The sequence below is a fragment of the Anopheles merus genome, chromosome 2L (genome assembly GCF_017562075.2).
Source record: "Anopheles merus strain MAF chromosome 2L, AmerM5.1, whole genome shotgun sequence".
NCBI classification, from domain to species: domain Eukaryota; kingdom Metazoa; phylum Arthropoda; class Insecta; order Diptera; family Culicidae; genus Anopheles; species Anopheles merus.
The window spans coordinates 8,688,390-8,760,478 of NC_054083.1; the positions used below are offsets into that span (position 1 = coordinate 8,688,390).

Genomic DNA, 72,089 nt, shown 5'->3' on the forward strand with positions numbered 1-72,089 from the left:
CCCTCCTACTATCAGCGACGTCTACTTCTCGGACATGAACCACTTTACTCTCGACCTAAACACGCTCAATGCCTTCTCATATTCCGGCTCGTACAGATTGATGCTGGCTAGTAATGCCGGGGAAGCGATCTCTCCATTAAGGAGCCGGAATATGAGAAGGCATTGAGCGTGTTTAGGTCGAGAGTAAAGTGGTTCATGTCCGAGAAGTAGACGTCGCTGATAGTAGGAGGGCCGAGCGTGGTGGGTTTGCAATGGAAGGAGTCGAACCGTATACCTGGTGATTCTTCGTTGAACGGCTTCGAGGCGATTGATGTTACCAACGCCAAACGGGCACCAGATCGGGCAGCAGTACGATGGCACAGTAGATCGACTTGACGCACATGGGATCAATAAACTCGCCACAGGTACGCGTAATTGATCCGAGTAGCTGATTTTCATTCGCAACAACGCTGGCAATGTGAGGGCGTAATGACATCTTCTGATCGAGTAACGCCCCCTGGTTACGGATGCATGTTGAGCGAACCAAAGCCGTGTTGAGCATAGTGTATGTAAATGGGATAGGATAACGGGCTCTACTGAATTATATACACTGCCATTTATCGGCACACACTTGGAGGGCGTTTCTGCTGCGCCAACTATCGAGATCCTCAATGCCACTCAAGCATGCGATGGAGTATTGCTAGTGTGTTGGGGCTGTGAACAGGAAGAGTGAATGCATTGGTGAAACGGTAGGTGAAAGTGTTTCAAATATCTGATGTATGGATACTAGTTATGCCATTGTAGCTCAGGGACGGAGGGATACTACTTACATTGCGCCGTTTGTTCCAGAAGCTCCAGAACCGTATCGGTTTAGAAAGCAGCTGCCTTTCAGTACGGCGAATGAGGGAGTGGTAGAGCACACGATTTTGCCGAGGAAAACTGTTCTGTGGATCGAAAAAAATTCTCCTATGCAGCGATTCTCCTATCTCGTAATACGTTAATCCGCGTATGCTTTTGATTATTTCTTCAACCGTCTTAAAAATGCCTTTGAGCAATCGGGGCCAGACTTTCGATGAGCAAGATGAACGCAGGAATTAATCAGGCAGCGGTCAGAACCTCACCGCATGCGATTTTGTCGCAAGCTTTTGTATGGGATTTGACGTTAATGACAGCACTTGCGAATCCGCCGCATGATTTCAAAAAATCATTTGATATTGCCGCATCACCGCATGCGATTTTATTTCAGATGTCAAATGTCTAAAATCATATCAAATAATGATTATCTTTATAAAGAAACAACAAAATATCATTATAATACATTGAAAAGCTAGAAAATTGAGAAAACTCTTTTCTTGCCGCATGCAGCAAAATCGAATGCGGCGAAGTTCTGACCGTTACCTCACTAAGCGCATAAACACGCTAAAGGAATCGGTGGCTTCGTTGATAGTGGCAAAGTTGGAGCAGTCAAAGGTTTCCAAAGACCAGATCCAATTGACGACCGGATTGAACTGCAATATCACTGAACTGAAATAAACCGCTTGACCACACGCGAGAAAGAGATGGAATGAGCACGAACGACAACTGACAGCCATTGGCAGTCTGACGTACCAACAAATCGATACCTGTCACAGCGCGCTCAGGCGAGGTGTAAGAAGCGGAGCCAGGGACCGGTAGCTCGACGATCTGCTTGACAAATTTGCCTTAGGAGGAAAAATGAAGGCATGAAACATGCAAATAGACCAGTGATTATCAAATCGGAATAAATTTGCTCACCGTGAATGCCCCAGCGAAGCTCGTACAATCGTCATCAGCATCCTCGTCCCTTGCTCTTTCAGCATCACCGTCATCGGCTATTAAAAGTGAAAAATAATTCAATAAGCCATTTGTTTCCCGACCTCTCCACCGCACCGACCAGCCGCGAAGGAAGCTGGTGCCAGGGTCCGCCGTGGAGACGAGCAGCAATTCGAACTAAGCCCCGCTTCACTAACACCGCCAGGAACCCCTCCTTCGAGATCCCTTTGGCAAAAGTTCGCGCTTCACAGCGACTGCTTTCCAGCTAGTTTCCCCAGGCTTTCGGGGGGCTATGCAGATGGAAGGGGAACCTTTACCGCAGAAACTCTCAAGAGGAGAAGCTCAAGGGGTAGAGAGTGAGCAAGCAGAGATCGGATTCGACTTCGCCTTTCTGCCTACTGGTGTCCGCCGAGGATTACCACTGGAGGGGTCCAATAGCGGATCAATAAGCTTTCGAAGATTTTATCGTTTCGGGAGTGAAATAATATGTTGCGTTTCGTTTCTCTTGCTTAGCTCATTTGGGTTATTTTCAGTTAAGAAAGGGATGAATTTAGGGATGTATTTCTAGCGATGGATAACGTCCTTTTTTAGGAAAGACATTCTTCATTAGGCGAGGCGAAAAATATATTGCTACGATCGAATGCGATCCTCTATTACCGCGCCCTGGACACCTATCTCTAACGCTAAATTATGTATCTAATTCTGTGTGGTGCATACTAGGTTTTATTAAGAATTCCTGCCCTTAGTCGAAAAATGTCCTGACGACGACGAAGGGAAAAATATTGATTCGAGGATCGAACACGATCCTTTTAAGTAGTGTGCCGCATGCCTGCCGCATGCGCTACTTACTACGCTCGGATACTAAGCGCTTAGAACCATAGAGGATGCTCTATTCTAATTCACTTATCTGTCGCTGCTTGTCGTACGCGCTACTACCACCATCATATACACAGCGCATTCGCTCGCTTGTGCTCTCAACTGATAAGCCTGAGCGATACCATTATTCACCGTGATTGCTCTAGCGAAACTGGTTCAGTTGTCAGCATCAGCATCATCATCTCGCGTCCTCTCGCCGACATCATCAGTGCTTCCTAAAAATGTCAAACAAACCAATAAATCAATGATTGTCAAACCGAACTAGTGTTGGGAGATTCAAGATTCGGAAGATTCGAAGATTCAATCCCTAGAAAGATTCTATCGGATCGGATCCCTAGATTGGGATTTGATTGCGATTCGATTGGAATTGGCATTCGTTTGCGATTCAATCGGGGAACCAACCAATAAATCTTGGGAAACCCTGTAATGGGGGTGGAGAGAAACCACGTATCTCTAATCTCCGAAGTCGAATCACGCAGTTTTCAGTCAAAGTATAGCAAATGTTCGTGTAATGATGCATTTCATGAGAAGTTATGGTCACTTATTAAAATATTTGATTAAATATTGAATAAAGGTTCGCGTGTCTCTAAACCTAAACCGATCTAAACCTACTAAACCGACTAAACCGATCAAATGTGCCGGCCAGAACCACCAACATCCTCATCCAGCATCATTTCGTCATCACCCTTATTGCTTCCTGGAACAGGAACCAAATTCAAACCATATCATCGGGACCGCAAAACTCAGCTTCGTCCTGTATCTATGTCGCAAGCCTAGCTGCACATCTCGAAAATAAAAATGCTGGCGTGGCGGAGACAAAAATGTGCCTTAGATTTCAATAAATCAAAATGTTAATGTAATTAAATTATTTATGAGAATATGAGAGGACGATATTTTTGCCGTAAATATTGACGACGTAGAATATTTTTTTAAAGTTAGATAACGCTCAAAGCAGCTTGCGAAAAGGCAAAGGAAAAATCAAGAGCTTTAGTAAAATTTACCATGCACGCAATAATAGGATTAATAAATAAGTTATTATTTTTATTTATTTCAATCTAAAACTTTCCTTATGTTTTGCACTCAGTAGCAATTTGTATACTCTACTATGACGCAATATTCAAGATGAATTTTTGTTTTAAAACAAACTGATAAAATCAGATATAAATTAACCACATTTATCTATAAATAAGTTTGGGTAATAAATTAAATGTGAAAATTAAGAATATTTTTTATATTATTTGGTTTGATTCACTAAAAAATAAAATGTTTTAACCATATCAAGCAACGGAACTACAAATGCTTAAACAGCATTGCACTAAAACAACATGTTTTATTAGCACACGCGGTTTATCTTTTATTTATCATCGTTACTAAAAATGCCAGCAAAACTATAAACAAACTAAAACTACGAGCAAATAAGTTGTTAACTACAGAATAATTCTTAAAGTATAATGTTAGTGAATACGTGTCAATGAATTTTAACCCGACTGGAGGGTATGCAAAAGAGGGGACAAAAAACTGTGCCAGGTTTTGATGGAGGATAGGCAGCTACAAATTTACTTCTGAATATTTGTCTGAATATGAAGGAAAATGTCCAAAGATGAAAATACTGATTCAGGATCATCCGCACTCAAAGCAAACGAAAATAAACAGGAGCTGCATACAAATTGTTTTCCAGACACTATTAAACATCCATTATTCTTTTCAACTCCTTAAAATTGAATAATCCCATTTCCCTTTGTTAAAAGCCATTGGTCTCTTGGGCGTAAATGAAAATTTAACTCTAAACAGATTACTATTTCTAGTTAAACGGGGAAATTTTTGTTTTTGCTTGCAGCAGCTACTTCAGTTGCGGAACGTTCATCATAACATGCTACATCTAAAGCCTGAACGAGACAAGCGTTTTAAAATATGGAAATAATTCTCATGGTCGTAAGTAGAATGCCTATGCGTATGCAAAAAATGTTAATGCGTAATTGAAACAATCTCGTGCTTTATACTGAATGTTATGGACATTGCTTGTCAGCTCGCCATGGCCATAAAACTCTCCGTCATCCTTTGCAAAGCTGTTAAGGAAATCAGCGGCACTCCCCCAATGACGTCGATGGAATGAGGAGGAAAAAAATGTCACAGTAGAAAATGACAATATGCTTTCTCAAAGAAAACATCTTCCATTAACACGGGACTTACACATAGCAAGTAAGATATGAATTCCGTACACTTCCAATATCGAATTAAATTCAGCCCTCTGAGTTTGCGATTAATCTCAGAGGAAAGTTGTACGCTACTGGAAAATTCTGATATCGCTTGCTTTTGGCCCTCGGAACAGGTAGGAATATTTTCGTACTTACCGTCTACAAGACCGCACAAGTGTCTCCAAGTCACATCCTCATCGCATAAATGCAAACCACAACTAGTCGGTAATTTATCCACCATATCAAAATCATCAAGATCTTTCAGGGGTAAACGCCATTCCTGGTGATGACCCGGACAATCCCCAAATTTAAATTCTTGGTGCGTTCGTAGAGGAGTGCCAACGGAGTCGAAAATATTATTTTTCTAGGTTTATAATATTCCCCAACACAGGTAAACCTCATACAACCGTGATATCTATTGAAGTAGATTTCCTGCAAAAACAAACATAATAAGCATTACACAAGCTCCAGATAACTGGGTACATATAAGCAATGGTTGAATTTTTACACACCTTTAAAGAAAGCCCGTGCAGGATAATCCTTATCCGAGCAATAATAACTTGGATCGAGAATTTTATCACTTTATCTCCGATCCGCAATCCCCTTCGATGAATATCATCTGCCTCCTCTATAAACTGCCTTAAAAAGAATTCTAGACTGGTTGGTTTTACTGATCCACAAAACAATGCGATCATCATAATTGGTGCTGAGGGTGTTGATAGTTTGGACTTTCTTCATAAGGATGGGCCAGAGCTGTGTAGGTCTACCTCCATGAAGAGGGAGTCCGTCGGTCGATACTTATATCGACAATTTTTCGATTGATAGAACAGTTGACCTAAATGATTAAGAATGACAACAATCGCTATACAATTAAAATACACACATCTACCTCATACTGTTTGGTCTAAATTATTTTCAAAACATAATCAAAATAATTGACGAGAATTTTGTCTATCTCTTTGTACCTCGATTGTACCTTTTCACCGATGTGTTAAAATTGTCAATGTTTGCTGTATGCTGCACAACCTCTTGAATATGAACGGAATAGAGGATGAATAACTCAATTCATTTTCAGACCAAAAACCAATACTCAAATCTGCTATTCAATTATCCTAAGTACATTAAAGCAACGTACCAACACGATGTTATAGACTAGTTTATACCTCACGGTTCATGGAAGAGGGAGTGTTGCCTAGTTATTGCTCGATCGGTTAAATTCCCATCGAGGTATTGGACTCTATGGTTATTTTATGCTAATGAGTCAAATGAACACTTAGAGACCAGCACTATCTAAGATTATTTAAGGAAAACACCATATTGATTATAGTTAGTGTGGTATATGTGTAAAATGTTAGTTTTTTTGTAATGTTTGATAATAGCGTGTTTGTCTCTTCATTTTGTTTCAAGAATTGTTCTTGAAACTCATGTTGTTGTGTGTGTGTGTGTGTGTGTGTGAGAGAGAGAGAGGGAGAGAGAGGGAGAGAGAGAGAGAGAGAGAGAGAGAGAGAGAGAAAAAATTGACAAATTTGACCTCTCAGTTAGCGGTCACCTACTATAGTTTCATTACGAAATGCCTCATTCCAATTAATTCAATCGTTCATAAAGCCAACCATACTCATTGTAGGTGCTTCAGCAAAGTACTACACACCGTCGTCATCGGCAGATAAGACTGGTACAGAATATCCCGTAATACGGGTTGCTATAACCAGGACGTTGAACATTACGGGCTGGGTCGTCCGTTTCCATGCGTATAACATGGCCAGCCCACCGGAGCCTGGCGAGCTTTATACGCTGTACGACAGTGAGGTCGCCGTACATCTCGTATAGCTCGTCATTATAGCGGCTCCTCCATTGTCCTTCCACACATACGGGGCCAAGTATCCTTCTGAGCATCTTCCTCTCGAACGCGGCTAAGAGGGTTTCGTCAGATTTGGACAGTGTCCATGTCTCAGAGGCGTATGTGAGTACCGCTACTATAAAGGTACTATATAGTCCCTGCTTCGTCTGTCCCGACAGGTTTTTTGAGGTGAACTGATTTTTCAGACTGTAGAATGACCGGTTGGCAGCCAGCATCCTTGCGCGCAACTCAGCTTCCATGCTATTGTCGTTGCTGACCTTTGACCCAAGATAGGTGAATTGTGGCACTACTTCAAAAGTACGTTCACCTACCTGCACGTCACGCCTACGTAGACTCTGATTATTTATTGGTAGGACCGCTGATGTTGCCACCATCAGTTTGGTCTTTGCCTCGTTTATCTGCAATCCGAGGCTCTCTGCCGCCTGCTCGATCCCGTGGTAGGCTTCTGCTACATAGGAGAGCCGCAGACCAATGATGTCTATATCATCAGCGTATGCCAGGATCTGGGTTGACTTATAGAAGATGGTTCCCGTAGTCTCCACCCTCGAGTCGCGGATGGCCCTATCTAGCTCCAGGTTGAATAGGAGATAGACAAGCCCGTCCCTCTGGCACAGACCTTTGGTGGTAGCAAAAGGTTCTGAGAGTTTTCCATCCACCCTCACTTTGCAAGTGACGTTGGTCATAGTCATTCTAATCAGCCTTATCACTTTGGCCGGGATTCCAAAAGAGCTCATAGCGTCGTACAGTTTTACCCTGGCTATGCTATCATACGCGGCTTTGAAGTCAATGAAGAGATGGTATGTGTCGTGTCTGTATTCAGCCATCTTCTCCAAGATCTGCCGCATGGTGAAGATCTGATCAGTGGTTGATTTACCGTTTCGGAATCCTCTTTGATAGTTTCCGATTATCTCTTCGACGTGCGGGACAAGGCGATCCTGAAGGATCAGGGAGAATATTTTATAGGCGGTATTCAACACCGTAATACTCCTGTAGTTGTTGCAGTCCAACCTGTCTCCCTTCTTGTATATGGGGTAGATGATGTCGAGATTCCAATCACAATCAATTCGCTATCCCACACCTCAGTAGCAATTTGATGAATCTCGTTTTCTAGTCGTGCACCTCCATTCTTGACCAGTTCAGCTGCAATTCCGTCGGTTCCGGGTGCTTTGTTACTTTTCAACCGACGGATAGCCTTTCATGTTTCTTCTATGCTAGGTGGCAGTAGCATGACATTATCTGCTAGTGGCGCTTCTAGCTGTTCGTTTAGCTGGTCGTGGAGTAATTCATCAAAGTATTGAGCACACCGCGAGAGGACCTCTAGCTGGTTACTGACCAGATCTCCATCCTTGTTGCGACAGCAGGTTACCTTAGGTACAACGTTGTTTCGGTAACCTGCTATCGCTTGGCAAAACTTTCGTGTCGGTCCATACGCCTCTCTGGTTTGTTTGAGTTCCCGCATGTTTTGCTCCTCCAAAGCATGCTTCTTGGATCGGTGAACTCGTTTCTCTTCGCATCTGAGCCGTGAGTATTCCTCTGCGCATGCCCGCGTTCTATGTCGTTGCTGCATTGCTCGGTATGCAGTATTATTACGTTCGGTCACTTGTCTGCATTCATCGTCGAACCAGCCAGATTTGGTGTTGCCACGACGTTTATTATGTAGGGAACTGCTTGATAGCAGGAAACGGGCTGTTAGTGCTACTGTCGAGCAGTATCCTAACTTTCTAACTCATGGGCATAAACCGAGCGCATAAGGAACCGTCCTTATGTAGCTCGTTAGGACAACCGGAATAAAAATGCTCTCTCTTATAATCTGAACTCCAACCGAACAAGTCGTTTCCATCAATCCGAATTCCACACGTGCTATCAGTCCGCTTTCGCATAATTCTTAAAGTGACCCCCAAAATTATTTTTGTTTGTAGAGCGTTCCACCTCTCGCTCGTAGTTTCTTATCTTTTTTCTGATAGTAGTAACTCTTCTAAAGCGGCTTTAGAATTCCTGTTGGACAAAGGGAATTCCTGTTGGACAGTAGTGTCCCTTAGAGAGTTCGTGTTGAGCCGAGGCTGCGTGTTTTCTGCGCCCCCATTGTCGCAGGCGCGGGCGATTCTACAACGTATCACTAAGCCAACCAAGTAGTGATCGGAATCGATATTGGCTCCTCGATATCTTCTGACATTTAACAGGCTCGACTGTCGTCGGCTGCTTATTAACACGTGGTCGATCTGGTTGAAGGATTCTTCACGCGGGTGCGCCCATGTAATCTTGTGGATTTTCTTGCGAGCAAATTTGGTACTTACAACAACCAGATTGTTCGCTGCGGCGAACTGGACCAATCTACTACCATTATCGTTACTGTGCTCATGCAGACTGTGACAGCCAGTGTATTGGCGGTACATTGGCTCCCTACCGATTTTTGCGTTGAAGTCCCCCAGGATGACTATGAGGTCATGCCTGGGGCACGCATCTATAGTTCTAGCGAGGCGGCCGAAAAAAAAGGTCCTTCTCCTTTTCATCTTTCTCTTCGATAGCGGCGTGAACGTTGATGAAGCTGATATTAAAAAATTAAAATCGTTTATAGGCTTGATATCTATGATTACGGATTTCAGCCGAGGACCTACGGCGAAACCCGTTCCGAGCACGCGGTGGCGGTCGTGGCAGTTGTCATAAATGTCGTAGCATTGCTTACCACGCCTGTTGTGCACACCGTTCCCTAGCCATCGAATCTGTTGTAGAGCTACGAGGTCCATGCTCAGTGTGGCTAGGGCGTCATCAAGTTGTTTCAAGGCTCCTGCTTTGCTAAGAGTGTGTATGTTCCATGAGCCCATTTTGATCGTTGTCTGGGGGCATTGCGTATGGTCGGTATCGTGAGGTCCGTTTCGTAACTTCCTGTTGCTTTTTGTAGTCGTTTTGGCCGTGAGACTGTGTGACTGGCCCTACGCTCACGTGGCCATTTTATTTAATATCGGGTTGCCCCCCCCCCCCACCCTGTATTATCCCCCGGAGGGCTTCGGATCCCATCCCATTGCAGATTATTCAATTGTTCAATATATACACTAACGATATTCACAAACACATATTTAACGAACCAATCACTATTATCCAATACGCAGATGACCTCGTTATTGTGGAAAATGTAAACAGGACCTAAAAAAAACTTTTAAATGCCCTCAGACAAATTCAATGAGCATATACCTTACAGCTACCAGTAAAAAAAAAGATTTTCGATAAGGGGCTGGACAACATACAAATCAACATAAATAACAATAGCATGGAAGAGTCAAACTCCTACAAATATTTAGGCATCATCATAGACAATAACCTAAAATTTAACAAACGTATAGAGTATCGAAAAAAAATTAATAAAAGATAAAACGTGCTAAAAATAATTAATACAGCGAAAAATAACATTCACCCCAAAAAACAATGAATCTATTTAGAGCAACAATTAGAAATCCAATAGAGACAGGGGCTACATACACCAATAACAGCAACCATAACAAACAAAAGACCGTAAACACCACGATCAATCAAGCGATAAGAAAGGCGATAGGGTTCTGGTACACCCTACACGCATTAGCAGCAGAAATACCAATCGACATAAGGGAAAAAATCATCGCAAGAAAGGAATTAGTTAAAACATAGTATTTTTTAAACCTCTCAGACATCAACTCTTCTCACAACATAAAACTAACAACAAAAAAAGAAGAAAATCCTACATGGAACAGATATTTGAACAAGACATCTTCTTCTATTTGGCATAACGTCCTACACGGACATGCCGGCCTATACAAGGCTTTCGAGACATTATTCATTACCACGTAGCCGGATAGTCAATCCTTGCTACGGGGGGACGGTTCATTCTAGGCTTGAACCCATGACGGGCATGTTATTAATTCGTTCGAGTTGACGACTGTACCACGGAACCTCCCAACAACTTGAACAAGACATACAAACATTAAAAAGTCTACAGAGAAAAAAAACTCACTTACAGCAAACATAGACGTAAACACGGAATGAACAAAAGAGATAGTCGAAAAACTAAACATAGCAAAGAAAAAATCAAAGCAATAACACTACAACACATAAATACTATACACCATGACAGACCACAAATATATATTGGCGGAAGCCTAACAGAAGATAGCGTGGGAATATATATAAAATACGACTTATCTTACTACTGGTTGAGTGTGATGAACATAAAGGAGGACGGCAACTGTCATGACAACTAATAAGTGTCTAGTTCCCAACACTGGAAGGCATATAGTCTTCGAGTGCAAGAAGTCATTATCCGATATACGCTATCGTACGGGACCGAGCGCAATAGCGTAGGGTAACTGAACCAGTTTTCGGCAGGTGGCGAATAATACCACAATTCTACGACAATGTGTTATACAATGGGATTTCAAGTATTTTTGACGTTTCAAAGCTGTGTGATTTGACAGCATCAAACGTCAAAACATGAAGGCGGCACCTACCAGAAAAAGAAGATGATGAAGGCGGCATCAAAATAGCCAGAGTAGCAATTTGAGAGAAGAAATGAAACAACGGCTAAAACAGTTTTCCTAAGTTTTATTGAAATGGCGAATAAAACGAAGAGATACGATGAAAATGCAATAAGTGAATGTATTAAACTCATCGAACATTCAAATGTGAGGTTGGCTGAAGCTTGCAAGCGTTTCAAAGTGCCACGAACAACAATTCAATATCGTCTTATTTCTCGGTGGCAATTAGGAACGTCCAATGGACCAAAATCCATTTTAACTAACGACGAAGAAAAAAATTGCTCTCTGGATAATAGAAATGCAACAAAGAGGATTTCCAGTCACTAGAAATCACTTGTTTAGGAAATAGCTGACTACATAACACTAAATTAAAAAAAAAAAACGCCGTTCAAGGATAATCAACCTGATATGCTTTAATGTCGTGTAAGAAAATCAAATCGAAACTAATTTATCTTTTTGTAATGTTTATAATTTAGGAAGAAAATGGCTTGAAGCATTTTTAAGGCGAAATCCCGAGCTATCGTTTCGCAAACCAGAAGCTGTATCATCAGCACATAGCAAAGTGAATGAAAGTGATATCAGAGGATGGTTTGAATCAGTGTTCAAATGGTTAAATGATAACGGCTATGCCAATATTCTACAAGACCCTTCAAGAGTTTTTAATGGAGATGAAATATCGTTTTACATGCATCCTAAAACAAAGGAAGTGCTTGCACAAAAAGGGTCACGTAATGTATATGAAATCGAAAAAGCATCAGCTATGTAGAATATAATGGTGATGCTGTCGTTCAGCGCCATTGGATTTGTTGTGCATCCACACATAATATTTCCCGGACAACGACTGAAAAGTGACATTTTACAAGGTTTTCCGGCTGCATGGAGTATAGGCCATAGTGAACGTAGATGGATGGATACCAACAATTTTAAAAATTACATCGAAAAAGTGTTTCATCCGTGTTTAGTGAAACAAGGCACAAAATTTCCTGCATTTTTTTTGTGGACGGCCATGTATCCCATAAATCTATAGAAGTTGATTATATTTGCCAATCACCTGGTATAATTTTAATTTAATTAAAATAACATAACACACATAAAATAACCAACCTGCTGACGTTGCCGTTCTTAAGCCGCTGAAAGACGCATGGAGAGTTTCCCTGGCGCAAAGGAGTTTTGACAATGCAAATGAAAATTTCACTCTGAACTATTTCGGCGAAATGCTACAGAAAGCAATGATAATCGGTATAAAAACAGCTAGCATAAAAAATGGATTCCGAGTGTGTGGTTTGCATCCCTTCACCCCAGAGCACGTTGACTACACGAAATGCCTAAACAAATTACAGTTGTATTCCGGCCCAAGTCATTCAGAAACATCCTCTCCGGAAAATGTAATACATGCAGAAGATACCTACATATACAAACACTGATAAAAAATATGTATCAATTCCAATTGATAAACTGTGCTTTGCGTTAGACATGATTGGTGACGAAGCGCTGCAACGAATTACAAAAAAAGGACATTACAAAACTATCTTGTCTTGAAAGATGCATTAAATATTTTTACACAAAATGCATCAAGCCATATGTTACAATAGAAACAAATATGGAAGATTATGATTTACAAAGCATCGCACATTTAAGAAACTATGAAATGGAAATAACATCTGAATCCCAGAACCACCCACACGAGCATAATATTGATACAGTTTATAAAAGTGAACCATCATCGACCGAACATTATTCAACATTGGGGGCCTTTCCGTTTTAAGCTCGTAGGCTGAAATTTCAGCCTATCAGCTGTTTGCATTGTAAAGCAGCTTATGAGCAGCTATCTAAGTGAGTATAATATACAGGTGGGCTTATCCCAAGGTGTATGAATTTAGAAGACTGATTTTTATCGCTTCTGCTTCTGAATGAAGATTTTATGAGTGTTTTGTGTATTCGTCATGCCTTCAGAAAGCTTGTTTGAACAAAAGTTTCCCCTCGTCCTGTCAAAAAGTGATATTTAAATTTGGTTATAAAAACAAGCTATGAGACCACCTGGACTACATACACTCTGATTCTAGATTCCACCACGTGATCTCTTTAATGCACCTTGGGATAAATGTAAACAAACCCGTGTTTTCGAGCAAGTACTCGAATCTAATTCTAGCTTTGTGGCTAGAATAATCTAGACTGAAAATTGCAGGCTAGTTTTTTGTGTGGTTTTGTATGGAGTGTTTACATGATTTCAGCCTCCAACTGTCAAACTCCATACAAAAACCTACCTAGAATCGTGAAGGCCCCCATTATTAAGTGAAAATCTAGACAACCAGGAAATGGAAATACCATCTGAATCGCACAACTACTCACAAGACCATTACAGTGAAACATATTGTACAAATGAACCATCATGTACTCAACATTATTCACATGGTGTAAGGTACGACCGCAGAATCCGATATCGGTCTATAGACTAGGTAAATAGGCCTTTCTAGAACGCGGTAAACTGCTTCCGCAAAGAGTACGATTTGCGAGAAGAATAGAAATGAGAGCGACAAAACGAGAGAGTGTGAGAGAGAGAAAGAGAGAGAGTGGAAGAAAGAGCAGTAGCAAAAAGAAAGTCGAACGATACGGAAGCAAATAAAACTAATTTTTTTATGCGATCCTAATGAAAGGGCATGTAAAAAAGGTTTTGCCAAAAGATTTATCTTCCGAACCGTAGCGCTACTCAACACATGGTTTTGCGTGTGAAGACCTGATTATCGAGCCCGTTGAAACATTTTCTCCAGTCGAACTGTACAGACAAAGTTCCATAGCTCAAAAAGTTGTTTTCGAATCTCATCTGAACCACCAATAGAGATAGAACTGATTGATCAAAATGACTCGTTCATGGAACAGGCTGAGCCCCCAAATTCTTCAGAAGGATCAATGAATATGGAACGTCTGGTGGAAGAATCGTTTGAAGAGTTCAATACAGTAGACAAAACTCAAATAAGGAAAATGTTCCATTTTCAGACGTTTTCTACTTGCCCTCCACACCTTGCCGAAGTCTAAAACATCGCAATTTTAAATTGCGCTTCTTCCCAGTCCTAACTGCAGGAGAGTGGCTGCATGAAATGAACCGCAAAGAGGAAGAAAAACTTTGACTGGAAGAGGAACGCAAGAAAAAAACTATGCTACGCCAGAAAGCCAAAGAAAAGCGAGAAGCGGAACAAAAAGCTAAAGAAGCTTGATTGCTACAACGAAAACGAATGTGATAAAAAAACGATGATAAAGAAACGTAAAAAAGTGCTATAGTCGAATTAAATTATTATAGTAAAGTGAAATATATAGAATCTTGTTCCTTAACAGAATTTTAATTGTGTTTATCATGTTTTTTATCTGAAACATTATTTGATTATGAAAAATAAGTTATAAAGATTATAGTCTCTTCTCTCCGATATGGGTGTTAAAAATGATAGTTGAAACCCTCATAAAGCGTTCCCCTTATTAATTGTTTTTTGCTTTACGAGCGAATTCAAATACTTAACAAATGAATCTCTCAGCAAGTAACTTCTTATGTAACGAGCGATATTTTTCACGTTCAGGAAATGTATTTTAGTGAGCTCATGTAAAATATAGAGCGCATTTGGTTAACAATAAGCATTTCTATAATTTTGATAATTTATTATTAGTTACCGGAATTAGTTACCTAACTTTTCATTCAAATCATAAAAAAAGGGAAAAGAGTCCCCTGTATAACGAGTTATTCACATAACGAGTGAATCACTGAAACCGATTAATTTCGTTAAGCACAGGTTCCACTGCGCTACATGCTTTGTACACCTGTTCTCATCGAAATTTGAATCATAATCTGATTGATATGGATTGCAATCCATGTGCATTTAAACGATTGGAATGGATCATTTGTACGTTTGTTTGGATCCTTTGCAATTGCATTTGTATGGGTAATGTAATTGTAATTGCTTCTGATACGATTGAGGTTAATAATATTAATAATTTAATTATTAATAATAATTTATCCTTATTATTAACATCAAAACAAATGATTTTCAGTGTATATTTGCGATGCCTAAAATAGGAACAAAATCTGCCGAAATTACCCTACCCGCAAATTTCCGTTAAATGCCTTCTAATCGCCTCGTAATCGCCGGCGAATTGAAGGCGATCAGCAGTGCATTTAGCAGTAATTAAATGCCTTTGAAATATGTCAATGAAAAATTTCGCTTTTAATTTGAAATTTGAAATTGCAACAGTCAAAAGAAAACCTTACAAGCGTCTTCAGCACTGCACTGTTGTAGTGTTCCCAGATATGAGCGTGAGATTCGATAGCACGATTTACGTGTTATGATCTCTTGCGTTAAGCTCTGAGCTATTTCACTTTATTAAAGATGGTCTACATTATTCGGTTGTTAAAGACCAACTCATTGAAAGGTGATAATATACCAAACTCATTTCGATAACTAAAATAAAAGGAAAAATGAGATACATATTTCTCCCATCCTGATAATGAACGGTAAACATAGTGTAATTATTATGTTTTTTTAAAAAGGTATTATTTTAATTTCGCTTCACATAAATTTTGTTTCAAGTAATTATAGTAAGAAAAAAATAATTTAAAAAGAAATAAACGCAGAAAAAAGATCATAAAAATCTGGATTTGAACACACGCTTTCTCGGTTCGGAACCAAAAGCGTTGTCACTGTTCTATTTGGCAGTTACATTGTTACAGGTGCAAATTCAGTATATAAACAAGCTAAGATGGCGGTAAGCTATCTGTTCTCCTTGAATCAAAAAGTTGAAAGATTTCGAAGAGAACCCGTTACAGCCGTGAAAGTTTCGGTTGAAATCTTTATTCGCCTTCTAAGGCGACTAAGGCCTTAAATGCCTTCTGAATGCCTTCAAAGCCGTTTAATGCTGGTAGGGTAGGAACATTCTGCCGAAATAGGAGCAAAAACCAACGTTTTTATGAATATTTCATCGAAAAGCTATTTAAAACTCATTAATGTGAAAATCACAACATACTAGGGTATTTTATCAACCAAACTAAAATAACTTTGATAAAAAAATATATTAAATAACATTATTTTTGCTATTGTACACCAAACAGCTGCACTAAGCTGCCGAAAACTGGTACAGTTACCATATTTCGTGTTTTCGCGTATAGCGGATTCCTATGGAAAAATAGTTTACCATACCAGTTCGAGGGTTGAAATATATCGTCACAGAGTTTTGCATTAAAGTTGTTTGTTATAAAACAGGCATCTTTTGCACAAATTTAGTGAAAAATGCATTAGGAACAATGAGGAAATTCAAAAAGAACATGAAATATTTCAAAGAATTTAAATATTTGCAAAAAACACATGGAGCTGTCAAATTAAGAGGAATCGCGTACTGCGATTTCGCGTGTATCGAGTATCGCGTACTGCGGATAATTGCTGCATATGGATTAAAGGGTACTTATCGCCGGGTCTGGATTCAGCGTTTGTGGTGGAAGAAATGTTTGAAACCAGCCGGTCAAATAATTTAACCATTTATTACATCGCGCTAGGCGAGATTATAAATGCAATAAGAATGGATATTTTCCATCGTTTGATTTTTGTCTAGTATCACAGGCGCTTACCGCTTACCAGTGTTGCGAACGGTGACGTTCATCTACATAAAATTGTAAACATTCATTCGATTTAAAGCTTCCCATTCCCATCTCTCTCTGTCATTTGACATTCTCGTAAAAAAATGTAATTTGACATGAAGACATTTTCAAGATACCTTCATTTGACATTCGCCAACCTGTAATAATACTGAACTGTGTCGTATTGCAAATGGCCGTATTCATGTCAAACTACAACAGAGCGTGCGATGAAAAGGCTTTCGTTCAAGGTGGAATGTAAAATGAGGTGTAGTTATAGCGCTTTTGGCGATCCCCCCCTGGGCTCCGATTTTGACAGATGGTTTTCCGCTTGTATATGTATTGATGGATTTTTTACGTTTTGCATGGTCAATATTTGGTGGAGATCAATTTGGGTGAATATTTTAGTTTATTAGAACACAGCCCGTGATTTAACATGGAAATTTTCCATCGAGAACAAGAAGCGCTCGCCAAACGCGGAAAACTAACTGTCAGTTTTCTTCGTCGATTCTTCTTCCACCTAGCTGTCAAAACGGGCCTATAACTTGATCTGATATCTTTACGGTCCTTGCTTTCATTTCACTAGTTTTTGTGTGTGTCAATACGATTATCGCTCGAATCTTGATCAAAACGTAATACACGTAGCAAGTTGAGTATAATATTCAGTGTAAAAGTGGATAAGTTTTAGTGTGATATTAGTTACGAAACATTAGAGCAATGGTCGAAAACATTACGGCCAACACATCGGGAGGGAAACGAAATCTACGCAGTATACTGATCGATGACTGCGTGACTGTGGAAAATGGACACATGGTGTGCACTATTGACAATGTCAATGGCTGCAAATATCGCCAAAAGAGCGAAAAATATGATCCGGGGAACTTCATCCGGCACATACGAACGGCTCACCCAGTGTTGGCTAAATCATATGGACTCATGTAAGAAGAAGCTGCAGCTCCATCGAAGCAAAAAATTGCGAAAGTTCCAGTAATCATCGACCGAAAAAAGTTATTAGAAGGCATGGTCAAATTAATATGCATGCATAATGTACCCATGCTCAGCGTAGAATGAAAAGGTTTGAGGATAATCCTTCAACCTATATGCGATGCATTAAAAATAGAGCTGAATCGTCAGAACCTTGTCTGCCACCTAGGAGCTGCTGCAGGAGAAGTTCGGAGTGAAATATCCCCGGTAGTTAATGGAAAACTACTTTGTCTCAAGATCGACAGTGCAACCCGGCTCGGACGACACATATTAGGTGTGAACATACAATTTTATGACACAATGAAAAAAAAATTTGTTATTTACACCATAGGTAATACGTCTTACAAAAATTACAAATTATTATCAACCGCAAAAATAATTTCAATTTGATTTATATTATTTCAATCTTTGTGCATGTTTCCAAAATGAAAATACCAATACTTCTACAGGCATGCTGGAATTAAACAATAGACACACTGGAATATTTTTGAAAAGCACGATATTGAAAATACTCGCTCTATACAATGTTTCAATAGAGCAGATATTCACGGTAACATGCGATAACGGGGCGAACATGATAGCTGCTGTTAAGCAATTACAATCCGAACTTCAAACCCTGTTCAACACTCCAACGGAAGACGATGGCTGCACGATTCCCGACGAACAATTGGAGTGGACTGACTCCGTAGAACGAGAATTCAATCACACTATAACTGTAGTGAGATGTGCTGTACATACACACTTAAAAATATTTCACGACCTCGGTTAAAAAACTGCCGAAATCCGTCGGCTCTTTCGATTCTTGCTGATATGTCAGTTGAAAAAACCCAGTAGCCGAAAATCAGTACCATTTAAAACTGAAATATCAGTTAAATAAAAATTTGAACCGAAACTCGGCAACACAAATGCCGAGCACATACGTTAACACTGCTGTCACCGAGATAATCCGTCAAAATAACCGAGAATTCAGCTTTACTACTTGGATTAGCCGAGGCTCGGTATTCTATCTGTCATTCGCCATTCTGCTAATCTCGTGCTAATGAAACGAAAACCTTTCGGAGTGATGTTGTGATGTAAAATAAAAAATGTAAAAAAAAAAGGAAATGAGTCTCTCAGCGTGAAAAAAACGAGAATAAGTAGCGTGCGATCGAGCACAGGTATGAAGCAGGGTTGGGGCTAGGAAACTCCATCAGCGCACGCAACCGGTGCTCTTCAGAGCGTCGCTCGGAGAAGTCCCTATTTAAGGATCAGATGTGGAAGCAAATCCGGTTGGTTCATCCTTTGCCAGACCGTTCAGACCTCCAGGATTCATTTCCGGTCACCTACACGAGGTAAGTATCAACACTCGATCACATGAAATCTAAAAAGGGTTCACTCAGACTTGTTTCACTCTGTCCGCTTTACAGAACCGTGCCTGTACCAGTTCCCGCTCCTTGTCCGGCTCATTTTCCTGTACCGGTACCACATCCAAACGCTGTGCCCCATCCGGCGGTTGAATCGGCGCCTGTCCCAACGCTTTCCATCACAAAAAAAAAAACCCATTTGATACGCAAATAAAATCACTAAAATAAAAATAAAATGTTTTTATATTTAGCCGAAATCTCGATTTGCTCTAACCGAATATCTCGGTTAAACGTAAACGTCAAATAAAATGACATTAACCGAGATGTCGGCAACAGAAATTTAACCGAGATCTTTGCCGAGATCTCAGTTGTGCAGATCTCGGCAAAAATTAACCGAGATTCGGCAAAATTTCTTAAGATTGTACTATGCAGCGTTCAGTGAGTGATGTCATCAAGGCATATGATGTGGAACTACGCAAATGTATGCTATTTTACGGCAGTTTTTTGCCACCAATGTACAAGTCTGTGTTTAGCGAAGAGTCACTTCCACCGCTATATTCCAAAACGAGATGGGGAGGCATTTTTGAAATGCTGAAATATTTTATTGAGCGTGAGGAACTATTCAGTGACCTGGGCCAACCAGTACCCGGAGCTAGGTTGTATTATTAAACAAGATTGGTTTTAACTATAATTTAAAAATTTATTCTACTTACTACAGACCTTATGGAACAATGGCAATTCGTAAAAGAATATGTTGAAGCGTTTGAGCCAGTATACATAGCAACGAAAAAGATGCAGGCTGTACATACATCATTAAATGAATTTTATTTGACGTGGATGAAGACTATCATGCAGATTAGTTTAATTCAAAACAATAGATTTGTTGAGGCTCCAACTCAAGCCCTGAAACAGCGACATAAAGTTCTCAAAGAAAACATCGTCGTAAAAGCAGCACTACTTAGCGCTCCTAGGATAAATTATTTGAATTCCAGTTTTTTTTTGGACCGGAAGAAAAGGAGGAAATTCGTGTAAGTTTTTCAATTCGACTTGAACCCAATAAGTTTTAATTTATTTGTTAAGTTTTACAAAAGTTTTAGTATTTTTAATTATAGACCTTTATTATTGCCACATCAGAACGAATTCAAAAATTCAAAGCTAGCCTTCAGACATCTACACAACCGTCTTCATCTACATGCAACAATAATACACAAAACAGCCCTAGCGATTTTGACATTTTCTTCACATAATTGTATGGAGGATCGCTGCCAGCAACGTGTGTAGAAACGGATCAATTATCTCCCAATAGATTTGTTCGGCAGCTTAATGCTTTAGATTTAGAAGCCCATCAAAATTCTACATTTGATGTATGGCACTATTGGATGTCGCGGAAATATACACACCCTGAACTATGCGATATAGCCACACTACTTCTAGCAGTTCCGTCGAATCAAGTGTCGGTGGAGCGAGCTTTCAGCGCTCTTAGTTTAGTCCTTTCAGACAAAAAAACAAAGCTAAACGACGATACTCAGGAAAAAATAATATTAATTAAACTTAACAAATGTACATTTGAAAAGATTCTCCCTACCCTTTATGGATGGAATGAAGAAAATCTATAGTAAGTTTTAATAGGTTTGCGTAAACTAATGAATGGCTGTGAATTGCGAAGTGTAATATTACATTGAAAGTACGTAAATCTATGAACTATTATAATGAACTATACAAGTTGTAATATTACTTAACTATACTTAATACGATCACATTTTTTAAAACATGCCTATTTATTTAAAGATAGATATAAGACCGTATCTAATCTCACAACGATTTTTTTTATGATATTGCTTTAAACATTCAAAAAATTAGGTAAAGGCTGTGAAAATCAAACTGAGTTGTTAATTATAATCTCTACAATAATACATTAAAATATCTGTGCAAAAACTGTGATCATCGAACTGAATAACCAATTAAACTTCCTGTAATTACTTCCATTACTTTAAGTGTACCTATATCTATGTAAATGCTGTGAGTTATGACTTGAATTATGATTTATACTGAACTACCAACAACAAAAAAATAACAATCGCAATGCCGTTCGGTAACCACAAAACAATGCTGTATTATTTCTAGAAAGAAATGAACGGTATAAAACGATCATCTCAGCTCTTTCAATTGGGAGTTGGAAAATGATTTGCTTTCCCCGCTGTGCAAAAATACGAAAGAAATCATGGCGTTCGGAGAATATTATCATGCCTTCTTTTTCTCTCCAACGGCGAATTTGTCAAGCAGCTCGTCGAGCTACCCGTCCCTGGCTCCGCCTCATACCCCTCGCCTGAGCGCGCTGTGGAAGGTTTGGATGTGTTGGTGCGTCAGACGGCCAATCGCTGTCAGCCGTAGTCCGTGCTTTTTCCCTCCATAGCGCTATCTCTTTCTCGCGTGTGGTCAATGCTCGCGAGCTGTTCTGGCGCTTAAAAAAGCCGTTAACAAACATTGCGGCGAAGAAGTTTAATTTTCACAAATCAAACCAAAAAAGCGAAACCAATGAGTTCAAACGCTGCAATGTAAAATTGACTACGGAATCGCTAGCTCACGCTGGAGGGTTTGCTGTGCAATGCGCAGAACCCTAATCCGCATTAACACATTCAACCCGGCGCTGATTTTCATCAACATTCTGTTCCGCCGGCATCTAGAACGCAAGCTGATTGTGAAATCGGCATACTGGAAAGTCCAATGACAGTCCCTGGGGCCTGTCATCGAACTGAACGTGTCAAACATTAAGCATAACTTTGTTACCATAAGCTTTTGCTTTCGTATGGTGTAGATTACACAGATATGCTGAGCCGTCTGCGCAAGGGTGTGAGTGTGCGTGTGTGGGCCAAAACTGTCGCCAAATGTGTTTTCTTCCGGAATATTATGATCGATCGAAGGAAGGTGTTCATGAAAGGCTGAAAGACGAGTTGAGGCCCCTGTAAATGGTAACTGATGACCGGAGGGAGGGGGTACTCGCACACAGCTGTTGGGAGAAATGGTTCTCCCGCCACGGGGCCCCAACGACCATCTTTTCGGGGGCCCTTGTCACTAATACTCTGTCCACTTGTAAACATACTGCATACTACAGACTAGAGATCTTCGGCGACCACCTAGTCCGTCTACCGTTAGATCCGCCGCTGGTTCATGACGGTGTTTTTTTGTTGAGGAGGTGCATCCTTCCCCCTGCCTGCAGCGTATGCATCAGGCAGAAGACAGTGTGGCAGTATGCAAATTGCCCGCTGGATAGGCACCGCCATCATTCCGCACATCTTAACAGCATGCCCGCCGTGGGTTCTAACCGCGAATGAACCGTCCGCCATAGCAAGGGCTGACTATCAGACTACGTGGTACTCAAGGCCTGAAAAGGCCAACATGATCGCGTAGGCAGTAATGACAAGAATAATCATAAGAAAAAGAACTTTGAAGCGCCATCCGTACCGGGGAAGAGTTTGTCTTGACTTTGTTGCTGCCGGGTCTACCGCCATGGCGCGACAAATGCACGGAATACACTTGACCAAAGGACATGAACCTACCGAGCCTTACCCATTCCAAGGCAGTGCCGGCCGCACGACGTCATGATACCGACTCTAAGCCAACAAGCCGCCAGATTCTGATTTCTTGGATTTTTTGCTCCGCCGCCTAAAATAGATCATCCATTTCGCCAACAGATGGCGCTAACCCTGCGCAGGCCTGCGCAGGAATCGCTGATGTCCCGCGCGGGGATTGGGCCAAGATCTGCGCTGGCTAGCGCAGATTTTGGTACATTTCCTGCGCAGGAAACTGCTCGAATTTGCGCAGCGGGTTCGTTTTTTCTGTTTAATACTCTTAGTGCCAGAAATAATTTTCATACTTGTTGAACCCAATATTCTTCTTCTTGGCACAATTTAGTTATGCCGTCCTATACAGACATAGGAAACTTTTTAGCAAGAACCACGAAGCTGAATAGTCAGACCTTGCAACGGAATGACGGTCCATGCGAGGCTTGACCCTACAACAGGCATGATGTTAAGTCGTACAAGTTAATGATGTCATTATTCATTATAGTTAATGATGAAGTCATTATTCAAATCTGGCATCACAAATCATCGACGACAGAATATATATTAGAGTTTTTGCTGAATACATCATATTGCTGCTGTATATTGAATTGTTTTTGTCTCAGGAGAGCTGTAAATAGTGATTGTTTGTTCACTTCAAACTTCACCAAAACACACCAGCGCACGATACTTTGTGCGTTGGTGCGCCTGTAGTTCAAACAATGCGCGCGGAACTTAGAACAAAACTCGCACAACCATCTCCGGCAAAGCGCCGCGCTGTACTGGTGGTTTTGTACGCGTAGGAGGGGGTACATACAGAGCGATGGTTCGATGCTGTAGTGTAAGCGAGACAACACGATGTGACGAGCAGCTCCAAGTTGTTGAGCTCGCTGAAAGAAGACACACACATTCACAGACGGCTCGTCAAAGCACGGTGTTTGTATTGGTGTTAGTGAAGCGCGCGTGTAAAACAGAATGCGAACTCTCATCGCAGCGCGTTTCTCCTTGCTTCCTCAAGCTTCCTCATACCCCTCTGTATGAATCAGCCAAATTTTGAGGTCTCATTGTTTGCGTGAGTTAAGAGTCAGCAATATCGATGATCGTTGCAACAATCATCGATGATCCCGATCGCTTAGCTACCATCGATACGCACGCACCGTTAGCAGTAAACCGGCTAGCAACAAAATCGCAAGTAGACACAATTTACACCATGAGACAATTCGGACGATGGTGCAATCTGATACACTTCCCTCTGTAGCATATCTGCTATACAGAACATATTTTAATACACACTATCAGCTATAGACACATTGTAACACACTTTGAAAAGCCAAATCACACCATCGCAACACATTCATTATAACACACTCAGCAAGAATTAGGACCATACCGTTTATATAAAAACAATTGTGACACACCTAACAGAACCAACCGAAACGTACAACAGTTTATGCATTATAACCCAAAACAAGAACTTAGTGACAAGAACCATCGTTCTTGTCAACAATAGACAAACGTAACTAACTGAGTGAAAACAATAACTTTCCAACATACAACCCGGAACCAAAAGTGAGAAACCCTTAACTTCTTTTGAGTATAAATAAAACCAACTCCGATCATAGTAGGTCAGATTCGTTCGGACTGTCAGGATGGGTTTATGCCCATCCTACATCTATCAAGTTCTCATTTAAAGAGTTTAGATATGTCCCCCTGCCCAAGGTAAGGCCTCTAAACTCCAACGTTTCCAGTAAGGGAAACCTCCTAAAGGGACGTTCAAGTGCCGAAAGTCCGCTTCGAAACAGTATCCACCTCAGTTCTGCTTAATTCGGCAAACGATGACGAAGGCCACCCTGGCCAACGCGAGTTCAAACAAACATACCACACCCCCACAACCTTCTCTTTTCCTCATCTACCCAACACTTGTTAGTGCAACAATAAATTAAAACATTCAGCAATTGGCATTTGACTAATTAACATCGTTATTCCACGTCCAAAACTTTATCTCGTGGAAATCGCTCAAAAAAGACACTCATTTTGCCGGACGGCATCCCCTCGTAATGCAATTGCTGAATTGCCACCTTAAAACGTCAATCTTACAGGATGTACGGTTTTACTCTGCAAACCTACTTGCAATCTGGTTCTGCCATAATAGTTGCCACCGGCTTAAAGGAGTGTAAGATGCACCATTGGCCGCACTGCTTGACGTTTTTGAGAGCGACCCTTGTGTTAATTATCCAAAACTCATGCCTTAGTTCAGCTATCATCACATTGTCAGCTCGTGACGGACGAGCTTTTTTCAATCGGAGTACCGTTCTGTGTTCCGGGTATTTTACGAATAACACTTTACCATTTCTTTTTGTGTGGCCAATTCAGCCTTGCTCTTAGGTCCTTCATCTTCACTTTTCGTAAAAAATGCTGGTCCTGACTACCGCATTTCCTCTTTCTTAAAAATCATCAATTTTTTCGGAATATTTGACGCTTCTACTCATTCTTTCCCGAACACGACCCATCCAAGCATTGTCTTGATCGCGACTGGTTGGTTCGGTAGTTCTGCATTCCAGACGGTATGTAGCATCTAGGAGGTGATTGTATTCCTTTGTTAACTTCGCTGCGTCTCATATCGAGCTTGCTTATATTTTGAACTTTACTCTTCTTTTGAAACTCTCACAGCTCTCTATGTTTCCTGTCCATTTTATGGTAAGTGGATTTCGCACACCTTGAAGTTTTTTACGTTTTGCCATACTTTCTTCCAAAAGTGTCACTGACAATCCGGCATCGAGAAACGCGTATGTTTTGATTAGTCGAGCCGTTTTACAACGTCACTGATACTATCAGGTATTATATACATTTTCTTTGTGTTGCTCCGTGGTGATGGACACCTTGTTCGGGAACGTGTTGTACCTTTTTTTTCGTGTCTTGTAATATTGAGGTGTGTCTTTTTGGGTGCAAGCATTCACCCTGCAATCCTTCCACCGTCGAAAATCTCTTACTTGGTGATTTGTATACTTCAAGCAACCGCGACAATCACCTGCCTTTCTGACGATCGTGTATTTTGCACCAATATCTCGTCCGATAAATTTATAATAATCTGTTAGCCAATGATCACCCTTGCAGTCTAAACACAATTTTCTCGAATGCTTTCGAACAATCTCCCGGTTAATTGAAGGCGTGACGGTATTTTTGCGTCGTCTCCGGGCATCAATACCCGTTTATGGCCAGGCAGTGAGGTTATGCGACGAATTTTTTGCGCCGCTGTCTGCAGCCAGTCATTTACATCTTCGAATGTAACGTCCTCTCTCACGCTGTCCTTGTAGTCGAGCCATTTTTCCTGCTACGTCATGTCTAGTTTTGCTATGATATCGTCGATCAATCTTGTGTCGTATAAGAATGACGTACACACTTTAGTACGATCATGTTAAAAGCGTTTATTAAGAAGTCATGTTTTGGTTTTGGAGTTTAATGCTACCCATTATTCTTTATTGACAAACAATAAGCACATGTAGAGAAACGATTATGGTCGCACTATTAGAAGAGAGTAGTAGTAGTAGTAGTAGTAGTAGTAGTAGTAGTAGTAGTAGTATGATCCTGGTCACGGCGCCATATGATCAATCTAGGGTTGGACGCTGCGGTAGTTTTGTACATATAAGTTTATTTTAACGAATAACTTAAAAACTAGGTGGATTGCTTGCGCGTCCGATCGCTGCCGTTGCTGTTCGTGGAAGAAGGTTCCCGCTGTTCGAGCGATCACCTTTCTGCTGTTGCTCTCTCACGCACACCAACCAACGCGTTGATGGCCGCCAAATTATGGCACTCTAATTATAGCATTTCTCTTATTATGGTTCAATTCGCTAATTATCATTATATTCGTTAATTATAGCATTGCGAATATCCTCATCCGCAGATCCTAACTCTTATGTATAAACACTATGTTTTAACATAAACCATCCATCACGATTCCCTTTCTGAGAATAAAAGAACTCCTTACTTGTAGGATTACTTAACTTGCCTTGTTTATTATAGCAGGATACTTGTGGGAATCCTGTAGGACAGCTGAGTTGAGTTCATTAACCATTTAAGCGATCGCTTCAAGGCGATTGATATTTTGCGGCATAATATTATGCCTGTACGTATCATATGCTTAATTAGGTATAGCGCTCTTTCATAAATGTAGGTGGAGTATTCATCAAACGACCCAAATTTACATACATTTTTGTGTTTTAGGTTGTGCACATTACTTGTAACGAAACAATCGCCGTAGAAAATTTGAAGCAGAATTTCATGTGCCAGTTCATAGTGCTGTTCATGATCTGGGTATGAAAAAATGGTCACGGCGCAGAAGAACAATTGAAAATAATCACACGCTGCTTCTGGAAGCGTATACTTCAGTGCCACGATGCTGGGGTAGTGCAAGAAATTCTTAAATTCAGCACCTTTCCAAAATTGTAGATATTTCAAGCTACGTAGCTTTTGTAGCACTTCCGAAGGCAGCTCTACCGTTATATGCTTGATATAAACTTAAGTCATCCAGCGTCCTTTTTTGTCAAAAACTGTCTTTTTCCACGATCTCATCAAAAATCGCTTCACGCCTAGATCGATTACATTAAGTCGATCGGTACTGGGTACATCATCGATGATACCAAAATATGATAGGGCAATGAGTAGGGTGGAGTTTTTGCTATGGTTCTTATAGCTTCCGGCTTTGCTATGTTTAGCAGTTCTCTTCGGTGCGTCTACTCCGGAAAAGTGCAACCGATGCGTGTCACGGTGTCACAATCATAGCCGGTATGAGTAATGGTGCCTGAGAATAGACATACGTAATTTAAAGAAAGAAATGATAATTTAGTTCCGTCGTAATTTATTTGTTATAAGAACACGTAAGGGAGTTTCGGCGATGATGGCACGTACACGTATTTTCACCTTCTTTCCACTCAGCGTCACACCCGCCGACTGCAACCGGTTCAGCTCTTCAACCACTTACCGAGGATAGTCCTCCGCGCACGTTGGTTTGGGTTTCCCACAACACAGAAAAACGACAAAAACAGGTAAAATTGGCCATAATTGTGTAGGCCCGCTGTTGTGTAGGGGCAATCCGTCCATCGAGAAATCCAACCAAAGTGTAGTAGGGCCTGGTTGTAGGTTACTAATAAAGAAGTGTAGTACTGATTACACATTGATTTGCAAAATAGACACTATACATTTGCTTACGTGATGTTTGATTTGAGACAATGTACCACCCCGTTGTACCAGAATTGGCCTTCTGAGATGTTTTTGGTGTCGATGGACGGTTTTTTAATACAGTCCTTGGATACTTCGTCAGCTTGAAATTAGTTTCTTCTTCGAGTAAAGCGAAAAGCAAACCCATGGCATAATGGTAAATGTTTGACGAAAGCGCCCAATGTCTAAGCTTTTTTCTGGAACTGGACATTCCTGATATCCACGCCTTGGTCGTCACTGCAGTCTCTTTCTTCGTTTTGGTCGCTGAAGGTATCATCGTCGTAGAAACAATCATCGCTGTTGCGTTGAGCAACAGTCAGATACGACGCGACGATTTACAAATATTTTATTTCTTCTTCTTCTTATTCTTTGGCACAACAACCGCTGTCGGTCAAGGCCTGCCAGTACCCACTAGTGAAGTGAGTTTGGCTTTCAATGCTTTATTGTAACCAAAGCAGGATAGTCAGTCCTACGTATGGGGGCACGGTCTATTCGGGACTTGAACCCATGACGGGCATGGTCACACAAATATTTTTACGATCGTTTTATTTGTAGTGCTTAACATGTAGCAAGAAGGTAAAAAAAAACTTATGTACTGTCCTACGCCCCGCGGTGCAAAGCGACGAAATAAATCATGGCGTTCGGAGAATTCTCTCATGCCTTCTTTTTCTCTGCAACGGCAAATTTGTCAAGCAGCTCGTCGAGCTACCCGTCCCGCCTCATACCCCTCGCCTAAGCGCGCTGTGACAGGTATCGATGTGTAGGTGCGTCAGACGGCCAATCGCTGTCACCCAAGGACGCAAAAACCGACCGCGGCCTGTGTTATCTGAGCTCGCTACCCAAGTAGCAGAGCCGAAGTTGTTCAGAGATTTTTCTGTGTGCCAAAGCGAGATGCCCTGTCTTCTCTCTCTAGATTTTGGACGGCAAACCGCCGCGCGTGTAGAGATGTGTGCGTGTGACGAAAAATGATGGATGAAAAACGCGAGGAGCGGGGTCTGAAGTCTTTCGTTGGTCACACACACATGCATCTACCAGCTTATTGAGCTCCACCGAGTCTACCAATCTTCTCGATCTATCATGATTTTTTCTGCTATCGCACTCATCTGGGTGTTACGCATCCTCAGTCTGTCCAGAATTTTCCCTATGGAAGGATGTGCGGGAGTGATGTGCGATTTGTTGTGTCCTCTACTTTCCTTGTTTGCGTTTTGCGCAGTGTTGCTTCTTCTTCCATTGTGAAATAATTTATCCTAGCTAACTTGTTGAGGTAAGTTTCTTGATCTCATATGTGCTTCAATATACTAATTCAACTAATGATTATCGACTTCTAAGTACAGGTGCATGCGCCATTCATCAACGCCTACCTGCTGGCATCATCAACAAGCTTCAAAGTGGGTGTCGCAATGAATTTTGTTTCCAGTTTTAAAATATTATGGTAAGTGTTGCTCTCGCAACACTTACTGTTGACGAATGAGTATGCAACCCGCGTTACACTTTATCTCGCTACGCGCCGAAAGATGGCGTTATCTGTCCGTCGCCATGTGTGTTGACACTAAACGTTCCACGTATGTAATGCGTCCCACCATTTGTAATTGTGTAATCTTGTCATCTTGTAATTTTTACGCATCGCTACAGCAGCAGGACGACAATTAGTACACATCTATTGTGAAAAAAATTGAATTAAGAGTTTAACACAAAGCAACGATTAGAAGCTTGATTTCTTTGAATTTCTCTAGTCTCGCATCATCTAGTGTGCAAATCGCCTAAGGGTAGCCAAAGGTTGACACTTGCACACGTTCTTCGGTGTTCTGCGATTCTGCGCTGTTATTTTTGGTTCCCTTCCTACCCTTTCCCCTGGGTTGATCAAGTGGCTTGCCCGCTGGTCGCCTTCGGTTTCCTCCTACCCTTTCACCAAGGTTACTCAGTAGTTTCCACCGATAGCCTTCTGGTACCCTTCCTTCACCTCCCCAAACCAAAAATCGCGGAATAGGCCGCTCGTTACTTCGTTTTTTTTACGAAAAGCAGCAGACAGTAGAACTAATTACATTTTGCATCGCGCAATCGATGTTGTTTTTTCAAAAAAAATTATTTGCTAAGTGTTCTTGGAGCGGCAGAGGTAAGAAAATAAGTTTTAAGGAATTCAATAATGTGTTAAAACTGTTCAAGGATCTTGGCAATCTGGAAGATGAAGAAGTAGAAAAGTTCCACCAAGAGGACCACCTTAACTGGTGCGAGAAAACCAGCTCCACATGTTAAAATTGGCAATTAAAATGTAAATAATAAATAGAATACGAAATAGAATAAGTTATTTTAGATTAATTACTAACAACAAAATGTAATCTTTTGCAATTCAAAAATGGCCAGATCATAACAAGTTATTTTTACTTTAATTAGTTTTAGTTATGAAATCTTATGAACTGATTATGGTCAGGCCATAATTATTTATCAATTATTATTTGAATTTTAATAGGCCATAATAATTATTTTAATTTTTTGAATAGTTTTATTCATAAACAATTATGAAATAACTAGGCCAAGCTGTTCTATTTCTTATTAATTAGTTGCATTTTTTAATTATTATTTATCAATTATGGCCAGGCCTTTTTTATGAAATAATTAATAAAAATTATGAAATGAATAATATCAGACGCGCACTAAATTAACAATATTTATTTTTTATTACAAACAAAACTTACCGTTGCTCAAATGTTGTCTATGTCGGAAAGGGTGTGTATCAAAGGTGTGAAAAAAGTGTCTCCATCTTCATTTAACGGAATGGCCACAAGTTTACAAAACACTTCTGATGGACTTAGCTCGACCATGCTTGTAGCAATTTCATTTACGTTGCATTCAAATGTGAACAGGTATGTTAAAGAAAGCGAGAAGATGAAGGCTTCTTTCTTTCTGCCAATCAGCTTTTTTTCCAGTAATACGCACAGTAGAAGATACCTTCGCTGCCGAACAATATTGGATAACTTCTTGTCCTGTGGAAAGAAACCAACCATCTCTATTTCCTTTCTTCAATATATAATTGTTCATGAGAACTGTTACGTTAGTACCGTGAATTTCGATGTCATAAAAAAATTTCATTGGTTCTGGAGCAGTTAAATTGTCTAACTCGGACAGCCGATTTATGACTTGCTCCAGATTTTTGTAACCACTTCTTAGCATGCGTGTCTTGAAGCGCATTTTCAAAATCGAATGTCGATGTTTCATGGAGAGTTCCAAGGTCCATTACTTCCTCTGTAGCATGTAGCAAATTATGAACATTACTGCTCACGTACCCTTCCCCGTAAATTTTATCATAGTCGGCAAAAAATTGTTCAAGCAGATATCCAGCGCTTGTCCATTGGTTTTTAAACGTTCTTGAGCAAAGGAATTTTGTAGCGCAATTGAAAAGCATATAGTGGTTGTATTCATTTTCGCTAACTCTGCCTCTCAAAACGACAAGAGCAGCATATAGTAAGAAAGAACTGTACTCAGAGGCTTTCCAAAACTTCACATCGTCCAACTTGCGTAGTTGCGATGGATCTCCGATGGCAAAACTATGCTGACCAAATGCAACGAACTTTGTTCAACCATTTCTGCAGTCCACTTTTTCGACCCCCACAATCCGTACACCTTTCCTTGCAAATGCCGGCGTTGAATACCTAAATAAAATAGATGCAAGTCATCATCCACCGGCATTTTTGTAACCATATTGTATTTCTTCAATTCTAATCGTGGGGTTTTTTTTCTTTTATGTGTTCCTTATAAACACCCGCACGGAATTCTAAGTCCGTCCTCGGAGCAACTCTGGTTGATGGAAAGCACGTTGTTCTTGATGTTGGATGATAATATCCAACTGCCGTGCATTTCAAGCAGCCGTGATACCCTACGTGTGACACCACACCTAGGAATAAAGTATTAAAAAAATTTGAAACAAGCTCCATGTTTGTCATTACCTTTAAAAAATGCACGTGCTGAGGAATCGGTCACAATTGCATGTACTTCAATTTTCACCAAAGTGGGAGGAGCGCCTGCAAGTACTCCGTTGTCAATGATTTGATTAAAATCATTTACCAACGGACGAAGGTATTCCTGCTGTGAATCTGGCTTCTTTGTTCCACAAAATATTGCCACCACCATACGTTTAATATGTGGCATTTTGTGTACTTTTGCCTAAATTGGCCAAAATGCTGTTCGGCTACTTTTGTGTAATGGCACTCCATCAATATTTAAGATAATTGGTAGTTTTGTGCCGGGTTGTGCAGATTATCCTCTGTTTTCTACAATAAAAATATATTACACATATCAACAAAACAATATATTCAACGGATCGGATGGTTTGCACCACTGCTAACCTTGGTGGCTGGTGTGGGAAATATTAGTTAAAATATACAGATCTTGGATCTTTACAAGATTCTTAGCCAACAAATAATAAGAAAAGTAAAATGAAGCCTGACATATTGTGCCTGCCTTCTTTGGCGGTTTGAGCGTTGTGGCCCTGTGGGCGCCTGGCTGTGCCACTGGGCTAGGGTGTCTGTAACTCATTCCACAAGTCTGTAACTAGGGAGGGGGAGACTCAATCCACAAGGGGCTTTAATTTATGATGAGCATTTACAACGAAACCGATTTTGCCTCCCTAAGCAAAGATAAATTAAATAACATACTACATTACTATAACATATTCTCACCAGAATGCATTTTCAAGACACGGTCCAAGGCCATTATACCAATACTGTCCTCCCGCAACGTTTAATGTTGTTTTGGGCGCGGTACTTGTTTTCAACAACGTCCGTGCGTCCTTAGGGAGTAATAAATTAGCTCGCTCACGCATTATATGCAGCAACAAATTAACGGACGAGTAAGCCGCATTGGTCTTCAATGCCCAATATCTCAAACATTCTTCCAGGGAATGCGCGTGCAAATCAAACCCAGGGGTTTTTGATGCTTTGTTTGCACCTTCACCCTCCTCGTGACCATCCTCGTCATCATCCTCGTCACTAGAAATATCCAATGTGTCGCCCTCTACAACAGCTTCGAAAATGTTCGACACTTCGCATGGATCCCTCCACAACAGCTTGCGGTTGTGGTTCATTAGCTAAAATATTTATAAAACTTTTTTTTACTAATCACGTTTTCAGCCGTCGGTTACGCCTGTTGAACCTTTTCGTAGATTTGAAATCTATGAGTTGTTTTTTTTTTATTCGCAGATTTGTCAAATCTGCGAAAAGGTATCGGCACACCTTTAGTTTTATAGGCACATAAATTTACCGATCAATTACACATACATACACATTGAGGATAAAATGTTAAGCATTATTTTTCCTTGCAAAATTTACTTCTTCACTTTAACCGCCCGACGATATTTGATTGTATTGTTACAAACAACCTTATCACTTAGTAATACATTTTTTTCGTTTTAATATGCTAAAACATACCACAATATGCACTCTCTGGTTGAACTTCTCGATTCACTACCAACTATTGAATATGTGCTTTTTGTTTAGCACTTTTTTCCATAAAATAAAATAATGTGTTTTTATTCGGCAGGCCATGAGGTTTTTGTGAAATTTGTTAAACGCATACAAACGCAACTATCAGTTAACTATTGAGCGATCAACTAAAAAGCATGCCACCTAAAAACCGTTCAATTATTTAATTCTGACTGTATTTAATTGAGCATTATCAAGAACGCAAGAATTATTTACTGAAATATTTTTTTCTTCATCCTCTTGTTGGCTTTAAGATTTCCGCGATTATGCTCAGCGGGATAGTCAGTCCATGCTAAAGGTGTAGGTTCATACGATGTTTTAACCCTTTCTCCTTGTTCCCGCTGTGCAAAGCGATGGAAGAAATGAAGGCGTTCGGAGAATTTTATCATGCCTTCTTTTACCTTCCAACGGCAAATTTGTCGAGCAGCTCGTCGAGCTACCCGTTCCTTGCTCCGCCTTATACCCCTCGCCTGAGCGCGCTGTGACAGCTATCGATGTATTGGTACGTTAAGGCCGGGCTACATTGATCCACTTTTCGTAATTTTTATATTCACTAGCGCATCTGGCGGCCTCCAGCGCAATCTAGATGTGGGTATAATTTAAGTGCCAAAATTATTCATGCTTGGTGTCTCATCAATTTTCGACAGGCTGTCTGTAAGCCGTTTGACATGTTGATCAAAATTAATAAATTGCTACAGGTCAGGACGCCGAGTGCTGCTGGGCAAATCGTTATATGACAGTTGGGTGCCTAAGCTTCATACAAAGCGCAAGATAACATTCCTTCCCATCTGCCAAACTCCATCCATCATGGCTTCGACAGCCAAATCTTCCACATATAATTATAGTCTATGTTATCACCTTGATCGCAGCAGTGTGCATTGTTTATCGTTTGAATCGTTTGCCGGCCGGTGTTTAGTAGAAGTGAAAATTTTGGTGGTTCTCGATTTTTGGAAAAATGAGCGAGCCAGAGCTTGAAAATGACAACAACGAAGCCCGGGATCGTGCCCGATCTCGTTCCCGTAGTCCGCAGGCACGTCGTTTGTGGGTTCAGGAATTATTCCTGAACCGAAACGAAACCGGCAACCGGCTACTGACCGACATCACGACATTGGGTATATACGAGACGATGAACCGATTTTTAAGGATGAAGAAGGAAGACTTCTTCCATTTAATGTCCCTTGTTGGTCCAAAAATTGCGAAAATGGACACAAATTTCCGCAAAGCAATCACGGAACAGGAAAGGCAGCTGATAACATTGCGGTATCTTGCGACTGGAGAGACATTTACCAGTCTCCAATACGTGTTCCGGGTAAGTAATATTATTTTTGCTTTTTGCTTTTTGCTAAACACACTTTTATCAATCAACATATAATTTTAGGTGTCGAGGCATTCTATCAGCAGAATAGTTAAAGAGACGTGCGCATGTCTTATCGAGGCTTTGCGGGATTATGTCAAGGTAAGTTGCGGGTGTAACCAGCCTCGCTTCAGTATTTATGTGTTTAAAACGTTCAGCCCGGTGGCAGGCCCCAGGGCGAGGTGGCAGGCCCCAGTAGGTGCGAAAAAGCATAAGCGACTCCGACCCGTTGGTGCAGCGAGTTCGGGTCGGGTCGAGTCAAGGTAGGTTCAATACCCGACCCGAACTCGCTGCCCCAACGGGTCAGAGTCACTTATGCTTTCTCACATCTACTGATCTTTCGGGTCGACCCGAACTCGTTGCAACCGAACCTACCGTGGCCCGACCCGAACTCGCAGCACCCACGGGTCGGAGTCGTTTATGCTTTCTCGCACCTACCGGAGTAGTTGCACCCACTGAACCTACTTATACCTTTCGGGTTGACCCGAACGACTCCGGGTCGCTTTCGGATGGCTCCGACCCGATAGGTTCGGGTCGACCCGCCCATTACTAAAAGGTTCATGTAATATCAAAACGGAAACATTTTTTTCCTCGAACGTTGCTCTTCAATCAAGTAACTAATGTGATATACAAAACTCAAAAAGTAATCAAAGTTATGTTTTTAAAGAGTTTTTTTTAATGTTTCTAATAACTTCCGCTGAGTTGTCATAATACGTCTCCTTTTTGGAGACGGAATGAGCCGAAGCTCATCGGCCACGTAACGGCCGAAATCGTCCGAATCTGCGTTTTCCGGTGCGCCTGTTGCGCCCGAAACCGGTTGTTGCAGCCGGTTGTTGAGGGCCTCACTCACACCGTTACCCTCGCGGATCGTGCCAGGAGTGACGCATAATGCCGAAGGGTAGCAAGAAGGAGTGGGAGAAAATGGCTCGGGGTCGAAGGCAACCGCGGCATCCCAATCGATGTCGTCCAACGATTGTGGAACCGCGTAGGCTGTCTTCACGAGGGAACGGGGAGTGAGGCCCTCATCGTCGTAGCCAAGCTGCTAAAGAAATAGAAAATGAACATTAAAATCATATTTCATGTTTCTCATACGCACTAAAATCTACACAAACTAAAACATGCATTAAAATCATTCCTCTCTTTTATTTTCTTTTAGCTACCCTCTACCGAAGAAGAATGGCTTGCAATCTCAAGACGATTTGAGCAGCGCTGGAGATTTCCTCACGCAATAGGTGCAATCGATGGGAAGCACGTTGAAATTATTTGCCCTCGTAATAGCGGATCCGAATATCACAACTATCAAAAAAAATTTAGTATTGTATTAATGGTTGTGGTCGATGCTGACTATAACTTTTTATGGACAGATGCTGGTGGTAAGGGAGGAATATCGGACGGTGGAATATTTAAAAACACACGACTGTATCACAAGCTACTAGAAAACGACCAACTAAACATTCCACCAGCAACGCCATTGCAGGTCCCGTACCAAACCCCAGTCCCATACTTTATTCTCGGTGACAAGGCATTTGCCTTTACCAATTACTGCTTAAGACCGTACAGCGGGGTGCTTCCTCCTGATTCAATGGAGCGTACATTCAACAAAATGCACTCTACTTGTCGTATGCCAGTTGAAAATTCGCTTGGAATATTAGCGAATCGATGGAGAGTGCTCAAAGGCATACAACTGCAGCCGGATGTTGCAAAAAACATTGTTTTGACAACAGTGTACTTGCACAATTTTTTGCGCAAGCATGCTTCGCGGGACACAAACATTGCTTCCCGACCTTCAGAAAATCTTGCTGACAGAAGGAACCACATTGCAAACCATTTAAAACATAATCGTTCTACGTAAATTTACTTAACCAATACCATGGATATTAAAATTAATAATAAATTATGAAATCGCAAACACAATTACACCGACTATGCTGTACATTACTACCAGCATAGTTATTTATAATATACATTTAAGTACGCGAGTACAACAACTACGGTTTTTTAAGCATTACTCGCCTGCTCTATTAGCGGCTGGATAAACTGCTGGCTGGCTTACTAGCTCACTCACCGAATAAACGTGGCCACATGCCGGTTGTGTTTGGTTGCTGCTGCTGGATCGAGTGGACGAACGTGGCGATAATCATGCGCACGTAACTATACTATGCGCACGTACAGTAAAATCTTTCTAAAATTTATTCTCTTCAAGATTGATCATGGAGAAACTTAACTATAGCTACGTACACGATAGCGACTCGCCCAAACACATTATCGGACGAATTGGTCATCGATCCGCTGAAACAGCGGAGTACCACGGACGATCGTGATAAGCACGGTATGCTAGTCTATCAACTACGCACCTGCTTCCAGCGCAACGATAGCCTATTGTTATTGCCGATTGCAATTGCACAACGAGCGAAGAAAGAATCCATCGTCATGTCAGCACTATGATTCCGGACGGCTATACATATTCGTCTGGTGCTGTTGACGTCGTGCGCTGGTCAGCATTTCCTGCTTGTCGCCATTGTCCGTGTCTGTGTACATTTTAAGAATCATAGGAACACTTCGTATGTGAAATGATTCATTTGTATTAAAACTTTGACGAATGAAGCACACACTGCTGTGGTGTCATGGGGAAAACCACCAGTTGAATGATATGATATACTTTGTTCGTCAAAATTTTAATTATATAAGTACAAAAGAGAGCTTTTTCATGTATATATCAAACGAGCTTCGCATTAAATTAGTTAAATAGAATGTGAGTAAGGTCAATTGTTTCGTCGGAGAACATCTATCAATCATGGATACCCAAATGTGTGTTGATGCTCAATACTAGGCATTTATGTAAAATTGATTTGAAAGCTGACATTAGCTTCCACACCAAAGATTAAACAAACTAGTTGACCCACACCACTAGTTATTTCAAATATGTATAAACATACTTACCGTGTCTACATGCACCGCATCTTGGGTGGCCTCGTCTACAAAAGACATCGCCTGGTAGCCGTACCAGTAGTCGGAACACGTCGTCATTGCCTAAAATAAAACAATAATCAATTGGGATGAGAAAGAATAAATTCACTTTATATATATTTTTCTATATGTACCTGCACCGGTTTGCGTCGTCTTCTTCACCATGGCCTTGTTGGTCCGATAAATTCCAAGGAGTCGGGAGCACAGATGTTTCGCATCTTGTAGCGGAATCTCCTCCTTGGCCGCTATAGATGCCCAACCGTCGCCCTTCATAACTACATTTTTGTAATTTTTTTTTTCTGCATCAAAACAGGGTGCTTTTCCACCTGAGCAATGAAGCGGAGGCTTTTTTCATGATCCTGGAATAAAAGAAAATTCAGTTAAATACTTCCCTTTTTTTATTTAAATTAAAACAACAGAAAGGTCGATAATCGCGTGATAATTCGGTCATGCTAGCCGTCACACCGGAACCACAGTGAAAATAATAACACGTGCTATTTTTATATTAAATGTATAAAAATAGGCCGGTAAATTTTGCTTACAATTTGATAAAAAAAACGTTCTACCAAGCAATACGACAAAGCCGTTCCTCATGAATAAAAAACACGCTCTATACTAAAAACCGCTACAATACCAAAATCGAACAACCAGTTTCACACACTCTGCAATGTAGTTCAAATGATGACATGGATGGACAAACCCTACACCAAATTATTTGAGCACTTGTGAAACCTACAAACACTACATTTTTCACACTAACACACACAATTTTCGTTAAAAACAGTTGTACTTACTATTTTTTCATTGCGTCGACTGCTTCCTGCTTGTTCCATGGCTAGAAATACAATATGTATGTTAAATTACCACATATTTTCAAAAAAAACATACAAAACAAAATATGTGATCAAAAGTATAGGCTCCTCGACCCAAAACGCTTTTTGACAGATAAATTATACCAGCCTCTAGCTTCGACCCGCCGCCGCTAGATGGCGTACGCGTTCACAAAAATTACACTACGAAGTACGGTCAATGTAGCCCGGCCTTTAGAAGGCCAATGGCTGTCAGCTGTCGTCCGTGCTCTTTCCTTCCCTAGCGCTATCTCTTTCTCGCGTGTTGACAATGTAAAGCGTGGAGAAAGAAACCGTTGAGAAATGAAAACAAACGCCAACAGAACTTTAACACTTTAAGCGCCGTGTCATATAAATTCGCATGACGGTTTTGCTCACCGTTCAGCGTTGCATCTGACACTCACCCTACTAGCAATGAGAATGAAAAAGTGTGCGACTTTCCGGCGAGAGGCATGTAGAAGCATGGGGAGACGGTTGGAAATACGCGGAGGCGCGAGCGTGTTTTGGTTTCTACACAGTTTTTGCACTCAACAATTACACATGTGTGAATGTGTGCGTTCACTTTCAGCCTGCACGCTCAGTTTGGTTTTCTCGCAGCGGCATGCGGCTATCGGTGTCTCGCTCGCACTAGTGCAGTGAGTGTTCCTCTGTGCGCTCCCTTTCTTGCCACCACACGAAATCGTCAGTTCAGCTCAAGCGTTCGCCATGAAAGGCCGAGCGCGTGTTAGCCTAAGTCCCGGGCGATCGAAGTTTCGCTAAGTGTTGAAGTGTTGTGCACATTGAAATGAAGCTGCGCTTATTTTTCACCATTTATCTTAAATGTGTGACTTGCGCTGCTTTATTTCAATATTTTTTTACTGCATTGAACAGCAACAACGGTATTCATGCAGTTAGGCAACTATTTGAAATACGACGATTTTTTATATAATGAATGTGTGTGGTTTGAAGCAAGATTGTGTGGAGCTATGTATTTAAATGTTCTTTTATTCGCAATAAAAGTGATAAAATATAAACCGAGTTTGATGTGTTCAAGTTTTTGTTTTGATTCGGGTGCACCAAGTCCGTGTGAAGGAAAGCGCACAGCGCGCTACGAAAGAAACGAGCGGGAGGGGATGTCAGTCCAATGCAGCGCAATTCGCTGGAATAGGAGTTCAGCTCTGCGCAAGCCGAAAGAAACGGGAAGGAAGGGGTATGATGAAACAGCGCGAGCGTTCTTTACAGCGAGAGCGCCTCGTGTATTTTAAAGGCAAGCAAGAGAGCGCATTCTCTCCGTGGTAGCGCTCCATCCGCCATTTTTAATTTCGAGCCCAAAACAATGGACTTCGGATCCGATCTTGGGCCGGGCCCCCACTGCGTGTTTCTACCTACCCCTCGCCTGAAAATTTCGTTCTCTTTGTCTGTCGGGCAGTGATTCTCTTGATAACAAATGAAGTAGGAAAGAGAGAACGAGAACGACATGTGCTACGCCGCTTATCGCAATGAAACAAAAGAGTGATAACAATGGCACAAGAAACTGTCGCTCTCATCGCTCTCTTGCCATGCGCTGCGTGCTCACTCAAAAACTGTGACGTGAGGCCGGCGGTCAAAGTGTTAACCAGTACACATCTATCCTTCGCAAAGTGTTTGTATTAAAAGCGTGAAAATGGAACGTAATCCAGATAAAAAGAGTGGCTTGGTGTACCATGCAGCTGAACGGGCGTATTAGCGGCGTTTGGAGAAGGTGGAGAGGGAATTCCGTCGTGCCCAGCTGCCGACTGTGGGTGAGTACTTGGTGAACGGTTATGAATCGTACATGAACCTGTTCCGAGCAGTTTTACAGACGATGCTGCTCCGCTTAGCGACAGCGAGGAGGACAACATGGCCGACGCAAGCAGCGGGGCAGAAAGTGACTTCGAAGACATCCAGGTCGAGGTGCAAACGCCGGACCAACGGTACAACGACCTTTCGTGCGAGGAAGGTTTGCGGCTGTGGGCCCTGCTGTTATGAGGGACGAAGTATTTTAGCATTCGAAGCATTTTTGCTTGTAGCATCAATAAGATTCCGTTTAAGATGATGTCTAGAATGCTTCAAAAGATGTTCTTTTTGCACGACATCTACTATTGCTACCTTTACCGCCGGTCGTTTTATAATAATATTTCCTACTTTAACCTCTACTGATCGTACTTGATTATCTTTCGCTCTTTCATCCATTTTCCTGGCAATCCATTTTCATCCACTAATACAACTACATCCCCTTCCTTCAACGGTTCTATTCGCGTCGTCCATTTGTTTCGTTTGATAAGCGTTGGTAGATATTCTTTTTTCCATCTATCCCAATAGATCTTGGCGTGATGCTGAACAAGTTTCCATTGTTTCCTATCGACAGGATTGGTCTCAGATATTTCTGGAGGTGCACACCCGAAGCTTCTTCCGATCAAAAAATGATAAGGTGTTAAAGTTTTGTCGTCTTCGCAGCTAACTGGTATACCTGTCAATGGTCTTGAATTTACCATTGACTCTATTTGTATCAGCGTTGCCCGTAGTGTTTCTGGAGTAGGTTTTCTTTCGTTCCATTGATAGGAGAGATGCCGCAATGCCTTTTTTACGGTTTGTATCAAACGCTCCCAAGATCCACCAAAGTGTGGAGCTGCAGGTGGATTGAAAGTCCAATTGATGTCGAATTTCAACGCTGCTTCTTGTCCCATACGATGATCAATTTCATTTACTAATTGTTGAAGTTCCTTCTCAGCTCCAACAAAATTTGTTCCGTTATCGCTGTAGAGGTGCTGGACTTTTCCTCTGCGATGTTGGAAATTTTTCAAACATACCAGAAAACTATCTGTGTCGAGTTTTTCAGCAAGTTCGAGATGAATCGCTCGTGTTGACATGCATGTAAATAACGCTCCCCATCGCTTTTCCTCGGATCGCTTCACTGCAACTTCTATCGGTCCAAAATAGTCCACTCCAGTATGAGTGAATGGTGGTACATATGGATGTGCTCGAAAATGCGGTAGAGGTGCCATCAACGGTTCTTTTATTTCTCGAAATTTCGTCGGAATCAAAGATTCCTCTTGAAGGAGTCCGCGAGATTTTGCCAATACTGCATGTACTGTTCTAATATGATAAATGAAATTTCCTAAATCATAATTCTCAGCTTTTTGACGAATCAATGGTTTTGCTGGAATCAATGGTGCAAAAATTAAACCATTTTCCGAATTTTTCAATAGAATATCACAAAATTTTCGTTTTTCTTTGGATTTTTTTGATTTTCGGAAGAATGAATTAAAATCTGTGAAGACAAGAATAAAAGTGAATGTCGGTTGAGCGTTCCTGCAACATTCACGACAGATCAAGGACATGCGTACTACAGCGTACCATCCCGAAGCTAACCGTCTTATCGAACACCTGTATCTATTCGCAACGTTGGTGCGATCAACTGCCGTTGGACCTGCTCGGCTTGCGAACAGCTGTCAGGAAAGATATCGATTGTTTTGTAGTTAAATGACATACGGACAGTCCCTGCGAAAACCGGCCAATTTTTTTTAACGTTCTAAGACAGAAATATGTCGTTCATAGTGTGCCGAACTGCTTTGCCGTACCATGTAAAACCGTTTTTGTGCGAATCACTTCGGTTTAACGGCTTCTTCGACACCCATACCAGGGGTACGGTTTCCCCATACTCTTTCAAATTATCTAAAGGCATGAAAAGAACGTATCGAACCAGCATATATCAGCGAAAAGGATCAGAATGGATTCCATCATCCTGGTAGAACAAAAATTACACCATCCGATCACCGTGTACGGTTGTATGGACGGTGGGGAACTCAGGGGAATTCGGTGGTGGTTTAATTGTAGCAGTATGTTGGTTGTAATCTAGTAGCCATTATATATAAATAATGAACAATGAACATAAAATGAATGAAGTCTGTCTTAGTTCACTCGTTCAGAACGGTTGACATCGTTTTTCTATCGCTTCCGCAATGGTAATACCTGAAAGACAGATGTGTGTTTTGAAATGTAGGCTGAAATAGGTGGGTGAACTAAAATAATTTTAAAATTTTAGATTTTCTATTTAGCTTTTATTGAAATAGTTAATTTTATTTTCCTTTTCATAATTTACAGGACAAACGTAAGACATGTGCTTGCTGTTGCTATCCATGGTAGTTTTCTTAATCCATTTTTCTTTCAACCATTTTTTCTTTAAACCATTTTTCTTTCAACCGTTTTTCTTTCAATCATTTTCTTTCAATCATTTTTTTTTTCAATCAATTTTTTTCTTTCTATTATAAATTAAATCATACCCAATCGTATGAGATGAGTGAAAAGTGAAATATTATCCAATATTTGGTGCTTTTTGATACAAGTGATAGTGTTGCAGATGACTAAGAACGACAAGCATTACTGTTGGAAAACGTTTGCTTCCCGTGTAAAAAAGTGAGAGAATTAAATTCTTTAGGCTACTTCAACGCAGTGCCAAAAATTAGTGTTTTTTATTCTCTCTTATCATCGTTTGTACACTTGTTCGCTTCTTGTCGTTAAGGGGCCTATTCCGAGATTTTTCTATCTTTCTATCATCTTATCATCTTTTTTTATTTTTCTTTCTATCACGCACACACAACTAGTTGACGAGGTAATTAGAAAGCGTATCGTCCTATCTGTTCTGACAGTCCGAACGAATCTGAACTGCCGTGATCGGAAATTGTTTTATTTATACCCGAAGGAAGTAATGGTTTTGGTGTAATTTTCTACAAATTGAGGACATTGGTTTGTTTCATTAACAATTCATTGCTATCGTTTAACTTCTGCTCGATGTTGATAAAAGCTCTAATTGCTGTCACTACAGGCCATGAAAAACTGTCGCTTATGGGTGTTTTGGATTATAATGTATAAGCTGTTCCTGCTTTGGGTTATGATGTGTAATTTCTTCTAATTGTTAAGTGTTTATCTATCTTTGCCTACGCTGCGCTTTTGGTGATGTATTCTCGCTTCACCTACTTTTCTATAAGTGTGCCTCAATTGTTTTTGTATGAACGATGTGGCCTAAATTCTTCCGAGGTGTGTTGCTATGGTGTGCATGTGTTTATGTCTGATAGTGTTTATTGTAATATGTGTTAAATGGGTTTAATGAAGATAGTAATGAATTTTGTAAATAGAAAAAGTGTTTTAATTGTGCAATACTATATAAATATAATAAATTACCATAAATTATTAATTTTATGTAGTTAAATTAAATATAATTAAAATAAATTTACCTTTGATTTGATATCCAATTGCATGCTTAGGTTCCAGCGATTGAAATTTGGGCTTTGACGAAATTGGGTTATCCTATGAAAAAGTAGATGTAGATTTAAAAAAGTGCGTAAGCCATGCTGAAAAATTGTTTAAAGCTTTCATTAATGGTTAATGTTTTGCATTACTGGAATAAAGCGGGATAAAATTGACGGAAAGCACACTACGCTAATGAGGAGTATTATACAGAAAGTCTAATCGTCTCTACAGTCTTTTAACCACAACAACACTGCTTCAATTATACACAGATCGTGGAACAAGAAAAAAGTAAACATACCTGTTTCTACATATAAGAAGTATTCATTCGATGTTGTTTTTCCTGCGATGAATGTTAGCGTTCCCAACTGTGCCAGCATTTGAGTCAATGACAAACTGAGACAACCCTTACCTTACCATGTGGAGTAAAAGGACCTTATTTGTGAAGCTGAAATGAAAAAAAAAACTTCCTTTCCAGTTGGTATATACAAAAGGTATAAATAGAAACCAATTGAATACTCCAGCCAGCACCACGAGGAGGTCGAAAGGAAATGGCCAGCCATGCTAGAAGAAAAAAATGATTAATATGTCTATATGAGGTTACGCACATATCGACAATCAATGTGTGACTTTCACAGCTTCCAATAAAGGCTGAAAACAATCATCAGGGTGCATTTTGCGGAAGTGATATTCCACCAAATACTGATTCAGGTGCGTTATGCGGTTTGTGCCTTTTTTCTTAATGAAATCTTTAAGCCAACGCCATAGATTTTCGACTTTTTGCGTATGAATGAACTTATTGTCGGGATGAACGAAATTTTTTGAATGGCTAACCATACCATGGCTGTACCCAACCTCGGCTAATGAAAGATATTCGCCCCAAGAGTCGGTTAGGATTGTTGTGCCATCATCTACGTTGTCGCATATTAACCGAGTAAACGTATCAGCGTTCCGATGCTCTACTCGCTGCAGAAAAATTTCGTTCGTCTCCCGACAAATTCCACCAACCATCCACTCTTTTTCAGTGCTAGTGAGCCGTCCACGGTTATATTTTCGTGAGGTTATTTTCGTCTCATCGATTTCGACTGTCTTGCCAGGGCCGCCAATTTTTGATGGCGCCAGCATTGCGACAACATCGAAAAGGAGGAGACGTATATTACGGAAATGGTCAATTACCGTTATCTTGCTGAGCTGCAGCTGCTTCACCACTTCTGCCACGCTGACATTCATACTCCACAGGTACAGCAACAGGACCTCCTGCATCAGTGTAAGTCTGGATCCTTCAAAAAAAGATCCAGCACGGACACTGACTTCCGTGTTTTTGCACATACGTCCTGTACACACCCACTTGCAGCGATCCTTCGTCCCCTTTACGTTTTTACGCAGCCGCATCAGCTGCGTTTCGGTCGCCCTAAAATTGGTAGAATAAAGTTGAAAAAATATCACAGTGTCTTCTGATATGGCGCAATAACCACTGTTGGAACGGATATTGTTGTTGGGACGGCTTTAAACTGACAGCGGATTGTTGATGTTCGAATGATTTCGAATATTGATCTATGATTTCGAATAATGATAGGTGCCATCAATGCCCACTAGATGGCGTATAGAATAGATCGTGGAAAAGAGAGGGAAATCAGTTAGAAGAAACCAACCAGCTCTCCAAAAAAGGGACAAAATCGCGGCTAAGGTCAGAGAGGTCAAACCGATTTAAGCGCGCTAAAAACACTTAACGGTCCATTCGCAAAGGAGAAGCCAAGACGTTTTTTAAGCTTAACACAAATAAACAAGTCTCGCTACAAAAAGCTTGGTTCTCGTGATTATTATATTAAATAAACCCCTTTGCAAAAGCGATCGTCGCAACAACCACAGTAAGATAGGGCATCAAACATTATCAAACAATTACCAACACGATAATGCAACCAATTCAATTAAAAAAAAAATCCGATATTTTAAACTGGAAAATAATATTAAGTGGAAACACGCTATAACCATAAAACCATAATTAATGTGCAAAGTCTTAAGCCAAACCTTGGGAATGGGGAATAATAATATTCTATTATTATTCGCCAACAAATTTTACTGAAGGGTTAACATTTTCAGGCGGTCCTATATGAACTGAATATTAGATATTAGAATCGAGATAAGACCGTAACAGGGTCGGGAATGAACAGCGATATAGCCTCGGGCCGTAGTTGGAAGACCTCTGCTCTATACTATCTTGAATTTTCATTTTTTTAACTAAGCGAAAGTGTAAAGCCAAGTGCATTGGAGCCCCTCAAAATGAGTTCCCATGATGACAAATGTTTCACTTCCACCATCAATTATCAATGCTCAACAAATACCTCTCTTATTATTTTGCCTAACAACCATCGTCGATCAAGGCCTGCCTTTTATACCACTAATTGGTTAGACTATCGGTGGGTTATTGGCTACCCGCAGCAGGAGAGTCACTAAGGTGAGCACGGTCCATATGGGACTTGAACCCATAATGAGCATGTTGTAAATACCTCGCTTAAGGAGTTTTTTTTTTTGCATAACAAGCAATATAATTTGTGTTTTTGGTACATGTTTTGATGCAGATGTGAATTTAAAATCACGATGAGTATTTTCTCTAACTTTGATTATCGCCCAGAATCGTTAATTATAATACTATTGTCAAGAGGATACGTGTCACAATATTGTGTGAGATATTGACGAATGTTTCTAGCGCGTTTTTTAACCTATTTGCTGATGAAGGCGAAAGTTTACTCAGCCTACTCCTGTTTACATGTATACATATCGTTTTTAAGTGTGTGGTAGAATTTGTTTGCAACTCAATTTATCAGTTTGCTTTGCTATCCACAATCGTTAGTTTGTACGTTCTCCTTTCTCTACCATCATTATCTATCTTGTACTATTGTTGCACGGGAAATAGAAACCCTGCTACCACAGGTACCATTACTTGTATTATTTCTTGGTAATTTCAATGCCCGGCATTCTACCTGAATATATTCACTATGTAACCCCATTGACCATATGTTGCAGAACTATTTTGGTACCTGTAGTAACCAGATCATTACAGTCAAGATCAAAACCACAGCCATCAGAAATGACCCAGGTGAAAAAATAAAGCAGCTGATTCGGAAAAGTGCACAACAGAACTATCACACACATTAGCCCCCCCCCCCCTGAGATAATGATTCCTTCCTTGCGCATTTTAGGGAAACAATAAAAAATACAGCCTTAACTAGAATCGCTTATACAAAGGGTACAGTAAGCAGAAGTTTCGTCCGCTGGTGGAATGAAACAGTTGTCCTCGCCATTAAAGCTCGACGAATTGCAATTATGATATTGTTATGATGGGTCTGCAACACACAATTTTCCATGTAATTTTCTTCAGATCTGAGTCAAGAATCCTATTTAACCAGTTGATGCTTCCAATCAAAGTTACAAAAGTCTTTTTTAATATGGCGTACTTAATTGGTACGTATATCTTTTTTTAATATGACGTACTTAATTGGATTACTCCTTCCGATACTATAATATTTGGTGTTCCGATACTATTCCGGATGATCGGAAAACCTGTTTCGCAATTCCCATTCCAGTACTCAATAAACAGTCACTCCTGAATTGCATTGGCAAAAACGGGCAGAGAATAGTAAATAGAAGTCTGATGCAAAAATTAGAAGACCGTAATAGTACCTTTGTACCAAGCAACATATTAAGTTTTTTTTAACTATATCTGTTGCAAGCATGCATAACTATTTAATGTTATAGACTGCTATCGTTGCGTAAACCTAAGAAAGCTGGATGACTTAATAAATTAATACTTTTAATTATAATAATAAAAATAATAAAAATAATAATCATAATAATAATAATAGTAATAATAATAATAATCACAATAATCATAATAATAATAATAATAATAATAATAATAATAATAATCATAATAATAATAATATTAATAATAATATTAAAAATAATAAAAATAATAATAAAAGTATTTATAATAATTATTATAATAATGATAATAATTCAAATAATAATAACAGGCCTTTAAAGGTGGCACAGACGCTGAAACATATTGTTTTGCATGTAACCGACCGAATTTTGCTGTACTACCTGTGATAAGGTAAGTGCAAGAGGCAATGGGCTTGCAAAGACGAATCGTGATGAAATTAGCTTATATTATTAGCTTATAAGCCCGACGTTCAGGCACCCAGTTTCCCGGGATACCCACCCCCCTCCTGGTTTGCCATATGCCACCATCCGCCCAAGGGGTTGGATCAAGCCGAACTACCACAAACTGGAAACAGCGGAAAAACCCGTGGGGCACCGGGCACCAACATGCATATCGGCTGAAACTTGGATAGTATTGGGTATTGGGATAGTATTGGATAGTAGCTCGTCCGCTAGCACTGGTTACACTGGTGCGGGTAGGAAGCGTGCAAATGAAAAATGTGTAAAAATGTCGCCCTTATTTCTTTGTACATAGAAGAAACGATCGCGAACGATCAGCATGAAATGCACTTGACTTATATTATTCTTCTTTCTTTAGTTTCAGATAAACCGTTCTCATCAATGCCACACCATGTACGGTCGGTTAGTTACACTTCATCACGAAGGACAATCACATCTGGGTAACGGAATGCTGCCAACACGATGAAGCTGGCTTAGTCCTCGATGACGACAACAAATTGTTTGAACAAGTTTGATAAAACAAACATGTTGTTTTGGTTTCTCATAATTAATGGTAATGCATTGCATTCTCAACGCTTAATTTATGTGAAACGCAAATAAATTTCTTTACCTAATTTATGTTTTATGTTTTAATTTATTTACAGGTGAATGCTGCAAATCTCCGTGATAATCGTTTTCGTGCGCTGAATAAGGTTTGTATGAAAAATAGTGTATTTTTAGAATAATTAATTTTCAATAAAGTAACGGTCAATATGAAAATAAGCTGTGTTGATTTACAACCCGAATGAAAGAAATATACGGATAAGCGAATGTAAACAATACACGAAAGAACGGGAGGTCCGTTTCATCCGTACCCCCCACGCCCAATCGTGTCTTCCGTTGGGCGTCTGAGTCATGCACGGTTGGGCGCCCGTTTCTCCTCCTCCGGCGCCGTCAGTTTAGCTGTCAATTGCCTGCCGGGAAGACAGCCAACATATTCCGGAATCAATGTGATAATTTTGCCTAGTCTGTTTTTTTGTTTACCAGCAGCTGTGCAAATGACCTAAGACTATCACGTACACATTCACACACTACGCTACACATTTTCACACTACGCTACACTAACAGGTCCAGAAAGATTACGCTTGCACAATCCAGAAAACATAACAGACATGCTTTCTCGTTCTGGTACATAGCATATGCTTTCCGACACAGTCGAAGTTTTAGGAAAATAAGGCCGAGGAATTTTGTGTGAGTTTTTTTCCCAGAGTATAAATCACCAGATATCGAACTATAAATTCTCATATCAGATGTAATCTTCGAATCAAACGGAAGCCTACCGCGGGGAAAGTGTGAAATACAGTTAATCATTGAACATCAAAGTAAAATTATCAAAAGTACTATTTGTTGGAGTGTAGTGATAGTTAGTCCATTAAACAAGGTGCGTATTAGTTACGGTGTATAAAGCGATATCAAACGTATTAGCCTAAACGGAAATTGCACGCGTTGTGTAGAGTGTTGTGCGTGACATTTTTTGCCAGACCAAATAATTAGCACTAACTAGTGATTGACAAAGTTTATTTCTCTTGATTTGAAGCTGACAAACAATAGATTCGAGGACAACGCGATGTGATATTTGGAGTCATTTTGAACGTCACACTGCTGCTGCAAACAAATACAGGTGTAAAATTTGCTAAGATTTGTTAACAATTACTGGCAGTTCACCGTTTACTTTAAAGCGACATTTTTCGAAGAAACACCCGACAACATTTGTTAGCCAACCAGGAAACTCTGCTTCTTCGAACAAATCAATAAAACCAAATCAAAATGCAGATGGAGAAAAACAGATACAAAAGTCAGTAAGCGACTACGTAGATGTTTTTAAACCCCTAAGTGCTGCCTCAAAAACAAACATTGATGAACAATTGCTGAAGATTTTTTGCAACCATGCTCTACCATTCTACTTACTAGAAGCAGAAGATTTTAAGGAACTTTTCCGTACCATTTGTCCCAGTTACGTTCTGCCTAGCAGAAAAACGTTCAGCAATGCAATGCTTAATAAACAGTACGATAATGTATTGGACAAGGTTAAAACGGATCTTAAGAATTCCAAAGCAGTCTGTTTAACATAGGATGGCTGGATGGGTTTAAATGGCACAAATTTTCTAGCTGCAACGGTACATTTCGACAACGACAGTACTAATTTAAAATCGTATCTATTAGAGTGTAAAGAATTTACGGAACGGCATACATCAGAAAACATTGCACAATGGTTGAAAAGTGTGATGGATAGGTTCGCGATTTTAGATAAAGTGTGCTGTGTTGTAACCGACAATGCGCCAAATATGATAAAAGCCATAAACCTATTGGAAATCCAGCACGTTCCGTGCTACGCACATACTCTTAATCTCGTAGTTAAAGATGCGATTAACGACACCATCGAAACGACCGAAAAAAAAGAACTGAAGCTTATACAAGATGTATCCACACGCTGAAACTCCATTTACTTCAGGTTGGACCGGTTCAGAGCCAACAAAGAGCCAATCGTTTCTGCTCTCGCTCTTCTGGGAGCAGAATCAAAGCTCAATGAAAACGATTGGACCATTATGGAGCAATCTTGTATTATTTGAAAAGTCTTCGATGTTTTAACCAAGGAAATATCTGCCGAAAAAAATGTGACACTCTCAAAAGTACGTGTTTTAGATACATTATTACTCAATAGACTAGATAACATGATGCTTAATAACACTTTTTTGCCACAAATTCAAAATTTGTTAAAAGAGCTGATAGCAAAATTGAAACGTAGATTTGATTATGAAAATGCTAATATAATGTCCAGAGCTACGGTCCTTGATCCGCAATTTAAACCAAAGGGATTTTCAAATGCAAATTTATTTAAGGAGTGTTGCGATAACATATTGATTGAAATGGATTCAATTGAATTAGATAGCAATAATAACCAAGAAAATATTTCCGAGCCGGTACTGATGGCGTCAGAAAGTTCAATAGATAATATCTGGGAAGAGTTTGATTTGAACGTAGTTCACCCACAAACCGCACTTCATGCACGTACGTCAAACCAAAAAGAACTGGATAATTACGTAGCTGAACATTTGGCACATAGAAACGACGATCCTTTGGAATGGTGGAAGCTACACAAATTACAATACTAAATCAAACATATACTAAATCATGCTTCGGGTGTTATGTATCCCAGCTACCTCAGTTTCTTGCGAGCGTATATTTTCCAAGGCAGGAGACATAGAGACTAGTAAAAGAAATCGCTTGAAGCCCAGCAAGCTAGGCAAGATGTTGTTTGAAAGATGGGCAAGAAAACTGTATATAAATGAATTCAACAAAACAAAACGAATACAAAAAATTAAATAACACTACAAAAATAACTACAACGAATGAATAAAAAAAGCCTGCTTATAAAGCGGTCTTCTGGAGAATGATGACGAGATTTTTATGTTATAGTTTCTTGCTGACAAACTCAATAATACTGCCCTATGCATTGCTTTTAAGTAACAAATAAATGTATGTTGAATTGCTTACAGATATTGAAAACGATGTCTCTCTCTCTTTCTCTCTTACTCTCTTTCTCTTTCTCTTTCTCTTTCTCTTTCTCTTTCTCTTTTCTCTTCTCTTTCTCTTTAGATTCTCTTTCTCTTTATCTTTCTCTTTCTCTTTCTTTTCTCTTTCTCTTTCTCTTTCTCTTTCTCTGAGAGTTCTCTTTCTATTCTCAGGGGATTCTCTTTCGATTCTCTTTCTCTTCTCTTTCTCTTTCTCTCCTTCTCTCTCTTCTCTTCTCTCTCTCTTTCTCTTTATTTCTCTTTCTCTTTCTCTTTCTCTTTCTCTTGTCTCTTTTCTTTCTCTTTTCTCTTTCTCTTTCTCTTTCTCTTTCTCTTTCTCTTTCTCTTTCTCTTTCTCTTTCTTTTTCTCTTTCTCTTTCTCTTTCTCTTTCTCTTTCTCTTTCTCTTTCTCTTTCTCTTTCTCTTTCTCTCTAATGATCTGTCATTGGTTGCTTTGTGTACGTTCGACATACACATGATTGGGATTTTACGAATTGGAAATGAAGCTTACAGAGAAGAGTTAGAGAAACCCCGTATTTTACAACCTGGTTTGAGAACCTGTACGATAAAAGGCGGTTTGGCAAAATATGATCAATATTATACCACCTGACTTCCTATAATATGGTACGCAGTGTGCTCGCACCGTGCAAAGTGAAGCACGTTCTTCTCCCTCCCACACCCTGCCTTGTCTTACTTGCACTTCAGCCCGTGTCTTCCGCCGCCAGCTGATTGGCTGTTGTGATGTATGCGTTGATTCTCATATGTGCATTGCGGTTGTGTATTGTTATTGGTGGGTGTTAGCATTATTTTATTTCGTGCCGCTGCTGATGAGACCATTTGATGCCCGTGCCAATTGAGGGTCTAGAAGCCTATTTAAAACAAGCGTACGAGAACGTCTAATTTGATGCCCGTGCCAATGGAGGGTCTAGAAACCTATTTAAAACAAGCGTGCGAGAACGTCTAATACTAATCTAATAATTTTTTTTAATTTTAACATGTTTGATGCTTCAACGACCTTCTAAGCATCATGTAGCATAAATTTTATTTTTTTAATGTGCCGAAATCTCGACACACACACACGCATGCCGCGATTCCCCACTCCACCCGGCGCTTTGAATGAGGATGCGCTACAAGATAGCTGAACCAGCCGTTCTACCGATAAGGTAGCCGTTCTCGCTCGTGCAAGAGGGGGGGGGGGGAGTTTTTTGGTGGGGTGCGTGCTCGCGTGTGTGCGTGTGTATGCGTGCGTGCGTGTTTGTGTGTGTGCGTGCGTGCGGAAACCCCAAAACTGTTTGATTTTGATGCGTACATTTTCATCCACTGCGGCTATAAAGTCCATGCATTTTTGATCTCGCTACCTATGCACCATGCATAGAGACAACACAACCATTAGATTGGCATGTTGGGGGTATTAAAAAGACACACGATCGAATCAAACGTGCATGTGATATGTAGCATATTTCTTTCCAATTCAGCTAGCGGCCGCAAGTGGAAACGCGTATGGTTCTGCACCTTTCCGTCCAGAATCTGGCGGCTTGTTGGCTTAGAGTCGGTATCATGACGTCGTGCGGCCGGCACTGCCTTGGAATGGGTAAGGCTCGGTAGGTTCATGTCTTTTGGTCAAGTATATTTCGTGCATTTGTCGCGCCACGGTGGCAGACCTGGCAACAACAAAGTCAAGACTAACTCTTCCCTGGTACGGAAGGCGCTTCAAAGTTATTTTTCTTATTATTATTCTTGTCATTACTGCCTACGCGATCATGTTGGCCTTTTCAGGCCTTGAGTACCACGTAGCCGGATAGTCAGCCCTTGCTACGGCGGACGGTTCACACGTGGTTAGAACCCACGACGGACATCCAGATGTGCGGAATGATGGCGGTGCCGGGGGCCCGCTCCTATCCAGCGTGCAACATGCATACTGCCACACTGTCTCCTGTCCGGTGCATACGCAGCAGGCAGGAGGAAGGATGCACCTCCTCAACAAAAAAACACCGTCATGAACCAGCGCTGGATCTAACGGTAGACGGACTAGGTGGTCGCCGAAGATCTCTAGTCTGTAGTATGGCGTATGTTTACAAGTGGACAGAGTATTAGCGACAAGGGCCCGCGGAAAAATGGTCGTTGGGGCCCCGTGGCGGGAGAACCATTGACCCCCTCAACCCCCCCCCCCTCCGCCACCATCATGCCGGCAATAATTTTAGGGCCTGTGACCGATGATTGTAAAGGTCCCATGGCCTAAGCCCCCTCCCCCCTCCCTCCCTCCGCTGGCAATTTAGATATACTGTTAAATCTCCCAACAGCTGTGTGCCAGTACCCCCTACCCCCGGTCATCAGTTACCATTTACAGGGGCCTCAACTCGTCTTTCAGCCTTTCATGAACACCTTCCTTCGATCGATCATAACATTCCGGAAGAAAACACATTTGGCGACAGTTTTGGCTCACACACGCACACTCACACCCTTGCGCAGACGGCTCAGCATATCTGTGTAATCTACACCATACGAAAGCAAAAGCTTATGGTAACAAAGTTATGCTTAATGCTTGACACGTTCAGTTCGATGACAGGCCCCAGGGACTGTCATTGGACTTTCCAGTATGCCGATTTCACAATCAGCTTGCGTTCTAGATGCCGGCGGAACAGAATGTTGATGAAAATCAGCGCCGGGTTGAATGTGTTAATGCGGATTAGGGTTCTGCGCATTGCACAGCAAACCCTCCAGCGTGAGCTAGCGATTCCGTAGTCAATTTTACATTGCAGCGTTTGAACTCATTGCGCTGTTTTGGTCTGATTTGTGAAAATTAAACTTCTTCGCCGCAATATTTGTAAACGGCTTTTTTAAGCGCCACTGCAACTCATAAGCATTGACTACACGCGAGAAAGAGACAGTCCGCTCAGGCGAGGGGTATAAGGCGGAGCCAGGGACAGGTAGCTCGACGAGCTGCTTGACAAATTTGCCGTAGGAGGGAAAAAGAAGGCATGATAAAATTCTCCAAACGCCTTGATTTCTTCCGTCGCTTTGCACAGCGGGACAGTGCGGAGTGCGCGCACTTTGCGAAGTGTGCTCGCACAGTACAAAGTGTGCTGTGCAGTGCGCACATTGAGGTGCGCTGTGCGCACAGTTCGCACTCGCGCACAATGCCCAACACTACTTATGAGCGATGTCGAATTTAGCTGTTACTTTTGTGATCCAGTCCGCTATATTTTTTCCCGAATGATTAGTTGGTAATTCTGAATACTCCAGCAGATAGGAATACAACCGTTCGTTTTCATCGATAAAATATGCAGTTATGGCAAAACAAAACTAACACAATTTAAATTAGTCCATCCATCCGTAGTTAATGTAACAGAACTAGCTTGGAGTAACTTTTCGTGAACATTTTGCAATGTACTTTGATACATCGCAGGTAACAAAGAATTCGATTCAGTTTTTCTGTTTGGCAGCTGGTAGGTTGGATTAAGCATTTATAGTAAATTTATAATTTCCAACTTCCTCTTCAACTATGGAAAAAGCGTGATATCCTCTGTATGCGGAGAGAGTAATTTGCAAATCCATCTGCCTTTTAAGAGTAGCTGAGATTGGACGCAACATAAATGTTTCAATATTTTTATCTTGCTGTTTAGAAGTATTATTTGTACTAACACTGCTACTTACTACATTTAATGAAGCTGTTATTTTTGCCAGAGGTTGTACCTTTTTTTTTTGTTAACGAGGAGTGAACATATTCCATCCACCTCCCCAACCCAATCCTGTCGGTACGCTGTGGTGTGTATTACTTCTTGCAGAGCCGTGCGTGCGGTGCACCCAGGTTGGTGACGCACATCTGTTGCGGCGATCTTGTCTGATGATGCTGTATTTTACGCTGTCCGTGGTGCGACGTGGACCTAGTGTTCCTATCGCCCACACTTCGGGTGGGCAATGGGGGATCTGCATCGTTGGTGATCAATCCAAGAACGTTAGACAGTCACTCTGAAATAAAAAAATGACAGAGGAAAAGAAGCGAAAAGAGCAAGCGAAACAAAGAGAAAGAGAAATTTTGAAAATGAGAATAAGAAAATTTTGCAAAAATCCACAAAATTAGAAATAGTGATCTTTTCGACGAATAACGCCGCAAAAAACGAATTCTACAGCTACAATGTAGTAAAAATAATCGATAAGTAAAAAGTAAAGGGCACAGTAAAATTTATATCATACCATTCGAACTACCACTTGAAATAGGTTCTTCATCCTGTTCTGCTTTAACCAGACGTTCACGATGCCGATTCAGATGCGAGTTGTATCGAATGAGCTTAGCGAAGGACTACTCCATTCTATATCATTTGTTAAAACAAAAAATATTAATAACGCTTGAATTTTCACTGAAATCATGCCTTAAATATACACTTTTGATGCTCAAGACATGGTACTTCTCTGATGTTTTGATTTGAGCGATTTGAGCGGCCGACAACTAAAACTACAACAACATTAAGTATAGGACCAAGCTACCAACATCAATAATACAGTAACGGACAATAAGATAGGACCCTGTTTTTTCATCGCACCGTGCACTTGTTTGACCACGTTACTTGTGTGTGTGTGTGTGTGTGTGTGGTGTGTGTGTGTGTGTGTGTGTGTGTGTGTGTGTGTGTGTGTGTGTGTTTGTGTGTGTGTTGTGTGTGTGTGTGTGTGTGTGTTTGTGTGTGTTTGTGTGTGTTTGTGTGTGCGTGTGCGTGTGTGTGCATCACTTGAGTTTATTGCACGCATAAAAATATTAGTTATATTATGCTATCTGGACCTTTTTCGTGCATGATGTTTCCTATCTTTCCTGCATAGCAAGGCACCACACTTTCTTCTCCTACACTAATTACCGGTAGAGGTGTATGCAGTATTATATCACCGATATATACTAATATTTTATGAACTGTTGCAGGTATTTCATACCAACTTTAATTATTTAAAAACCATAGCCACGTTTCCTTACAATGGAAACTTATTCTTTTAACATTATTTACAAAATATTACGAAAGTGAATGATTAAATCCTTATCTATTCCTAATGCCACACTAGCCACATTGGGATCGTAAAAAAATCGCCGACAAACATTTCCAGAATTTTCTTTTGTCACTTTAAATACTGGCTTGTACTTTTCATTGTTTGAATTCCAATCTGCAGGAAACATGAAGCCAAAAATCGTAACCAGCAATGAAGTGGTGACACTCTATACAAAAGTGATGCTCTATTTACAATAAAATCAGTTTCGACAGAATTCATACTGCTCATCTGATTAGGTTTAGCTCCGCAAGTTTGACAACAGCTAGAAGAAACATTTGAATTGTAAGACTTTTTTTCAATCAATCGTTGTTAATACGAAGTGGTACTCATTATTGACTGTTTTGTATCATCGTCAATGTTCAATTGATTAGGCTGTAAAGCTATCATTGGTTGTTCTATTACAAGTTTTAAAGAAAGCACTGAGTCCTTTGTTTCCTTTGTATGCTGTATTGAAATTGGTCTACAGAAACGGTAGCTTTGTAGCGTTAAATTGTGCTAAAATGTGTCCTTAATTATCCTCTACATCATTTTCTAAAATGAGCTCTATTGGAGACATAGAAGACATTAGCACATTAGAATCATCAAAAGCTTCATCACAACATTTTTGATTGTATTCGGCATGACCAGAAGACCCATTCATTCCCCAAGCATATATAAGTTTTAACTTTATGTTGGTTAAGTTTTTTCTGTTCATATGTGCGCAAATGTTTTGCTCTCCTAAAACGATAATAAATTCTGTTATTGTGTTGAATAGTGCTTGAAGTTCAATCTTTGCTAATAATTGGCTGAATTGTAGAGCCTCAGAAAATGGAGCACATATATGTTTAGCTTTGAGGATTTCATTTTAGCTGGGAAATGTTAAAGGACACTCTTTAAGAATCATACAATATTGCTATTTACAAAAAAAATTCATCAATTAAAAATGCAAGAGCTTCCTCGTTTTGCTTTCATAGTTCCATTCACACCTTGTTAATGTAATCTCAACAAGTCCGAAATCGATTGCGCAATTGCGTCGTTTTACTTAGCAAGTGCTACTTTCATTGCAAACATCAAGGCTTCGGCTAAGGTGTTTCATTGAATGTTTTCTGTCATATCTTTAACCCTTGGTCGTTTTTGCCTTGATCCAAGCAAGTTAAATGTTTTTTTAGCATTCAGCAAATTTTTTCGAATGCGATTGTAACTATTTGTTGATATATGAACCATCAATTTGAAAAGCCGTATTTAACCAAATCATATTTGTCTTTTCAAATTTACTTTTACCTTGGTTTGATTTTTTTTTCAAAGATGTCTGGCTCGTCTTTGACAAGTTGATTCTACGTTTCACGATGTCTAAATCAAATTCGAATGCTATTGTGCTTCGAATACACTGTAGCATATGCGCTTCGTTTTTGTGGCATTGTTGGAGAACGTAAACATTGGGGTGACGGGACGGCTCATGATAACGATTAGTGGTTACACGCGCGAGTCGGAAGGTTGAAAAGCGTAGGTGGCGCAATTCACTATAAAAAAGGCTGGGCTGGCGCCGTTGGGCCTTTTTCGACGGAATTTTACTGTAGCGTGAACAATAACTAGAAGTGTGTTATATTTTAACGTGGGTTAATAAAACGCAAAGTAACACTTATAATATTAACACTGTTCGATCTTACGATTTTGGATAATCTATTCTGTCGTGTTTCGGTGTAACATTTCTAGCGTACGATATTTACCAGCGGTTGTGGCTTGTTCAGTTGCAAAATTAGAAGGGAAGTTTATTTCTAGAACTACACTTATACTTATAAACTAATCGCCCGAGCCGAAAGCTCAAAGCTCAACGAAACGATCTTCGTGTTTCGTTAAACACGATTAGATGACAGGGCTTCCGTGCCTGTGTCTCAACAGCCTCCCCCCCCTTGACGCAAGTCAACAAACAAAACAAAAATAATACAAACGGAAATGAAATGCATGTGCTTTCGGGTTGCTAAAGGTAAGATATAAAAATTGCATCTAAAGAGGCGAGTTACGAAACCTTTCATTATTTCAACGTTAGTACCCGTCCCAACCTATCGTTCTCGGTGTGCGCACGGATGATGCGCTCAAGTGGCCAGAGTGATGGATGATGAATGCCAATATTGGGGCCCTTTCCGTTTTAAGTTCGTAGGCTGAAATTTCAGCCTATCAGCTGTTTGCATTGTATAGCAGTTTTCGAGCAGCTATCTAAGTGGGTATAATATACAGGTGGGCTTATCCCAAGGTGTATGAATTTAGAAGGCTGATTGTTATCGATTCTGCTTCTGAAAGAAGATTTTAAGAGTGTTTTGAGTACTTGTTAAGCCTCCGGAAAGCTCGTTTGAGCAAAAGTTTTCACTCGTTCTCTTAAAAAGTGATATTCAAATTTGGTTGTACAAAACATGCTATGAGACCACCTGGACTACATACACTTTGATTCCCCGTCAAACATTGCGAGGGTTGCGAGTAGTATCACCTGCTCGAAATCTTAAGGTATTTTAAATAATAGTTATATTTTATTCATTTTTTGCAGTGTTATTCGTCTTAAAGATTACTGTTTCTATTTTTGTGGATTTTTGCAAAATAAAATCTCAAAATTTAGGCGTTTACGCCTAAGGTATAATTTGCAATGTTATACCTGCTCTTGGGGTGCTATAATTATAACTGCTAAAATAGGAGTGAAAAAACTACCAAGGCTCGCAAGCTCTTTAATGCGAGGGCTCTGGGGCGGTGAACTTGTATGGCGTGCGAGACCTCGCGCGCCCTCGCAAATCGCTGTCAATTGCATGGCGGGCACATTTTTGGCCATCTCTTGGCCATTTTTGGCCAACCGATTCTCAAAATATTAAAGATTAGAATTAGTTTTTGAATGTTTTTGTTCCGCTTCTGCTTTAGCAAACCAAACCTCTGGAACGTCCTCCAAAAAAACTGGTAACTTCGTAGATATACGTTCTACCCCTAGGCGTGGATCGCCCAGCGCCGACACCTTTGTCGTTCCTGCTGAACTTGAACTCTCCTCGCACTTTCCTTCGGCACTAGCTTTCAAAGGCATCACTCTGTGGTTTACGCAACCAATACAAAGAAATCTAACCTGTTTTCTAATTCACTACACTCCTAAAATTTAAAACGTACTAAGGGTAAAAATGACCTATAATACTGATCGCCAAATTCAGTTAAATAAATACAAGGTTTTATATAATGAAAGGAAAAAATCAAAACGCGTAGTATTTCAGTATAATATATGACGAGGAAAATGTGAGATAATAACTGCGCTAAATTGTATACGATAAAAATGCACAAACGAAATTGCACGTATTTTAATCTCGTAAAACAACGTTGCACTTAATGAAATATTTAATTATAAACGCACCGAAAAAAAGAACGCGTCGTATAAACGCATAAACGCAAACTGAGTTTCCGGCACAAGTATTACGAAATGAAAAAAAAAATAATAATAATAATAATAAGGAACGGATTCACCGATTGTCGATTGATGATCACAGGATACGTGGAAGCTTTCAACACCGCGTGGCTCCGAAAACGTGATGGCGCTACTGCTTGCAACACCGCGTGGCTCCGAAAACGCAATGGCGTTACTGCTTCCAACACCGCGTGGCTCCAAATACACGATAGAACTACTGCTTCCAAAACCGCGTAGCTCCGAAAACGCGATGACGAAAACACGTTCAAACACTGCGTGACTTTCTAAAGGCGATGTGTTTCAGGATGCAAACTGCGACTGTGATGCCTCTTACGGGAATCCGGGTGGTGATGGTGTTTCTGGTCCCAAACAGCGACAGCGATGCTTCTTACGGGAAATCGGGTGGCTTCCACACATACTATAACGCTCTGATTTCTTCTGCACCTCACGCATATCAATGTGTTTGCTCCACCCCCTTTTCGGAGTGCTTATAGAAATGATGAGGCACACATGTTTACATTTGGTGTATGCACACATTCGCATGCAGTTTATTCCACACATTTTCTCTCCGTTCCAACATGTGCTTTGGCATACTCACACTGTGTAGACGGCAGAACGGTCTCCCCCTTCCAAATTTACCGTTCTTCCTCCTCTCGATCTTTTTTTCTTCTTACCACGTCCGGGGTACCATCAGAGCTGCGCGCTGGCTTTAGTTTTTCCTCCTCTCGTTCTTCCTTTCTCCTACCGCGCCCGGGGGCTGCGCGCGTTTCGACAGGTTCTTAGCGTAATCCAGTGCGTTGTTTTGTGGCTGAGTTGTGCTGAACGCTGTCAATAAAAATGAACCAATAATTAATGTATGTAGCGGAACTTGGGGCAAGTGTGCCACCTTAAGCATTTCAAGTTATAACTCACTAAAACGTGTTTTTCAAAAGCCGATTTAAATCTCATAACCATTTTACATCTATTTCCTCACTTATAAATGAGTTTCGCTTGAAAAAAGTGCAAACAAAACAGTTTTTGAAGCGTTTTAAAAAGGGTCCAAAAAGACGTTGTTTTTTGGGCTATGGGGCAAGAGTGCCACTCGTATGGGGCAAGACGGCCACCTGGTTAAAATAACCGTGTTTCTTAGATAATTGGAAATTATTACGTTTATACCACTAGTACATGTATTCCTACATGTATTTAGTCCTCAATGAACCCTTTTTGACCACCAACTGTACCACAATATGGTTTGTTACTGTTCTGTTTTTCCGGGGTGGAATCCGCTCACAATAGCGCACCATTCTGCAGCACGCTACAACAATGTTTACATTTTTGACAGCTCGCGCCTATGAAAGATGGTGGCACACTTGCCCCAAACAGAGATGGCACACTTGCCCCAAAAGTTGTAACTTTTTTGAAATTGAATTTTTCAGTGACAAAAAGAAAATTTTTTTCAACTAACCCCACAAAAAATTTGACGTTTTCTCAGCTATACGGTGGTGTAAATATTTTCTCGGTTGATTGTTCGCACGATTTTTGAGAGCTTATTTGGTTGGATTAAAAAATTATAATATTCTGCTCACTTTTGAAACTCAATATAAATCAGTTTAAAACAATGGGAAATATCGATTGGTCTATATGAAATTAGGCTCAGAATACCTAGTCATTGGAAAGCAACCAACTGTATACACAATTGATCATTAAATTAAAGTTTTTAAGGAAAAATGCTTGGTGGCACTCTTGCCCCGTATGGCACACTTGCCCCAAATTCCGCTAGTACGTATTACCTTAATAATTTAAAACTGGAAAACAATTTCTTTCCGTCAAAACTTTGAAGATTGTTGATGATGCCAACACGTAGGCGCTGATGAATGGCGCATGCACCTGTAATTTTGATGACGATAAGCATAAGTTGAATTAGTACATAGAAGCACATATGAGATCAAGAAACTTACCTCAACAAGTTAGCTAGGATAAATTATTTCACAATGGAAGAAGAAGCAACACTGCGCAAAACGCAAACAAGGAAAGTAGAGGACACAACAAATCGCACATCACTCCCGCACATCCTTCCATAGGGAAAATTCTGGACAGACTGATGATGCGTAACACCCAGATGAGTGCGATAGCAGAAAAAATCATGGTAGATCGAGAAGATGGGTAGACTCGGTGGAGCGCAATAAGCTGGTAGATGCATGTGTGTGTGTGACCAACGAAAGACTTCAGACCCCGCTCTTCGCGGTTTTTCATCCATCATTTTTCGTCACACGCACACACCTCTACACGCGCGGCGGTTTGCCAGAAGACAGGGCATCTCGCTTTGGCACAAAGAAAAATCTCTGAACAACTTCGGCTTTGCTACTTGGGTAGCGAGCTCAGATAACACAGGCCGCGGTCGGTTTTTGCGTCCTTGGGTGACAGCGATTGGCCGTCTGACGCACCTACACATCGATACCTGTCAAAGCGCGCTTAGGCGAGGGGTATGAGGTGGGACGGGTATCTCGACGAGCTGCTTGACAGATTTGCCGTTGCAGAGAAAAAGAAGGCATGAGAGAATTCTCCGAACGCCATGATTTCCTTCGTCGCTTTGCACCGCGGGGCGTAGGCAGTGCTGCAAAATGTCATGAGTATCACCAGATTTTCACCAACGAAAACAATGAACATATCCGTGGTAGCATGATGCTCATTGCTGATAGTCAATAAAAGTGCGTCATGACATGCTGAACACGACATGCGAATTCTGGAGTCCAACGCGATACTCTGACTGACAAGCTTAGCTTAATGCCGGCGCACGCATTATCATGATTTTTTTCTGGCTGTGAACAGTGCTGCCAAATGCCACTGTTTCAATCATCAACACTCATGACTGAAACGAAGCTCAAATCAGATCACGTACACAACTGAGATGATCAGTGACTATACTAAAACAGTTGGTGGATCAATCACATGCTTGGTGACATTTTGTTTAGCATCCAACTTTTGGTCACTCACTTGGTCACGATATTGTTGTCGGCGATAATCGCGACATTCTTGAAATACACTTGGTGCGTGGGCTCTAACAACAAAATGAGCATGCTTTCTCCCTCTATCTGTTTTGATTATCTGTCGTGTCAAACAGAGCGAGAAAACATGCTCATTTTGTTTTTTGGAACCATTCGCACGCAAAGCACATCTCCCGTGACCATCGCAATGATCACCGACTGAAAATGTCGCGACCAAGTGATTGAACACGAGTTGGTTGCACACAATGTCACCAAGCATGCGATGGTCGCACCAACTGTTTGAGGCTCGCCTCTGATCTTCGCAGTAGAGCTCGTGACGCTGAGATGATTTTGTTTCAGCCAAAATTTGTCATGACTATGTCAGTGACATTTTGCAAAATTGATCACAGCAAAAAAAGTCGTGATATAGTGACTGACCAAGCGATGGTCGCAAACATGTCATGAGCATGTATTAGTCACAGAAATCGTTCTGAGTATCACCTCTGATTATCACAATTGAGTACGTGACGCTGATATGGATTTTGTTTCAGTTATATTTTTTTATGACATTGTCTATTAAAATCTATTGTCTATTAAAATATCGTCCATCGACACCAAAAACATCTCAGAAGGCCATTTTTGGTACAACGGGGTGGTAAATTGTCTCAAATCAAACATCACGTAAGCAAATGTATAGTGTCTATTTTGCAAATCAATGTGTAATCAGTACTATACTTTTTTATCAGTAACCTACTGTGATATGTTCGGAAGATAGCTGTAATGTGATGAGCGTACAACTGTACCTCGAGTACCGTCGCGGTAGGTCAGTGTTTCGCTGACATGTATCGATGTAGAATCTTTCTTTGTTCGAAGCGGACTTTTCAACACTTGATCGTCCAGGCGATCATAGAAACTAGACATGGGCAAAATTATTCTTTGCAATTGGACAGGATATATAGGTAATATCTTTCGTGATGTATTGCTTAATTAATGCAGATTGTTCTCGAATAATAGAGTATATAGTTAATGGTGAGAAAAAATCAATACACAAAATACACATATTTTACATCTTCAATGGGAGCACAACAACCACTAATAAGTTTTCATCTCATTAATTGTGCTCCTCATCCTCCTTTTCATCCGTGACATTTGTTCATAAATGAATTAATGATCTTTTTAGACAATAGCTTTAATCAGGCAGGAAGAAAAAACAAAATGTCACTCTGTGAACGAATGTTACAAAAATCATTATAATAGTGAGTATTTAAGCAATAAGGCAAAGCCGTCCTCCTGTATAAAAAAAACATAGCGTGAGGCAATTAAAATACTTTTTTTTATTACAAAACAACTGATATTATTTATCGTAATAACTGGTTTCCTACAGCGAATACAGCGAAAAAATTCAGGTTAGGTGATAATTATTATAACCACTATAAATCCATTTTGTGTACGTCGAAATATACCTTGCTTTTTTAAAATCAGCTGTTTATCAACGGATCTACAACCTAGCACGCTATCGCACTGTCTATCAAACATATGTAGCGAGAAGATCAGGGTAGCTCGCGAGCGGCCTGGATGCTTAAAATCCATGCATAAAAAACAGCCTAGCTCGCGAGCGCACTGCCTATCGAAAATCCATGCAAAAAAACAGCCTACCTCGCGAGCGCAGTGCCCATCCAAAATACGTAGCGAGAAGAACAGGGTACCTCATGAGCGACCTGTTGGTCCAAAATCCATTCATAAAAAAACAGCCTAGCTCGCGAGCGCGCTGCCTGGACAAAATACGTAGTCAGAAGAAAAGGGGCGCTCGCGAGCTACCTTGTTCTTCTCAGAATGTATTTTGGATGGACAGCGCGCTCGCGAGCTAGGCTGCTTTTTTATGCATGGATTTTGGATAGGCAGCGCGCTCGCGAACTACCCTGATCTTCTCGCTACGTATTTTGGATGGACAGGGCGCTTGCAAACCAGGCTGTTTTTCTCTGTGTGTTTTGCACATACGATGCGCTCGCGCTCTACGATGTTTTATACGTGTGTTGTGAATAGGCAGTGTGGGTCGACGACAGTAGCTTGTGATGTTTTTTAAATGTTCATTTGAGTTTTAGTTTTACTTAACTACAATAAGAATATTTACTGTTTTTACATGCAGCTATTTACATAAGTCCGTCAGTATTATAAATTTTTATTTATTTTTGTCTCAGGGCAACTAGTTTCAAACGAGTTTTTTTATATTTTTTTATGCGAGCGGGCGAATCATATTTTTCTGGAATGAAGAGCGGCGAGCGGCCGCTCACTAATGGGAGCGAGCGAACCTTATGATTCCCGCTCTTCTTGCCCATGTCTAATAGAAACCTTTAGGAGGTTTCCCTTACTGGAAACGTTGGAGTTTAGAAGCCTTACCTTGGGTAGGGGGACATAACTAAACTCTTTAAATGAGAAGACGATAGATGTTGGATGGACATAGTCCTACCTGACAGTCCGAATGAATTTGACTTGCCATGGTCGGAATTGATTTTATTTATACTCAAGATATGATATGCGTTTCGTACATTTGGTTTTGGAATATGTTTTTGTCCTAATTAAATGTAATTGTTATTGCTAACAGTTTATAAATTGAAATGGTGTGGGGTGTTTGTCGATGTGTGCCTATGCTTCGGTTTCACTGTATTGCGAAAGAAGGTTTCAACTATTGTTGCTAAAGAATGGATGTGTCGCTGAGCTTATAACTTGCTATGCGTTCTCGGTTCACCTAGTTTGTTGCAGTAATGCCTGATTTGCTTATTATGCGTCTTTCGGGTGTTTTCAAGAAGAGCCAAGAGTGGCAAAGTGGTCCATGGGCTCAAACAGTGCAGCCGTTTTTGGAGGAAAACAGTACCACCTCTACGGTTGGATGAATTTCATTAAAATTTACAGGATGTCCTGAGGCATTATTCAACAAAAGAAGAACTTGTAAAGGAATTTTAAGGTTAAGGCAATATGGTTTTACTTCTGGAACTAAATGTTCTTCAAACTATTTCAAAATAATTTCCCCGGTCTCCGACGTTTTCTTGTTTGCTTTTCATATCACTGGAAGCGTCTGCGTGTATATGATATTATGATGTTATTCAATGCTCTTGGCTTCAGTGAATGATACACTGCGAGTGATTTAAATTTGCAGTTTCCAGATAATTTACCTCATAACAATGTGGTAATCCTTTCCTTACCTATTTCGAACCCGGGCATTGATTTAACTTCCTTCGAAATGAAGCTGAACAATCGCGTATGTTTCGGATGATTTTGCGTGGGCTGAATATTTACCGCTGTGTGTTGAATTTCCAAAGTGCAAGAGAAAGTGTATTCATTATGTTGCCCTATTTATAATTTTTCTATGATTGCCACTCACGCGAGTGGCAACTCACCCGCTACTCATCATTTCCTACCGTGCTCATTCTCACTTGACGAAACTCACTTTCGTCAAGTTATCATTTGACATCCAAGCGAAACGTCAACATACTCCCCCCCATGACAGAATGTCATGAACAAAAACAAACTACACGTGCTGCTAATCGGAAGGCTTCGCAACAGGCAACAAGCAAATTTTAGCTACTGGACGCGTAACTATTCCTTTTGCCGTTTTCAACTTCACTACACGCGTAAGCTGATCTTCTCCTGGGTGTACATCGATGATGCGAGCAAGTGGCCATCGGGTGATAGGGAGCGAATCGTCCGCAAGGATGACCAGTCTGCCAGGTACTATTTCGCTACGATTCACTACCTTATTATCCTTCTGCATTTCCTGCAGATATTCGGTTGTCCAATGCTTCCAAAAGCGTTGCACAAGCAATTGCCAGCTCTGCAATTCGTCTAACGTGTATGGTTTCAGTCGTGTGTAGTCGGGAACCGGGACAGCATGCATAGAAGAACCGATCAGGAAGTGCGCCGGCGTAAGCGCTGCCAAATCATTGGGGTCATCCGTCATTGGCAACAAAGGACGCGAGTTCATTGCCGCTTCTATTTGCTGCAGAATGGTGCTGTATCCCTCGTAAGACAGCCTCGAACTGCCTAACTGCCTGTAGAGATGTCGTTTGGCCGTCTTAACCGCTGCTTCCCACAATCCACCAAAATGTGGGGCCTTAGGTGGGGTAAAGTGCCAAGTTATGCCCCTGTCCGAACAGTTGGATGCGATGACGTTTTGGTGCTGTTCGTTCTGTAACATATCAAACAATTCATTAAGTTCGTGTGCCGCACCTTCAAAGTTTTTTCCGTTATCGGAGTATATGTCCGATGGTAATCCTCGCCGGGATGTGAAGCGATGTAATGCGGCCAAGAAGCCTGCCGTGGAGAGATCGCCCACCAGCTCCAAATGCACTGCCTTCGTTGAAAAACACACAAACACACACAAGTAGCATTTAGCGGCAGCGGCTCTCTTGTGTGCGGGTTTCAGATACAGCGGGCCGGCATAATCCACTCCAGTTATGGAAAACGGCCGGCTCGGGGTGATGCGTTCATACGGGAGTTGACCAGTTTGTTGTTGTGTCAGCTGCGGATCCTGACGAATGCAACGAAAGCAATTCCTCACTACGTTTTTTACTAGCCGACGTCCATCGAGTGGCCAATATTCCTCACGTATCCGGGAAAGTAGTAGTCTTCCCCCGCCATGCATCAGCTTCTCATGTATGTGCACCGCGATGAGATGAGCCAGCTGATGGTTTTTGGGAAGCAGGATGGGATGCTTGAACTGGTACGGTAGCTGTGCAAGTTTCAAGCGGCCTCCTACTCGTAATATTCCATCGTTGTCGAGAAACGGATTCAATCGCCGTAGAGGTGATTGTTTTCGTACCATTTCTCCCTTTTTCAGCAGTTGGATCTCTGATGAAAACTCGTGCTCTTGTGCCAGTTTACAAAGCACGATTTTAGCTGCTTCTATAGCCTCAGGGGTGATCGGTAATGCTGCTGAGGTAACTTGTGATGACTGTAGTGTACGTGTCTTGTGTTTTGTGTTGTGTATGAAACGTGTGCAGTATGCAATTATATGTACCAATTTGGTGTAGGACGACGACAAATTGAACCAATGGTGAGTGGTTTGTATACTTGCAACTACAGCACTCACCTGACGAATTTCCATATCCGTTTCAGCAGTCAGTGATGGATTTGACATTGGCCATTTGGAGGGGGATAGCGCCAACCATTCAGGACCACAGCTCCAAATCGATCCTTTTAGCATTTCAGCTGCTGACATCCCTCGAGACACCAGATCGGCGGGATTCGATGAACCGGGAATGTGTTTCCATTGACGAGGGTGCGAATAGTTCTGGATCTCAGCAACACGATTCGCCACGAATGTTTTCCAGGTGTTGGGTGGAGACGCTATCCAGTTTAGCGTTACCGTCGAATCCGACCAGAAAAACGATTCGGTTGTGTCGATTCCCATAGCGCGTCTAACACGATGATGAAGATGTGCTCCTAACACGGCCGCGCAGAGCTCCAATCTTGGTAATGTAACTCGTTTTAGTGGAGCTACACGCGATTTCGACGCGAGCAGGCTGACTCGTACTCGTCCCTGCTGGTCCTCACAGCGCGCATAAATGCAGGCACCATAAGCAACTTCTGACGCGTCTGCAAATGTATGGAACTGTATTTTAGAGTTAGGTAAGAGCACATACCGTTCGCTTTTGAAGCTTTCCAAATCCTTCCAATCGTCAGTAACCGATTTCCATTTGTTACAGATGTGTACAGGGACCGGATCGTCCCATCCGATTTTCTGCAGCCACAACTCCTGCATTAGCAATTTCGCGCGTATGATGACTGGAGCGATCAATCCAAGTGGATCAAACATTCGAGCAATGTTTGACAATATGGATCGCATGGTGAGGTTGGCGGTTTCCATTATTGCAGTCGACTCAAAGCACAAAACATCTAGTTCGGGCTTCCATGCGATACCAAGTGCCTTCACAGTCTCGTTCGGCACAAACTGCAGTGATGACTGTGTACCGATATGCTCTGCTGGTAAACCACTTAGTACGCCTAAACAGTTGGATGTCCACTTCCGGAGTTCAAATCCGCCCTTGGAGAGTAACTCGGAAAGTTGCTGACGAAGCTCGCGAGCTTCACTCACGCTGTTAGCTCCGCCAATGAAGTCGTCTACATAAAAATTGTGTCTCAGTGCGGGTGAAGCTAGTGGAAAGTCAGCACCTTCATCTTCCGCAAGCTGCAGCAATGTACGAGTGGCCAAGAACGATGATGGAGACAAACCATATGTCACAGTATTCAGCTCGTACAATTCAATCGGCGATTGCGGTGAGAAACGGAAGAAAATGCGAACCAATCGTCGATCATCCGGATGCAGCACAATTTGTCGATACATTTTGGCGATATCAGCTACGACAGCAATCTTATAGGTGCGGAAACGCAAAATAATATCGATGAGTTCATCCTGAACTATGGGTCCAACCCGCAGAGTTTCATTCAGCGAAAAGCCAGTTGACGTTTTAGCCGAGCCATCAAAAACTACTCTGACCTTTGTGGTGGTACTTGACGCTTTAAAAACTGGATGGTGTGGTAAATAATAAGCAGCTGTATCATCACAATCAGTGCTTATAGGAGACATGTGACCCAGTGCTAAGTACTCCTTCATAAAGTCTTGGTACGCTTCTCGAAGTGCTGGATCTCGTTCCAATCTCCGCTCGAGAAGCTCAAAACGACGAATGGCCTGAGGTCTAGAAAGGCCGAGCTTTGCATCAAAGTCGGGCTGTTTCGGTAGGCGAACAATATATCTACCACTATCGTCACGTTTGGTGGTATGCTTATAGAACGATTCACAATGTCGTTCGTCTGGTGAGTATCCATCATTCATGGTTAAATTTTCTAATTGCCAAAATCTTTGTAACGAATCCTCCAAGGATGCCATACAGACGATTGTATATGATGCGGTGGGATCGGTTTTAGGTGAAGAATTGTCACTGCCAGTTGGACCAGTCATTACCCAGCCGAAAACGCTGTCTATCATCACGGGCTGATGAGGTGCAGGACGGAACTGAGTTGCATTCTCAAAGAAAGTGTGGTAATGACGAGCACCAAGAATGAGGTCTACAGGAGCAGCTTTGTTGAACAGAGGGTCTGCTAAAGCGAAACCAGGTGGTATCTTCCAATCGCTGATGTCTATGTCGCGCGTTGGTAGATTTGCAATCAAATTGTCAACAATCAACAACTCAGTGTTCACAGTGAACGAACTGGATCGAGAGACAATCTGTGCCTGTACGGACTCCCGTACTGTCTTTGTAGCTTGTCCTGCTCCAATGACGGTAATGTTCACATTACTTTTCTTCAGCCGTAAGCGATGAGCGAGTCGATCGCTTATTAGATTCGGTTGCGATGCGCTGTCCAACAGCGCCCGCGCAGGATGTGCTATTCCGAAATCGTCTATGATATTTATCATAGCAGTTTGCAGTATGACTTGTTCGGGTGCATGCTGCAATGCTGCTGCAAATGTGCGTTGTGTATTGTTTGTGGCTGTGTGATCGCTAGTGGTGTTGTGTGTGTGTTGCTGAGGTGCAGTGAAATTTGGGTTATGGTGAGCGTGATGCTGTGGTGTAGTGGAAGCTTGGCTGTTATGTGCGTAGTGCAATTTTGTGTGGTGTGCGGCATTACAGTAACGGCATTTGTACTGTGATGGACAATCTCGAGCCATATGATTATCGCGTAAACAATTTAAGCACAAACGCGAGGTCATAGCAAACCGATGGCGTTCCTTCGGGTCCATCCGCTCGAAACGCGGACATTTCAGAAGGTTGTGCGCGGAGTTGCATAGCATGCAATTCGGCATTTCATGCGATGTGGAAGCAAAACTGGCTTGGCGAAGAACGGTCATTCTCCGTACGGGAGCTAGGTCGTTACCCTGAGACGTATGACAGTTGTTGACAAGCAACGTCTCCAATACACGCATACGACGGTGCAAGAACGAAATCAAACTGTCGTAACTGGGATCGTTATTGCTTGAGGCTTGCTCCTCCCAATCGCGTAAAGTAATTATCGGAAGTTTAGTGCATAGCAAATGCTCGAGAATGCTACCCCATGTATTTGTTTCTTCTCCTAAGTGTTGCAAAATCTTTGTGTGTCTCTCAAATTCATCTACAAGGTGGTGCAATGTTGCAACGCTTTCCTTCTGTACAGCTGGGATGGCAAACATTGCTTGCAAATGGCGTTTTTTCAGGAGGTATTCATTCGAGTATCGCTCCGTTAGAGTGTTCCATGCTAAATCATAATTAGCTGCGCTTATGGTGATTGATTCTATCACTTGAGCAGCTTCTCCTTTAACCGCGGCGCGCAAATAGTGAAATTTTTGAATGGCCGGTAAATCCATATTATTATGAATTAAGCACTCAAACGTATCGCGGAATGTCAACCATTGCATATAGTCCCCCGTGAATTCAGGCAGCGCAATGGTAGGAAGTTTGATGCCCTTTAACGGATTCGCTCCGGTACTCGATTGGGCATTTTGAAACTGCTCTTTTGGTAACCTTGCTTGCAGCTGGGATTGCACAAGAATTAATCTATCCTCAAAACTTTCTCTGAGTGTAGCATTTTGCGACACTTCTTCCGGAGTGTCGGCAGAATCTTCCAATTGTTGCTGCACAGCTTCCAAATCCGCACACAGCTTATCGAACCTTTTAACGCGTATTTCCACCTCTACTTGATCCCGTTCAGGGACGAAATCCTTAATGAATTTCTCGTATCGCGAGAGAATTCCCAATAAAACAGTCCGCCGGGACGCCAAAACAACGGGCGGTGTGGCCATTATGTTAGTGGATGTGGGTGTTTGCGATTACAGTGACTTGCGTGATGCGGCAAAATCAGCTGTAAGTTTGCGGCAATCCAAAAAGTGTGTGGCACAAGCGGTAAAACGAAACCCCGATGCAATTATCGAAACTTGCGATTTAAAAACCAGATATTCGCACAATCCTGGTCACGGCACCATGAACAATCGCGTATGTTTCGGATGATTTTGCGTGGGCTGAATATTTACCGCTGTGTGTTGAATTTCCAAAGTGCAAGAGAAAGTGTATTCATTATGTTGCCCTATTTATAATTTTTCTATGATTGCCACTCACGCGAGTGGCAACTCACCCGCTACTCATCATTTCCTACCGTGCTCATTCTCACTTGACGAAACTCACTTTCGTCAAG

General features: G+C 41.0%; 2 protein-coding genes across 2 annotated transcripts; one reads left to right on the plus strand and one right to left on the minus strand.

The window, feature by feature from the left end:
* Positions 1-34,273: 34,273 nt before the first annotated feature.
* On the plus strand, positions 34,274-40,539 carry LOC121591519 (protein ALP1-like). Its single transcript, XM_041912120.1, has 4 exons — positions 34,274-34,693; positions 34,763-34,840; positions 35,895-36,586; positions 40,365-40,539. Exons 1-4 carry the CDS (start codon positions 34,340-34,342, stop codon positions 40,537-40,539), a joined length of 1,299 nt encoding a protein of 432 aa, XP_041768054.1. The 5' UTR covers positions 34,274-34,339.
* Positions 40,540-66,468: 25,929 nt separating this feature from the next.
* LOC121591520 lies at positions 66,469-69,759 on the minus strand. The gene is made up of 2 exons (XM_041912121.1): positions 68,017-69,759; positions 66,469-67,893 (listed from the first exon to the last, which is right to left on the minus strand). Exons 1-2 carry the CDS (start codon positions 69,757-69,759, stop codon positions 66,469-66,471), a joined length of 3,168 nt encoding a protein of 1,055 aa, XP_041768055.1.
* Positions 69,760-72,089: the final 2,330 nt, after the last annotated feature.

What these genes read in the sequence shown, in the direction of transcription:
- LOC121591519 (XM_041912120.1), top strand. Translation starts at nt 34,340, where the DNA reads ATGAGCGAGCCAGAGCTTGAAAATGACAACAACGAAGCCCGGGATCGT. An exon ending in GTCTCCAATACGTGTTCCGG is followed by an intron (nt 34,694 to 34,762) that starts GTAAGTAATATT and finishes ATATAATTTTAG; the next exon opens with GTGTCGAGGCATTCTATCAG. An exon ending in CTTTGCGGGATTATGTCAAG is followed by an intron (nt 34,841 to 35,894) that starts GTAAGTTGCGGG and finishes ATTTTCTTTTAG; the next exon opens with CTACCCTCTACCGAAGAAGA.
- LOC121591520 (XM_041912121.1), bottom strand. Translation starts at nt 69,759, where the DNA reads ATGAATGATGGATACTCACCAGACGAACGACATTGTGAATCGTTCTAT. An exon ending in CGGATATGGAAATTCGTCAG is followed by an intron (nt 67,894 to 68,016) that starts GTGAGTGCTGTA and finishes ACAAAACACAAG; the next exon opens with ACACGTACACTACAGTCATC.